General features: G+C 44.6%; 3 protein-coding genes across 3 annotated transcripts; all 3 read right to left on the bottom strand.

Moving 5' to 3' along the window:
- Positions 1–26186: 26186 nt before the first annotated feature.
- LOC135552015 (ADP-ribosylation factor-like protein 4A) lies at positions 26187–29884 on the bottom strand. Its single transcript, XM_064983360.1, has 2 exons — positions 29725–29884; positions 26187–28914 (listed from the first exon to the last, which is right to left on the bottom strand). The coding sequence occupies exon 2, from the start codon at positions 28792–28794 to the stop codon at positions 28183–28185; it is 612 nt and encodes a 203-aa protein (XP_064839432.1). The 5' UTR covers positions 28795–28914; positions 29725–29884; the 3' UTR covers positions 26187–28182.
- A 1160-nt stretch (positions 29885–31044) lies between these two features.
- On the bottom strand, positions 31045–45792 carry LOC135552016 (scinderin-like). Its single transcript, XM_064983361.1, has 16 exons — positions 45500–45792; positions 42944–43098; positions 42131–42292; positions 41423–41572; positions 41102–41194; positions 40889–41021; positions 40676–40764; positions 36842–37057; positions 36466–36587; positions 36267–36357; positions 34848–35018; positions 34420–34597; positions 33776–33897; positions 33593–33670; positions 33437–33497; positions 31045–31617 (listed from the first exon to the last, which is right to left on the bottom strand). Exons 1-16 carry the CDS (start codon positions 45690–45692, stop codon positions 31448–31450), a joined length of 2184 nt encoding a protein of 727 aa, XP_064839433.1. The 5' UTR covers positions 45693–45792; the 3' UTR covers positions 31045–31447.
- An 11040-nt stretch (positions 45793–56832) lies between these two features.
- On the bottom strand, positions 56833–70437 carry LOC135552017 (transmembrane protein 106B-like). The gene is made up of 8 exons (XM_064983362.1): positions 70338–70437; positions 66245–66427; positions 64249–64312; positions 63939–64098; positions 63495–63635; positions 62598–62647; positions 59106–59159; positions 56833–58969 (listed from the first exon to the last, which is right to left on the bottom strand). The coding sequence occupies exons 2-8, from the start codon at positions 66417–66419 to the stop codon at positions 58810–58812; spliced, it is 804 nt and encodes a 267-aa protein (XP_064839434.1). The 5' UTR covers positions 66420–66427; positions 70338–70437; the 3' UTR covers positions 56833–58809.
- Between the last annotated feature and the right edge of the window lie 1652 nt (positions 70438–72089).

Genomic DNA, 72089 nt, shown 5'->3' on the forward strand with positions numbered 1-72089 from the left:
GCACACTGAACCAGGTTTTCTTCGAGGATTTTGCCTTTGCTTATAGCTTATAGTATTCTGTTTCTTTTTGTCATAAAAACTCCCTAGTCCTTGCCATTGACAAGCATACCCATAATATGAAGCAGCCACCACCATGCTTGAAAATATGAAGAGTGGTACTCAGTGAAATGTTGGATATGCCCTAAACATAACACATTGTATTCAGGTCAAAAAAGGAAATTCTTAAAAAAAAATTTTGCAGTATTACTTTAGTGTCTTGTTGCGAACAGGATGCATGTTCTGGAATAATGTTTTATTCTGTACCTGCTTCCTTCTTTTCACTCTGTCATTTAGGTTACTATTGTGAAGTAACTTCAATGTTGTTGATCTATTTTTCTCCTATCACAGCCATTAAACTCTGTAAAATCCCCATTGGCCCAATGGTGAAATCCCTGAATAGTTTCCTTCCTCTCCGGCAACTGAGTTAGGAAGGACACCTGCATCTTTGTAGATGTAGTGACTAGATGTTGATACACCATTGAAAAGCAAATTAACATCATGCTCAAAGGGATATTTAGTGTCTGTATTTTTATTTTTTTAAACATCTACCAATGATTTGAAAATTCTTCCTGGTCTTTGTTGTTGAATCTGTGCTTGAAATTCACTATGCTACTTATTATGTGATTTGTTAAGCACATTTTAACTACTGAACTTATTTAGGCTTGCCATAACACAGTGGTTGAATACTTAGCGCCTCAAGACATTTCAGCTTTTAAATTTGTATTAATTTCGAACAAATTTCTACGAACAAAATTACACTTATTATGGGGTATTGTGTGCAGATTAGTGACACAAAATCTCAATTTAATCTATTTTAAATTCAGGCTGTAACACAACAAAATGTGGAAATAGTCAAAGGGAGTGAATAGTTTCTGAAGGCTCTGTACACACGGATCATTAGTCATGCAGTTGGAGCAAACTGTGGTGCAACTGCAGGAAACAACACATCCAGATACTCTCTGTTTCTGTGAACAGGTTTCATTTACCCCAAGGCTCCCTCCGCTGAGACAACACGCTCTAATTCAGTGGTTCCCAACCTTTTTCGGTTATTGCCCTACCAAATTAATTTTGCTCTACCCGGAGTACTCCTGAAGTACCGCCTGTGTGCATTTTACCAGTAAGCCTACGGTTTCAAGAGTCTTCTCAAGTACCTCCTGTGGATAGGCCAAGTACCCCCAGGGGACTTAGTACGGGTAAGATATTATCATAAGTGTTCATTCATTAAACACTGCATCATTAATTTCACATAACTCTTGGCAAGGTTTTAGATCTCAGGTCGGCTGTAACACACACACACACACACACACACACACACACACACGGCCCCTGTGTGAACCCAGGGCAGCTCACAGGGGTCCTGATGTGATGTCAGTGATTGATGAGGGTCTTATCATGTTCCCAGAATGCTTTTTCTACTTCCTCCTGCGAGAAGCAGGCCACTCTGACACACCCATCACACGCCTCTAGTGTAAGGGCTAGCAGAGGACGGATATACACTGAGTATACAAAACATTAAGAACACCTGCTCTTTCCATTACATAGACTGACCAGGTGAATCCAGGTGAAAGCTAGGATCCCTTATTGATGTCACTTGTTAAACTTCAATCAGACATTTTTAGCCCAGATGACCTGTATAACAAAATGATCATTATCTGACTAATAATGGAACGGTGTGGGGGCTTGAGGAAAAAAAGTGTCTAGTATGTGGGCCTCAAAGAAAAAAAATGAAATGCCAGGGCCGGATTCTGGTCCCATTCCGCTCCTGGGGTTGACCCTCAAATAGCAATCCCTTTGTGTTTGTAAAACAGCTGATTGAGATGACAGGGGAGCCCCAGCTTGAGCCTCAGCTCCTGCCCAGTAACGACTGTGGGCTATGCTTGGGCCCCTGACTGTGTCCCTGGCTCCCTGGCAGCATCCCCCTCCTGCTGCTCCCCTCTTTACATAGTCAGAAGAATACATTTCCCTCCTCTCAGTCCCCTGCCATTGTTATCTGAGCTCTCAGGTCAATAACATTAATACAATATCAACACATTGGGCTGACAGGGGAGGGAGGGGGAGTGGGGTAAGGTGAGGGAGGGGAAGTGAGGGACAGGAGAAGAAGGAGCAAAGCGGGAAAAATGTTTTGTTTTCATAAAAATCAGCTTCAGGGTGGCTTAACTATTCCCTTTTGTTTAAAAAACATTTACAGTGGACACGGCTACTGTATATTGTAGTGTGGTAATGTTGGAGAAGTCAGAGTTTTCACATGAAGTACTTTTGAGGATATTTGTGGCCTGTGTTTATAGTGGATTTACAACTCAGTTCTCCCATTGTAAAAGAATAGGGGTCTGACGCCCACTGTTAAAATATATGCAGGGATTCAGTGGTGGAAAATGTATTCAATTGTCATACTTAAAAGTAAAAGTAAAGATACCTTCATAGAAAATGACTCAAGTAAAAGTGAAAGTCACCCAGTAAAATACTACTTGAGCAAAAGTGTGAAAGTATTTGGTTTTAAATATACTTAAGTATCAAAAGTAAATGGAATTACTAAAATGTACTTAAGTATCAAAGTAAAGGTAAAAGCATAAATAATTTCAAATTCCTTATATTCAGCAATCCAGACCGCACCATTTTTATATATTCTTTATTGACGGATAGCCAGGGGCACACTCCAACACTCAGACATATTTTACAAACAAAGTATATGTGTTTCATGAGTCTGCCAGATCGGAGGCAGTAGGGATGACCAGGGATGTTCCCTTGAATTGGACCATTTTCCTGTCAAAATGTAACAAGTACTTTTGTGTGTCAGGGAAAATTAATGGAGTAAAAAGTACATTATTTTCTTTTGGAATGTAGTGAAGTAAAAATTGGCTAAAATATAAATAGTAAAGTAGGGTAAAGATACCTTAAAAAGCTACTTAAATGACTCTCCAGTACTTCACAACACTGCAGGGATTACTTGCCTGTCATAAGTAAAGGCCCAATGCAGCAGTTTGATGTCAATATCAAAAAATTACTGAGTAACAATTAAGTACCTTAACATGCTGGTTTTAATTAAAATGGTCAAAAATAAACCAATATAGCTTCTTAGCAAAGAGCAATTTCTCAAGCTAGATTTTGCTAGGACTGTGTGGGAGTGGTTTGAGTGAGGAGAGGAAAACCAAAATTGTTATTGGCAGTGACATTTGGAACTCGCTTTCTTATTCGTCTATTAACTAACTGGTGATGTCACCACGCAGATCAAAATTCCATCCCAATTAAACAAGCTGTAATTTCAGGCGGCCTTTCAAATTGCTGTTACACCAAAAGGGTATTATCATAATTTTCACAATTTCACGGTATTATTCCAACCTCTTAGTGTGGAAATATATATAAAACACAGGAAAGTCTCATTAGTGACTGCACCGGGCCTTTAAAGCATATTGTTTAGTAAATTAAACTGATTTAAAACGGTGTGTTTTCTGCAGCAAAAATCAACATATAACTGTTATGAATATTAACAATCTGAAATGACAGAGAGGACTGTTAGAACAGGCAAAAGTAATTAAACATGGCATGAGAATCAGCCGTTACTCAACTCAGCCCTTCCAAAATATTATTCCTCTGAGACAGACAGTGTGCTAAAGGCTCAGTCTGTGATTGGTGAGTTGGTGCCAGAAGCACACTGGGAAAGAGTTGTGGCCTATCTTACAACAACACTGCTACACAAACAGACAGACGCACCCCCACACACACAGATGCACGCACCCATTCACACACACACGCACACGGATTCATGCATGCATCCATGCACTCAGACACCTTTTGGACAGTAAAAATGTTTCACCATTAAAAACCATTAAAAAACTTATTCGAACTTCTAAACCTTAACCCTAAACCTACCCCTAAACTAACCCCAACCCCCAAAACCCTAACACACACACACACACACACACACACACACACACACACACACACACACACACACACACACACACACACACACACACACACACACACACACACCTCCTGCTGGAACATGTTCCAGAGCCTCATTTGGACATACCACAGCAGACGCTGTGGAGGGAAACTACACCAGCGTTACATAACAGTAAACGGCCCTGGAACAGACTACACTGTTGTGTTGTGTTTTGTCATCTTAGGGACACCTAATATGTGTACACTATCACAGTTCTACCCTGTTTGATGTCCTCAAACATACACACACACACGCACACTCGCACACAGACACACACACACTGTATTGTATAAGACTTAGAAAGGACAAGTATTTCATTTCAAGGAGATGTGAGGAGGAACTGAATGTTCTTAAGCTGCTGTGGGATGTAATCCATTCCAGGTGGGATTTGTTTGTGTCAAATACTTAGCAACAGGAAGTCGTATATCTGAATGCCTTTAAACATGTGGGGCTTTTCTGAAGGATATCTCATTGTTTTTGAGTAAACACATAGTCTATTTGAGGATTACAAGTGTCTGTTTGAAGGTGTGTGAGCTGTTGCTCCTTCTGTCGATGTATCCATCAAAGATGATAATGAGGTGTCAGTCAGTGGCTCTCTGCATGTCCCATCCTGGAACTATACCTCTTACCTGCCAGTAGGTAATCCTGTTGGTTCACCTCCGTAAACAGCCTTCCCATGGGCATGTGTATGAGTGTGTGTATGAGTGTGTGTGTGGATGCGTGTGTTTGTGTGTATTTCCAGATAAAACATGGCTCTCCCAGTAGCACACGTGACACCTGTCCATCACCCTTCAGCAGGCCCAGTTGGGGTGTCCCTCGTTGGGGTGTACCTCGTTGGGGTGTAACAATAGATATACACTAGATTCAACACAGAACTTCTACCTAGGAAGTCTACTGTGTGTCTGCTGGGAGGAATCTCTTTGCGTGTTTTCACAGTGGTCTGCCTACCTGGTGTTTCCCTGATCATCGTGCCAACAAGTGTTGCATAACCCAAGCCACGCCATTTCCCTCCACTCTCCAATACTTATCAACCACACAATCTCTCTACATGGTATAGAATGGTACCATAGGAGGTTCGTGGCAACTTAATTGGTAATGGATGGAGGGGAAAAGTGGAATGGTATCAATTACATCAATCACATGGTTTACATGCCATTCCATTTGCTCCTAACCAGCCATTATTATGAGCCGTTCTCCCCTCCATCAAATATGGTGTAAAGGAAATGCTTCCTTGGAAACAGTTAACACAAAATGCTCTAAAAACATATCTGCCGCCTCCAGAGTGGCGCAGCAGTCAAAGGCACTGCATCTCAGGGCTTGAGGCGTCACTACAGACCTGGGTTCGTTCCCAGACTGTGTCACAACAGGCTGTGACCGTCCCATAGGGTGGCGTACAATTGACTCAGTGTCGTCCGTGTTATTGTGCTCCAGTGACTCCTTGTGGTGGGCTGGGCACCTGCAGGTTCACTTTGGTCGTCAGTTGAACTGTGTTTCCTCCGACACATTGGTGCAGCTGGCTTCTGTGTTAAGCGGGCGGGTGTTAAGAAATGCGGTTTCACGGGTCATGTTTCGGGGGAGGCATGACTTGACCTTTGCCTCTCCTGAGCCCGTTGGGGAATTGCAGCGATGAGACAAGATCTGAATTATATCAAAATGGTATATCATGAAAAAGGGTGTGAAAAAGAAATCCTCTCTGCCTTTATCATTGTGGGTTTGAATCATTTTGATTTCAAGGCCCAAGCTAGCATACTTTTTGAGTCACACTGTCACGCCTTGAGAAAAGGTGGAAGGTGTAAGATGTATGGGTGCTTGTGAATGGTGGAGAGGAAACATTCCAAATCACCTTATTCACAGCGCCTTTTATAACCTGCAATTTTTTTAAATGTTTGTTTAATCTGGGATAGGCGGGAAAATGCAGAGAGCCAAATTCAAGAAAATACTATAAAAATCTTAACTTTCATTAAATCACACATAAGATATCAAATTAAAGCTACACTCGTTGTGAATCCCGCCAACATGTCCGATTTCAAAAAGGCTTTTCGGCGAAAGCATAAGATGCTATTATCTGATGATAGCACAACAGTAACAAAGAGAGTAGCATATTTCAACCCTGCAGGCGCAACACAAAACGCAGAAATAAAATATAAATCATTCCTTACCTTTGACGAGCTTCTATTGTTGGCACTCCAATAAGTCCCATAAACATCACAAATGGTCCTTTTGTTTGATTAATTCCGTCGATATATATCCAAAATGTCCATTTATTTGGCGCGTTTGATCCAGAAAAACACAGCTTCCAATTTGCGCAACGTCACTACAAAATATCTCAAAAGTTACCTGTAAACTTTGCCAAAACATTTCAAACTACTTTTGTAATACAACTTTAGGTATTTTTAAATGTTAATAATCAATCAAATTGAATACGGGACTATCTGTTTTCAATACAGGAAGACAACAAACTGACGCTACTTTTCTAGTTATGCGCCTCTCTCAAAAAGGCCACTTCAAATGACACTCATTCAAGATGGTCGTACTTCTTCTTTACACAAAGGAATAACCTCAACCAATTTCTAAAGACTGGTGACATCCAGTGGAAACGGTAGGAACTGCAAACAAGTCCCTTAGAAATCTAGTTTCCCAATGAAATCTCATTAAATAGATAGTGATCTCAACAACAAAAAAATCTGAATGGTTTGTCCATGTAGGTAACGTTTTTAAAGTGGCTATGTATAGATAATAACAGAGAGTAGCAGCAGCATGGGGGGGCAATTCAAATAGTTTGGGTAGCCATTTGATGAGCTATTCATGAGTCTTATGGCTTGAGGGTAGAAGCTGTTTAGAAGCTTCTTGGACCTAGACTATGGGCTCTGGTACAGCTTGCCATGCGGTAGCAGAAAGAACAGTCTATGACGAGAGTGGCTGGAGTCTTTGACCATTTTTAGGGCCTTCCTTCTGACACCGCATGATATAGAGGTCCTGGACGGCAGGAAGCTTGGCCCCAGTGATATACTGTGCCGTACGCACCACCCTCTGTAGTGCCTTGCAGTCGGAGGCCAAGCAGTTGCCATACCAGGCAGTGATGCAACCCCTCAGGATGCTCTCGATGGTGCAGCTGTAGAAACATTTGAGGATCTGAGGACCCGTGCCAAATCTTTTCAGTCTCCTGAGGGGAAATAGGATTTGTGGTGCCCTCTTCACGACTGTCATGGTGTGCTTGAACCATGTTAGTATGTTGGTGATGTGGACACCAAGGGACTTGATGTCAACCTACTCCACTACAGCCCCATCGATGAGAATGGGGGAGTGCTCGGTCATCCTTCTCCTGTAGTTCACAATCATCTCCTTTGTCTTGATGCCTTCATGTTGAGGGAAAGGTTGTCCTTGCTCAACATGGTCAGGTCTCTGACCTCCTCCCTATAAGCTGTCTCATCATTGTCGGTGATCAGGCCTATCACTGTTGTGTCATCTGCAAACTTAATGATGGTGTTGGAGTTGTGCCTGGCCATGCAGTCATGAGTGAACAGGGAGTACAGGAGGGGACTGACCACGCACCCCTGAGGGGCCCCCGTGTTGAGGATCAGCATGGCGGATGTGTTGTTACCTACCCTTAGCACCTGTGTATGGCCCGTCAGGAGGTCCAGGATCCTGTTGCAGAGGGAGGTGTTTAGTCCCAGGGTCCTTAGCTTAGTGATGAACTTTGAGGGCACTATGGTGTTGATTGCTGAGCTGTAGTCAATGAATAACATTCTCACATAGGTGTTCCTTTTGTCCAGGTGGGAAAGGGCAGTGTGGAGCGCAATAGAGATTGCATCATCTGTGGATCTGTTGGTGAGGTATGCAAATTGGAGTGGGTCTAGGGTTTGACCAGTCTTTCAAAGCATTTCATGGCTACAGACGTGAGTGCTACGGGACGGTAGTCATTTAGGCAGGTTACCTTAGTATTCTTGGACACAGGGACTATGGTGGTCTGCTTGAAACATGTTGGTATTACAGAATCAGACAGGGAGAGGTTGAAAATGTCATTGAAGACACTTGCCAGTTGGTCAGCTCATGCTCGGAGTACACGTCCTGGTAATCCGTCTGGCCCAGCGGCCTTGTGAATGTTGACCTGTTTAACTTTCAAAGCATTTCATGGCCACAGACATGAGTGCTACAGGTCAGTAGTCATTTAGGTAGGTTACCTTGGTGTTCCTGGGCACAGAGACTATGGTGGTCTGCTTGAAACATGTTGGTATTACAGACTCAGGGAGATTTTGATAATGTCAGAGAAGACACAGCGCATGCACGGAGTACACGTCCTGGTTATCCGTCTGGCCCAGCGGCCTTGTGAATGTCGACCTGTTTAAAAATCTTACTCACGTCGGCTGTGGAGAGCGTGATCACACAGTTGTCCAGATTAGCTGATGCTCTCGTGCATGTTTCAGTGTTCCTTGCCTCGATGCTGGCATAGAAGTAGTTTAGCTCGTCTGGTAGGCTTGTGTCACTGGGCAGCTCTCGGCTGTGCTTCCCTTTGTTTTCTGTAATAGTTTGCAAGCCCTGCCACATCTGACGATCGTCGCAGCCGGTGTAGTACGATTCAATCTTATTCCTGTATTGATGCTGTTTGATGGTACGTAGGAGGGCATAGCCGGATTTCTTATACGCTTCTGGGTTAGAGTCCCACTTCTTGAAAGCGGCAGCTCTACCCTTTAGCTCAGTGCGAATGTTGCCTGTAATCCATGGCTTCTGGTTGGGGTATATACGTACAGTCACTGTGGGGATGACGTCTTCGATGCACCTATCAATAAAGCCAGTGACATGTAGTGTACTCCTCAATGCCATTGGAAGAATCCAGGAACATATTCCAGTCTGTTCTAGCAAAACAGTCCTGTATTTCAGCATCTGCTTCATTTGTCCATTTTTTTTATAGACCGAGTCACTGGTGCAAAGCAGGAATCAGGAGGATAGAGATATGGTCAGATTTGCCAAATGGAGGGCGAGGGAGAGCTTTGTACGCGTCGCTGTGTGTGGAGTAAAGGTAGTCTAGAATTTTTTTCCACCTGGTTGCACATTTAACATGCTGATAGAAATTCGGTAAAACTGATTTAAGTTTCACTGCATTAAAGTCCCCGGCCACTAGGAGCGCTGCCTTTTGGATGAGCTTTTTCCTGTCATTGAGTTCGGTTTTAGTGCCAGCTTCGCTCTGTGGTGGTATGTAGACAGCTACGAAAAATACAGATGAAAACTCTCTAGGTAGATAGTGTGGGCTACAGCTGATCATGAGATACTTTACCTCACGCAAGCAAAACCTTGAGACTTCCTTAGATATTGTGCACCAGCTATTGTTTACAAGTATGCATAGACCCCCGCCCTGTGTCTTACCAGAGGCTGCAGTTCTGTCCTGCCGATAGAGTGTATTACCCGCCAGCTGTATGTTCTTAATGTCGTCATTCAGCCACGACTCGGTGAAACATAAGATTTTACAGTTTTTAATGTCCCGTTGGTAGGATATATGTGCTTTCAGTTCGTCCCATGCATATTCCAGCGATTGAACATTAGCTAGCAGAATGGAAGGCATGGGCAGATTAGCCACTCGTCGCCTGATCCTCACAAAGCATCCTGATCTCTTTCCGCAAAACCTACTTCTACATTTCCTTTTCCGGCAAATCACGGGGATCTGGGCCTGGCCTGGTGTCCGTAGTATATCTCTCGCGTCCGACTCATTGAAGAAGAACTTCTCGTCCAATTTGAGGTGAGTAATCCAAGTTCTAATGTCCAGAAGCTATTTTTGGTCATAAGAGACGGTAGCAGCAACATTATGTACAAAATAAGTTATGAACAATGAGAAATAACTAACAAAATAGCATGGTTGGCTAAGAGTGGATACGACAGCAGCCCTACCCTCTGGTGCCATCTTCTACAATAAAATTATTTTGAACCAACGTGGAGTAAACGTTGAATTGACGTCTGTGCCCAGTGGGTTTTGTGGAGAGAGGTGGAGGAAGGTACAACAATACAAGCCATCACACCTTCAGTTAGATTTGAGATCAGTATTAATAGTCAGTTTTGCTATTCAATGTTTAGAGATACACTGTACTGTAGATATAATTATATAGGGCACAGTATAGAAAGACAAACGTTTGAGCCTCTTCCTTAGAGTTGAACAGCGTTGCATTGAAGGACATCTTAAATCCTGACCTCTCAGTGGGCTATCTCTTTCCGAGGAACACGTCAAAGACATCACCTCCTAACCCCAGTGTTACCCAGTGGGCTGTGTGTCGAGGCCGGGGTCGGGACAGAGAGCAGGAAGCTCAGGACATCCCCAACCTGGAAATGAACAAAAAACTTACAAATTCCTGGACTGATTCAGCAAGCTCCTGTTATATTGACCTCCTCTGCCCCTACTTCCATACTGTTCTACCCCAATGCCCCTCTGCCTTCCCCTCTAGTTCTCCTCACCCCTCCTCACCCTTCCCAACCTATACTTCTACCACTCCCTTCTTCCACCTCCTCCCCACCCGTCTTAGTTATCATCATCCCTCCTCATCCCTCCCTCTGCCCCTCCTTATCCACCCCATTTTCAGTTACTGCTTCCACCAGTATTAGTTTACTCTAATAATGCTTCCCCTCTAGTTCTCATCACCCCTCCTCATCCCTCCCTCTGCCCCTCCTTATCCACCCCATTTTCAGTTACTGCTTCCACCAGTATTAGTTTACTCTAACAATGCTTCCCCTCTAGTTCTCCTCACCCCTCCTCACCCTTCCCAACCTATACTTCTACCACTCCCTTCTTCCCACCTCCTCCCCACCCGTCTTAGTTCTCATCACCCCTCCTCATCCCTCCCTCTGCCCCTCATTATCCACCCCATTTTCAGTTACTGCTTCCACCAGTATTAGTTTACTCTAATAATGCTTCCCCTCTAGTTCTCCTCACCCCTCCTCACCCTTCCCAACCTATACTTCTACCACCCCCTTCTTCCACCTCCTCCCCACCCGTCTTAGTTCTCATCACCCCTCCTCATCCCTCCCTCTGCCCCTCCTTATCCACCCCATTTACAGTTACTGCTTCCACCAGTATTAGTTTACTCTAATAATGTTCATAAATACTCTGACCTTAAGAGTCTGGAGCCATTAAAGACAAACAGACAATCAACGTCTTGACTGGCCCGCCATATTAAGACATACAGGGCCTTGCGAAAGTATTCGGCCCCCTTGAACTTTGTGACCTTTTGCCACATTTCAGGCTTCAAACATAAAGATATAAAACTGTATTTTTTTGTGAAGAATCAACAACAAGTGGGACACAATCATGAAGTAGAACGACATTTATTGGATATTTCAAACTTTTTTAACAAATCAAAAACTGAAAAATTGGGCGTGCAAAATTATTCAGCCCCTTTACTTTCAGTGCAGCAAACTCTCTCCAGAAGTTCAGTGAGGATCTCTGAATGATCCAATGTTGACCTAAATGTCTAATGATGATAAATACAATCCACCTGTGTGTAATCAAGTCTCCGTATAAATGCACCTGCACTGTGATAGTCTCAGAGGTCCGTTAAAAGCGCAGAGAGCATCATGAAGAACAAGGAACACACCAGGCAGGTCCGAGATACTGTTGTGAAGAAGTTTAAAGCCGGATTTGGATACAAAAAGATTTCCCAAGCTTTAAACATCCCAAGGAGCACTGTGCAAGCGATAATATTGAAATGGAAGGAGTATCAGACCACTGCAAATCTACCAAGATCTGGCCGTCCCTCTAAACTTTCAGCTCATACAAGGAGAAGACTGATCAGAGATTCAGCTAAGAGGCCCATGATCACTCTGGATGAACTGCAGAGATCTACAGCTGAGGTGGGAGACTCTGTCCATAGGACAACAATCAGTCGTATATTGCACAAATCTGGCCTTTATGGAAGAGTGGCAAGAAGAAAGACATTTCTTAAAGATATCCATAAAAAGTGTTGTTTAAAGTTTGCCACAAGCCACCTGGGAGACACACCAAACATGTGGAAGAAGGTGCTTTGGTCAGATGAAACCAAAATTGAACTCTTTGGCAACAATGCAAAACGTTATGTTTGGCGTAAAAGCAACACAGCTCATCACCCTGCCCACACCACCCCCACTGTCAAACATGGTGGTGGCAGCATCATGGTTTGGGCCTGCTTTTCTTCAGCAGGGACAGGGAAGATGGTTAAAATTGATGGGAAGATGGATGGAGCCAAATACAGGACCATTCTGGAAGAAAACCTGATGGAGTCTGCAAAAGACCTGAGACTGGGACGGAGATTTGTCTTCCAACAAGACAATGATCCAAAACATAAAGCAAAATCTACAAAGGAATGGTTCAAAAATAAACATATCTAGGTGTTAGAATGGCCAAGTCAAAGTCCAGACTTGAATCCAATCGAGAATCTGTGGAAAGAACTGAAAACTGCTGTTCACAAATGCTCTCCATCCAACCTCACTGAGCTCGAGCTGTTTTGCAAGGAGGAATGGGAAAAAATTTCAGTCTCTCGATGTGCAAAACTGATAGAGACATACCCCAAGCGATTAACAGCTGTAATCGCAGCAAAAGGTGGCGCTACAAAGTATTAACTTAAGGGGGCTGAATAATTTTGCACGCCCAATTTTTCAGTTTTTGATTTGTTAAAAAAGTTTGAAATATCCAATAAATGTCGTTCCACTTCATGATTGTGTCCCACTTGTTGATTCTTCACAAAAAATACAGTTTTATATCTTTATGTTTGAAGCCTGAAATGTGGCAAAAGGTCGCAAAGTTCAAGGGGGCCGAATACTCTCTCAAGGCACTGTAGAACACACATATTGTATATGATTACTACATGCATTATAATTCTGGAAATCATGTTGCATCCTGAACATGCTGGTGAACAATTTAGAAACATTTTCAACAAAACATCACTTAATTATTGTTGAATGTATTGATTTAACCAGAAAGTCCCATTGGGGTCACATGACCTCTTTCCAAAGGGTATTGGTATCTTATGTTTTGCATTTTCCCCTACTACAAAGAGAATTGATAAAAGGGCCCAATGTACTGTACCCGTTATAGAACATGCTCTTTTATCACACGAACAGGACAAGATGGTGTGACCTCACTTCCTGACTGGTGTGAATTTGCAGAACTCGTGCTCTCCGAGCCGCCAAAGTGCCAACTGCCAACACTCCAGCTTTCATGTTTGTTTTATTTAACCCTAAACTTACTATGGAAATTGACTGAGAAATGAACACATTCTCATTCACAGCAACTTCTTCGAGGTTTTGTGGTGGTGTGCAAACTAATAAAAGGTGCATTTACAGCACCAATCTTGAGTAGAAAGGATAGGAGATGGGTTGAATGAGCCAATTGGAAGGGGAACATGATTACGTGACCAATGATGGCCATAATAGTATAGGGCCAGGGTGGCAATGTAGCCAGAACACCAGGGTTAACACTCATACTACTACATATTGTTTATTGAGTCAGAACACCAGGGTTAACACTCATACTACTACATGTTGTCACAGGGACTCGGTTAGAGTAGGAGGACACCCTTTGAAGGCTGTGAAGTTCAGGACTTATGGAATAACAAATCCACAGGACTGTCCAGCCACCTCCCTCTAACCTCCCCCACCCTTCCCTCTTCCCCTCCCTGTCTCTCTTCCCATTGTCTCAGGGAGAGAAAGGGAAACCTGCTTTGTCCCACTTGCAAAGTTTCAGAAACAGTCATACAACTGGCAAAGTCTCCTGTTGATCACATCATATGTGGAGTGCAGCTATGGGGTGAGAGACAGACTGAATTAGAGTTCAGAACTTTTCTCTTAACACTTAATAATGTATGTGATTGAAGTTAAATGGAGATATGATTGCTTTTGTTAAACTCTCCTCTAAACAGAGACAAGAAGAATTCAGGGGCATCCAAATTCAGGCCTTAGTTACGTAATAGAGTGAAGTAGGATTGCTTGGGTCTGAGGTGTTCCTCCATTGGCTCTACCACCCCTATATATATATACACACACACACACACACACACACGCACGCACGCACGCACGCACGCACGCACGCACGCACGCACGCACGCACGCACATGCGCACGCACATGCGCACGCGCGCGCGCGCGCACACACACACACGTACACACACACACACACACACACACACACACACACGCACACGCACACGCACACGCACACGCACACACACACACACACACACGCACACACTCTGCACTAGTTGAACCGGTCTGTTTACTTGAAAGAGAATATTTGTACATGTTTTGTTGAACTGCCATTCAAGCCAAAATCAAATAAGTATGTGAGAAAAATATCTGAGTTACGAGTTACGTTTGAATAATCCCTTAGGGCATTTGGAAGGTTCACCTTGAAGAAAACAGGTCACAGATTCCAGAGCTTACTGTTCCCTGATGTTATCTACTCCATAGTGAGCGTCAAATACAACAGGTGTAGACCTTAGAGTGAAGTGCTTAATTACAAGCCCTTAACCAACAATGCTGTTTTAAGAAAAAAAGTGTTAAGAAAGTATTTACTAAAATAAACTGAAGTAAAAAAATCAAAAATCTAAAATATAGGAAAAAAACTAGAAATATAGAAAATAACATAATTCAGCAGCGACAACAAAATAACAGTAGTGAGGCTATATAACAGGGGGTACCGGTACAGAGTCAATGTGCAGGGGCATCGGTTAGTCCAGGTAATTGAGGTAATATGTACAAGTAGGTAAAGATAAAGTGACCATGCACGGATAATAAACAGAGAGCAGCAGCAGCAGCATAAAAATGGGGAGGGAACAATGCAAATAGTCAGAGTAGCCGTTTGATTAGCTGTTCAGGAGTCTTATGACTTGGAGGTTGATGCTGTTAAGAAGCCTTTTTGGACATAGACTTGGCGCTCCGATCATAGCCTGGCTCCTCTCTAGGTTTCTTCCTAGGTTTTGGCCTTTCTAGGGAGTTTTTCCTAGCCACTGCGCTTCTACACCTGCATTACTTGCTGTTTGGGGTTTTAGGCTGGGTTTCTGCTTGCTGTGCGGTAGCAGAGAGAACAGTCTATGACTCGCGTGGCTGGAATCTTTGACAATTTTTTGGGCCCTCCTCTGACACCGCCTGGTATAGAGTTCCTGGACGGCAGGAAGCTTGGCCCCAGTGATATACTGGGCCGTACACACTACCCTTTGTAGTGCCTTGCGGTCGGAGGCAGAGCAGTTGCCATACCAGACAGTGACGCAACCAGTCAGGATGCTCTCGATGGTGCAGCTGTAGAATCTTTTGAGGATCTTAGGACCCATGCCAAATCTTTTCAGTCTCTGGAGGGGGAATAGTTACTGTCGTGACCTCTTCACGACAGTCTTGGTGTGTTTGGACCATGTTAGTTTAAGGTGATGTGGACACCAAGTAACTTGAAACTCTCAACCTGTTCCACTCCAGCCCCGTTGATGAGAATGGGGGCGTGCTCGGTCATCCTTATTTTGTAGTCAACAATCATCTCCTTTGTCTTGATCACGTTGAGGCAGAGGTTGTGATCCTGGCACCACACTGTCACTTCTCTGACCTCCCCCCTATAGGATGTCTCATCATTGTCGGTGACACGTTACGGTCACAAGACGCAGGCCTCCTAATTGTCCCTAGAATTTCTAAGCAAACAGCTGGAGGCAGGGCTTTCTCCTATAGAGCTCCATTTTTATGGAATGGTCTGCCTACCCATGTAAGAGATGCAAACTCGGTCTCAACCTTTAAGTCTTTACTGAAGACTCATCTCTTCAGTAGGTCATTTGATTGAGTGTAGTCTGGCCCAGGAGTGTGAAGGTGAACGGAAAGGCTCTGGAGTAACGAACCTCCCTTGCTGCCTCTGCCTGGCCGGTTCCCATCTCTCCACTGGGATTCTCTGCCTCTAACCCTATTACAGGGGCTGAGTCACTGGCTTACTGGTGCTCTTCCATGCCGTCCCTAGGATGGGTGCATCACTTGAGTGGGTTGAGTCACTGACAAGATCTTCCTGTCTGGGTTTGCGCCCCCCTTGGGTTGTGCCGTGGCGGAGATCTTTGTGGGCTATACTCGGCCTTGTCTCAGGATGGTAAGTTGGGGGTTGAAGATATCCCTCTAGTGGTGTGGGGGCTGTGCTTTGGCAAAGTGGGTGGGGTTATATCCTGCCTGTTTGGCTCTGTCCGGGGGTATCATCGGATGGGGCCACAGTGTCTCCTGACCCCTCCTGTCTCAGCCTCCAGTATTTATGCTGCAGTAGTTTATGTGTCAGGGGGCTAGGCTCAGTCTGTTATATCTGGAGTACTTTTCCTGTCTTATCCAGTGTCCTGTGTGAATTTAAGTATGCTCTCTCTAATTCTCTCTTTCTCTCTTTCTTTCTCTCTCTCGGAGGACCTGAGCCCTAGGACCATGCCTCAGGACTACCTGGCATGATGACTCCTTGCTGTCCCCAGTCCCCAGTCCACCTGGCCGTGCTGCCTGCGGCTATGGAACCCTGACCTGTTCACCAGACTTACTACCTGTCCCAGACCTGCTGTTTTCAACTCTCTCGAAACAGCAGGAGCGGTAGAGATACTCTGAATGATCGGCTATGAAAAGCAAACTGACATTTACTCCTGAGGTGCTGACTTGTTGACCCTCAACAACTACTGTGATTATTATTATTATTTGACAATGCTGGTCATTTATGAACATTTTTACATCTTGGCCATGTTCTGTTATAATCTCCACCTGGCACAACCAGAAGAGGACTGGCCATCCCTCATAGCCTGATTCCTCTCTAGGTTTCTTCCTAGCCACTGTGCTTCTACACCTGCATTGCTTGCTGTTTGGGGTTTTAGGCTGGGTTTCTGTACAGCACTTTGAGATATCAGCTGATGTAAGAAGGGCTATATAAATACATATATTTCACTGTTGTGACGTCGGCAAATTTAATGATGGTGTTGGAGTGTGCTTGACCATGCAGTCATGAGTGAACAGGGAGTACAGGAGGGGACTGAGCATGCACCCCTGAGGGGCCCCTGTTTTGATAATCAGTGTGGAGGTTGTGTTGTTGCCTACCCTCGCCACCTGGGGGTGGCCCTTCAGGAAGTCCAGGATCCAGTTGCAGAGGGAGGTGTTTAGTCCCAGGGTCCTTAGCTTAGTGATGAGCTTTGAGGGCACTAGGGTGTTGAACGCTGAGCTGTAGTCAATGAATAGCATTCTCAAGCAGGTGTTCCTTTTGTCCAGGTGGGAGAGGCCAGTGTTGAGTGCAATAGAGATTGCATCATTTTTGGATCTGTTGGGGCGATATGCAAATTGGAGTGGGTCTACGGTATCTGGGATAATGGTGTTGATGTGAGCGATGACCAGCCTTTCAAAGCACTTCATGGCTACAGACGTGAGTGCTATTGGTCGGTAGTCATTTAGGCAGTTTACCTTGGTGTTCCTGGGCACAGAGACTATGGTGAAACATGTTGATATTACAGACTCGGTCAGGGACAGATTGAAAATGTCAGTGAAGAGACTTGCCAATTGGTCAGCCGTGCTTTGAGTACACGTCCTGGTCATCAGTCTGGCCTTGTGAATGTTGACCTGCTACGGAGAGCTTGATCACACAGTCATCCGGACCAGCTGATGCTCTCATTCATGCTTCAGTGTTGCTTGCCTAGATGCAAGCATAGAAGTTATTTAGCTCGCCTGGTAGGCTTGTGTCACTGGGCAGCTCTCGGCTGTGCTTCCCTTTGTAATACATAATAGTTTGCAAGCCCTGTCACATCCGACGAGCGTCGAAGACGGTGTTGTACATTTCAATCTTAGTCCTGTATTTACGCTTCGCCTGTATGATGGTTCGTCAGAGGGCATAGCGGGATATCTTATAAGCATCCAGGTTAAAGTCCTACGCCTTGAAAGTGGCAGCTCTACCCTTTAGCTCAGTGCGGATGTTGCCTGTAATCCATGGCTTCTAGTTGGGGTATGTACGTACGGTCACTGTGGGGAGGACGTCATCGATGCATTTATTGATGAAGCCAGCGACTGATGTGGTGTACTCCCCAATGTCGTTGGAAGAATCCCGTAATATATTCCAGGCTGAGCAAACAAAACAGTCCTGTAGCTTATCATCTGACCACTTCCTTATTGAGCGAGTCTCTGGTACTTCCTGCTTTAGTTTTTGCTTGTAAGCAGGAATCAGGAGGATAGATTTGCCAAATGGTCAGATTTGCCAAATGGAGGGCGAGGCAGTGCTTTTTATGCATCTCTGTCTGTGGAGTAAAGGTGGTCTAGAGTTTTTCCCCTTGTCTTACCAGAGGCAGCTGTTCTATGTTGCCGATGGACCGAAAACCCCGGCAGCTGTATGTTATCCAAGATCATTTTTCAGCCATGACTCAGTGAAACATAAGATATTACAGTTTTTAATATCCTGTTGGTAGGACAGTCCTGATCGGAGCTCATCCATTTTGTTATCCAATGATTGGATTGCACCGGAGGAGGTTATCCAAATTGTAATTACAGTTGAAGTGAGAAGTTTACATACACCTTAGCCAAATACATTTAAACTCAGTTTTTCACAATTCCTGACATTTAATCCTTGTAAAATTCCCTGTCTTAGTTCAGTTAGGATCGCCACTTTATTTTAAGAACGTGAAATGTCAGAATAATAGTAGAGAGAATGATTTCTTTCAGCTTTTATTTCTTTCATCACATTCCCAGTGGGTCAGAAGTTTACATACACTCAATTAGTATTTGGTAGCATTGCCTTTAAACTGTTTAACTTGGGTCAAATGTTTCGGGTAGCCTTCCACAAGCTTCCCACAGTAAGTTGGGTGAATTTTGTCCCATTCCTCCTGATAGAGGAGGTGTAACTGAGTCAGGTTTGTAGGCCTCTCTGCTCGCACATGCTTTTTCAGTTCTGCCCACAAATTTTCTATGGGATTGAGATCAGGGCTTTGTGATGGCCACTCCAATACCTTGACTTTGTTGTCATTAAGCCATTTTGCCACAATTTTGGAAGTATGCTTGGGGTCATTGTTCATTCATTTGGAGGACCCATTTGCGACTAAGCTTTAACTTCCTGACTGATGTCAGGAAATATCCACATAATTTTCTTTCCTCATGATGCCATCTATTTTCTGAAGTGCACCAGTCCCTCCTGCAGCAAAGGACCCAACAACATGGTGCTGCCAGCCCCGTGCTTCACGGTTGGGATGGTGTTCTTCGGCATGCAAGCATCCCCCTTTTTCTTCCAAACATAACAATGATCATTATGGCCAAACAGTTCCATTTTTGTTTCATCAGACCAGAGGAGATTTCTCCAAAAAGTACAATCTTTGTCCCCATGCGCTGTTGCAAACCATAGTCTGGCGGTTTTGGAACAGTGGCTTCTTCCTTGCTGAGCGGCCTTTCAGGTTATGATGATATAGGACTCATTTTCCTGTGGATATAGATACTTTTGTACCTATTTCCTCCAGCATCTTCACAAGGTCCTTTGCTGTTGTTCTGTGATTGATTTGCACTTTTCGCACCAAAGTGCGTTCATCTCTAGGAGACAGAACACGTCTCCTTCCTGAACAGTATGATGGCTGTTTTTTTTCTGAGGTCTTGGCTGATTTCTTTCGATTTTCTCATGATGTCAAGCAAAGAGGCACTGAGTTTCAAGGTAGGCCTTGAAATACATCCACAGGTATACCTCAAATTGACTCAAATGATGTCAATTAGCCTATCAGAAGCCATGACATAATTTTCTGGAGTTTTCTAAAATGTTTAAAGGCATAGTCAACCTCGTGTATGTAAACTTCTGACCCACTGGAATTGTGATACAGTTCATTATAAGTGAAATAATCTGTCTGTAAACAATTGTTGGAAAAATGACTTGTGTCATGCACAAAGTAGATGTCCTAACTGACTTGCCAAAACTATAGTTTGTTAACAAGAGTTTTGTGGAGTGGTTGAAAAACAAGTTTTAATGACTCCAACATAAGTGTATCTAAACTTCTGACTTCAACTGTTTTTTGCCTCCCTAATCTTACTTTATTTGCACACACTGAGTGAGTGATCGCTGTCCTGATATCCAGAAGCTAATTTCGGTCATAAGAGATGGTTGCAGAAACATTTATGTACAAAACAAGTGACAAATAACGTGAAAAAACACACACAATAAAACAATTGGTTAGGAGCCCGTACAACGGCAGCCATCTTTTCCGGCGCCATCTCAATCACCCATTCATTTCCTGTTATTATGAAAAAGAAATTAAAACGGTTCATTGAGCCTTATTATGCAATTTTGCACAGCCGTTAGTTGTTTTAAGGAGTATTTAGGCACATAAATCATTTTTAATCTGATGTTTGTTTACCTTAACACAAAAAGGTGGAAATAATTGATGTTTTACAACATTACACTGCGCTTTTCTAAAATTCATTATATCATTATTATTGGCAAAAAATTGCTGAAATATGAGAAATAAACTGACGGGGAAAGGGTGAGACAATAGGCCATGCTTGTAAAGTGGAGAAAGGGTGAGACAATAGGCCATGCTTGTAAAGTGGAGAAAGGGTGAGACAATAGGCCATGCTTGGAAAGGGTGAGACAATAGGCCATGCTTGTAAAGTGGGGACAGGGTGAGACAATAGGTCATGCTTGTAAAGTGGGGACAAGGTGAGACAATAGGCCATGCTTGTAAAGTGGGGACAGGGTGAGACAATAGGTCATGCTTGTAAAGTAGGGACAGGGTGACACAATAGGCCATGCTTGTAAAGTGGGGAAAGGGTGAGACAATAGGCCATGCTTGTAAAGTGGGGAAAAGGTGAGACAATAGGCCATGCTTGTAAAGTGGGGAAAAGGTGAGACAATAGGCCATGCTTGTAAAGCTGGTGAAAAGGTGAGACAATAGGCCATGCTTGGAAAGGGTGAGACAATAGGCCATGCTTGTAAAGTGGGGACAGGGTGAGACAATAGGTCATGCTTGTAAAGTGGGGACAGGGTGAGACAATAGGCCATGCTTGTAAAGTGGGGACAGGGTGAGACAATAGGTCATGCTTGTAAAGTGGGGACAGGTAGAGACAATAGGGCATGCTTGTAAAGTGGGGAAAAGGTGAGACAATAGGCCATGCTTGTAAAGTGGGGAAAGGGTGAGACAATAGGCCATGCTTGTAAAGTGGGGAAAGGGTGAGACAATAGGCCATGCTTGTAAAGTGGGGAAAGGGTGAGACAATAGGCCATGCTTGTAAAGTGGGGAAAAGGTGAGACAATAGGCCATGCTTGTAAAGTGGGGAAAGGGTGAGACAATAGGCCATGCTTGTAAAGTGGGGAAAAGGTGAGACAATAGGCCATGCTTGTAAAGTGGGGAAAGGGTGAGACAATAGGCCATGCTTGGAAAGGGTGAGACAATAGGCCATGCTTGTAAAGTGGGGAAAGGGTGAGACAATAGGCCATGCTTGGAAAGGGTGAGACAATAGGCCATGCTTGTAAAGTGGGGACAGGGTGAGACAATAGGCCATGCTTGTAAAGTGGGGACAGGGTGAGACAATAGGCCATGCTTGCAAAGTGGGGAAAGGGTGAGACAATAGGCCATGCTTGTAAAGTGGGGAAAGGGTGAGACAATAGGCCATGCTTGTAAAGTGGGGAAAAGGTGAGACAATAGGCCATGCTTGTAAAGTGGGGAAAGGGTGAGACAATAGGTCATGATTGAAACGTGGGGAAAAGGTGAGACAATAGGCCATGCTTGTAAAGTGGGGACAAGGGTGAGACAATAGGCCATGCTTGTAAAGTGGGGAAAGGGTGAGACAATAGGCCATGCTTGTAAAGTGGGGAAAGGGTGAGACAATAGGCCATGCTTGTAAAGTGGGGAAAAGGTGAGACAATTGGCCATGCTTGTAAAGTGGGGAAAGGGTGAGAAAATAGGCCATGCTTGTAAAGTGGGGAAAGGGTGAGACAATAGGCCATGCTTGTAAAGTGGGGAAAGGGTGAGACAAAAGGCCATGCTTGTAAAGTGGGGAAATTGTGAGACAATAGGCCATGCTTGTAAAGTGGGGAAAGGGTGAAACAATAGGCCATGCTTGTAAAGTGGGGAAAGGGTGAGACAATAGGCCATGCTTGTAAAGTGGGGAAAAGGTGAGACAATAGGCCATTGCTTGTAAAGTGGGGAAAAGGTGAGACATTAGGCCATGCTTGTAAAGTGGGGAAAAGGTGAGACAATAGGCCATTGCTTGTAAAGTGGGGAAAAGGTGAGACATTAGGCCATGCTTGTAAAGCTGGTGAAAATGTGAGACAATAGGCCATGCTTGGATATTGTCAGACAATAGGCCATGCTTGTAAAGTGGGGAAAGGGTGAGACAATAGGCCATGCTTGTAAAGTGGGGAAAATGTGAGACAATAGGCCATGCTTGTAAAGTGGGGAAAGGGTGAGCCAATAGGTCATGATTGTAACGTGGGGAAAAGGTGAGACAATAGGCCATGCTTGTAAAGTGGGGAAAGGGTGAGACAATAGGCCATGCTTGTAAAGTGGGGAAAGGGTGAGACAATAGGCCATGCATGTAAAGTGGGGAAAGGGTGAGACAATAGGCCATGCTTGTAAAGTGGGGAAAAGGTGAGACAATAGGCCATGCTTGTAAAGTGGGGAAAAGGTGAGACAATAGGCCATGCTTGTAAAGTGGGGACAGGGTGAGACAATTAGTAATGCTTGTAAAGTGGGGACAGGGTGAGACAATAGGCCATGCTTGTAAAGTGGGGAAAATGTGAGACAATAGGCCATGCTTGTAAAGTGGGGAAAGGGTGAGACAATAGGCCATGCTTGTAAAGTGGGGAAAGGGTGTGACAATAGGTCATGCTTGTAAAGTGAGGAAAGGGTGAGACAATAGGTCATGCTTGTAAAGTGGGGAAAGGGTGTGACAATAGGCCATGCTTGTAGTGAGGAAAGGGTGAGACAATAGGCCATGCTTGTAAAGTGGGGAAAGGGTGAGACAATAGGTCATGCTTGTAAAGTGGGGACAGGGTGAGACAATAGGCCATGCTTGTAAAGTGGGGAAAGGGTGAGACAATAGGTCATGCTTGTAAAGTGGGGACAGGGTGAGACAATAGGCCATGCTTGTAAAGTGGGGAAAGGGTGAGACAATAGGCCATGCTTGTAAAGTGGGGAAAGGGTGAGACAATAGGCCATGCTTGTATAGTGGGGAAAGGGTGAGACAATAGGCCATGCTTGTAAAGTGGGGAAAGCGTGAGACAATAGGCCATGCTTGTACAGTGGGGAAAGGGTGTGGGGGGGAAGAAATCTTAATTTCCAACCCCCCTACACTTTGCAAAGTGTGAAAAGCTCTGCTGTAATATCCTGTCTCTCACTCTGAGTGTTAGCGAGGGCAGGCCACTCTAGGCCTCTTCTCAGGAAAGCCATGCTGTAGGGAGTGGTAACTCTGGTTCCTCTCTTATCAATGACGGCCTCACCATCCACACCCTGGCTACAGCAGTTTACACACCCTGCCCCACAGCTCACACACGCTGGAGCTGAGGGATGATTGGAGCTTCACACACACCCATCCAACATGAATGATTCCACTCCCACATTCACACCTCTGGAGTACTGACAGTGCTAGACCTCTGAGGCAGACATGCTTCAAATGAATGGTAATAGTGACAGAGAAGCAGTAATATAGAACTTGTTCTGGTAATACCTCCTCTCCTCAACCACAGGAAGCCATCAGATCAGACTAACCTCTTAGTGGACTACACAAAATGAACTCAATACAGAGTTGAGTGTGTTCACTTTCACATAATTGTGCTAATTGTGACTAAGTGGACTATCCTGGTTAAATACATACAAATGGCATGAAATTAAATGAGGAAGAAAAGGGTGGACAGAGATGCCATCAGCGTGTGAGCTTGGCTCTCATAATTTAGGGCACTGCCCTGCGTCACGTCACAGCAGCGAGAGCAGAAGGTACAGTGAAACATCTGGTGTAGATGAAAACATGTCCAGATCTGGCTCCACACTATATCCCTCCATGGAAACCCGTGATGACCATGTGCACAGTGATTTTTTTATGGTTGTGAGCTTCTCTTTTGTGACCCTAGAGCAGGCCTAGTTCAGTGTCACATGGTGGAGTGGAGGGTGGAGTCACATGGTGGAGTGGAGGGTGTGGTGGAGTCACATGGTGGAGTGGAGGGTGTGGTGGAGTCACATGGTGGAGTGGAGGGTGTGGGGGGAGTGGGACAGCGAGGGTGTGTGACCTGAACAGGGTTGGACTGGAACAAGGTGTGGTTTGACATACAGCTTCTGAATCAGCTAGTTCTGAGGGCCGGGAGGAATCCCATGATGCTGGTCAGCAGGTGCGCTTGATTTTGCTCAGAGTTTGCACTTTAGGGACAATTCCATTGGTTTAATTGTACAGGACAAATTAAGTCACGCAAAGCTCAATTTGAAGGGGCTTGGAGTCCATGAGTTTAGCCCCTTAATAACACACTAATACCATGTTACTTACATCAAAAGATCAGAGGGCAGGGGCCCAGGCAGGGCTTGTAGTGGTACAGGAAAGGAGAACAGGAGGAAGAGAGGGAGAATGATAAGAGGGTATGGGAACGACTACACCCCAATGTGACTCTGTTAAACTGTGTGCGTGCGTGTGTGTGTGTGTGTGTGTGTGTGTGTGTGTGTGTGTGTGTGTGTGTGTGTGTGTGTGTGTGTGTGTGTGTTGTGTGTGTGTGTGTTCCCCCTGGCCTTAACCTCTGGTGCCACACACATCTGTCTGACGTCACTATGATGGAAAAATCGACATGGGCAAGCAGCCATTTAGCCCCAGAGAAGGGATGTCACAGAAACAGTGTGCCACCGTTTACATGGCAGGACCCCGGACGATCATTCAGTCATATCCACGTGGTAGGAAAGTAACACTTGGTTAGGTGTAGTATTGAAATGTTTTATCCAAATGTTTACAGTACAGTGAAGAGTAGTTTGAAAAAGTAGTGCAAACCTTTACAAAGTCAAATTCATATTATTTCTGTTTTCTGCTGTTTATTTAGTTACAACAATGTCTATGTTGCTCCTCCATTCATAAAAAAATACTAAATTCTTAAAATGTTTGAAAACACATTTGAAATTCTCTTTGACGTTTTTGGTGCAGGACCAGGCTTGCTGTAGGTGCACATGCAGAGAGAGGACATGAATATGCAGAGAGAATATTTTTGCATATTTCATTATCTCTGAAACAATCAACTGTGTGCCTGTTTCACTACATTATCCCTCCCTATCAGATACCTGGGTGACCTGGATACCTGGGTGACCACACTGTGTGTGTGTGTGTGTGTGTGTGTGTGTATTTGTACGTGTCAGTGTGCGTGCGCATGTGTGTGCCCTCCCCTCACATGACTGTGCATTCCCCTCCATCCAGCCAACAACCAGGAAAGGGCTTAACAGGGGAAACAAGTCCAGAAAAATAACTCCTTACTGGGTCATCTCCTCTGACTGATTGCCCCTTTCCTCCCTTTCTCTCTCCCTCTCTCTGTTAGTATCTGTTATTGTTCTGAGGAGGGCGGGTCTTCCTGGGCTAGAACTGGCTGTGACCGCTCATCTCTTCTCCAAACAGATACAACCCAACACCACTGAAACCAGCCTCAGATAATAAACAAGGTAATACATCATTTAAACAGCTGGTAATGGTGTGAACATGTTATACTGCTTGTCCTGTAATGGAGGTAGCTTATATCCCAAGGCCACCTGATCAGCACCACTATCAGAGTTGTAATTCTGTGCCCAGCTCCAAATCCCACTGGTATGACCCTGTTCCCTGTTACATTATGCATATCATGCTTTTCCCTCAGTGTTTCACAGGAATATTCATGAGCCTCATTAGAACACCAACCTCACTTCTAGCTAACAGTGAGAGTAGCTGTTGAACATGAATTAGTTTTACAGCAGAATTCAGTGGGTTTGGGGCGTAGGCAGTGAATTAAGGGGGTTTGGGGCGTAGACAGTGAATTAAGGGGGTTTGGGGAGTAGCCAGTGAATTCAGGTGAAATACAGTGTCTGTGTGTGAGTAGAGTAAAGTACACTGTGTAATGAAAGCACATCTCTCCAGTTTGTTATTCTCCGTTTCTACACTGACAGGAGGGCGGGAACCTATTTCATGAGCAAATATCAGTGATTTACAATTTTCCCCCAGAATCCAATGCAATGTGTAAATGCCATAGAACTGCTGATAAGCTATGGTAGAAATGTAACTTAAAAGATTCTTCTTCCTCTAAAGATAATATACATAACACCGTTGCCCAATGTCTAACGTTATCTAGGAAATTATGACATGGGAGAGGATGAAACCACTGTGCGATGTCATGTTATTGCGTTTAATTGTTGCTTTATTCAAGTTGAACAAATTCCTACAAACAAACACATACATATGATCACCCCTCCCCCCCCTCACACACAGACAGGGTAAACAGGGGGACATAACTGACTGTCCAATGTGGTAACAGTGTAACAACTTTTTTTTTTAACACTTCCTTCGAAACAATATCAATATTTGACTTCTTTTAAGTATCATAATAAACGTCATACAAAAATCTGATGACGCAAGGTCAGAAAACAGACCAATAAAGTGCATTTACTTGAATGTTCCTATGGAATATGGAAGTCCATGGGTGCGTTCCAGGTAAACAAACTGCACAGGTCTCAGATGATCAGATCTTTACATCATTTGGAGAACTATTTAACATCTCAGGAAGCACATCAACATGATATAAGGATCCTATAAACTGCAAGGACCTGAATAGAATGAGTGTATCTGGAACACACCTAAAATCTTAGGTAGGGCTGGATCTGACAGCAGAAAAGGTCTATCTGGAACGCACCCAAAGTCTTAGGTAGATAGTGAAGTAGGGCTGGATCTACACTCTGGAACGCACCCAAAGTCTTAGGCAGGTACAGGGCCTGGATCTGACAGATGCCTGACACTTTTGATGTACAGGGTCCAGAACAGACCGCTAGCCAAGCCAGGAAGGAATATTCAGAGATTGCTGAGCCAACTGAGCCTGACAATCAACAGAATTACATACGACACAACTACAACCACTGACACCAATAGTGCTGAGTTGAACTGAGTTTATACCCCACCTCGACCATACTTCACCCAAGTGATCATAACATTAAATACCCTAACTGCTGTAGATCCTAATCATTTATCACTGATGAAACACTAATGTTGTTACACTTACGTTTAAAAATGTCCATCTCTGTATTCTCTTCAGTGAATCATCATCATTGAGCTTATTGTAAACTATTCTCTAAACTTGTATACAGAGGTGCAACTTTGGTTTTAGAAGAGGGGGGAAACATCATTTTTTATTTTATCCAGTCGGACAAACACTCCAAACAGTTTACCTGACTGCTCGGAGGCGTCCGCATGGCCCTAAAGCACACAGTTGCCTCGTTTTGTATCACATTCCAATGACTAAACATTCTCAAAAATGCAATTTCAGAATGTGTGTGGGGGGGGGACACGTCCCCCGTTCCCAGTGAAAGTTGCACCCCTGCTTCTAAATACTGACTGATTGTAAGACAACATTTCAGAGGTCACACTAACATGACTCCTACTGCAACTTGATAGTCATTCTTTGTGTTTTCTACATGTAATCACCTTGTCAACAAAAGCTTTAGTAAACCTATCATTTCATTGTGTTTTCATGTTTCAAACTGATTGAACAATAGGCTACATACACTTGTAACACTTGACAGTAAAGACAGCATACACTCAAGTGTGCATTTGGCTTCTCTGACACTTCAACGTTTTGATTGTTTTGTCTCTCTGGGAACTCGTGTGCCTCATGGTATGACAAAATACTTAAAAAATACATTAGTGTCTACTGTCCCGTGTTGCTGTGCCAGCCAGTTCTGTTACCATCCAAAGTCCATGGCATGGTGAAACACATCTATTCCATCAGTTCCCGTGACGACATAGTGACAACCCCCGGAGACAGCCCTGAACAAACTCAGTCCCATTCCATTTGACTGATACAACTGAGCCAAGACAGACTTGCAGGCAGGTAGTCCGGCAAGCCGCTGACCCCTCACTGAGTGCTTCACATCACCTGGTCAATGTATTGATAAGGAGACACCTAGCATTATTGGTAGACCATACTAGTCAACACCACATGTCCAGCTCATGGCTAACAGGTTTTAACACCCCGTCCATCACCATTGGTATCTCACATTAAGTCCTTGTGTAACTCCACCAACTCCGCCATGATGGCGGTTGTGTGTGTGACCAATCCGATCATCTCTTCTTCTTCTGTTGAGCTTTCTGCGTCTTCCTCCTTTTGATGATCATGGTGTGAAGCTTCTCGAGACCTTCCTGTAGCCCCTCCCCTATGATGGCGCAGGTGGGCTGCAGGTGCCAGGGCGTTCCATTACCCAGCTCTGCTAGCGCCAGAGAGCGCTCCATCTCGTGAAGCGGCAGGGAGTTCCTCAGGTCCTGCTTGTTGGCCACCACTAGAACAGGCACCCCCTGGTTCTCTGCTAACCTCGTGATCTTATGGAGCTCCGTCTTGGCCTCCTCCAGACGCTCCGTGTCGACGGAATCCACCACAAACACGATACCGTCGGCGCACCGCGTGTATGAGCGCCACAGGGGGCGGAGCTTCTCCTGACCGCCCACATCCCAGAAGTGGAACGCCGCCTTCCGCCAGGACTTTCCGCCTGCGCTCAGGGACACTTTGATCTTCTCCGTGTTGAATCCCTTAGTGGGGACCGTGTTCACAAACTCATTGAAACGAAGGCGATAGAGGACAGTGGTCTTCCCAGCGCAGTCCAGACCCAGGATGACAATATGGAGGGCCTGGAAGGAAGGAAGGCTGGGGAAGATCTGGTCTGAGAATCCATTCCCCATGGTGTTACTCACACTTTGAGGGAGACAGACAGGGGAGAAGCTGGCCGCCGCTGCTTCAACCAATAATCACAAGACTTCTTTGCTCATTACTTTTCCAGGGGGCTGTGCTGCAGCATTCACCTAGACATAAAAGAGAGAGTATACAATGTAAGCAGATGTAAAAAGCACTCAACAACCAACAAGAACAGCACTCTATTGCTTTACAATTGGAGGGGCTATGCACTGTAAGTGAATATAAACCTTGGCTTATAGGTCTCTCTCTTCCTTATACATTTTTTTATATTTCGGGCCATGAGATGAATGAGAGGTAAACCAGAGGGGTGTGAAAGGAGCCTATTTACACATGTAGCGGCGAGAGCAGCGTTCGGAGCTCGGTGGATTTCATATGTTAATTCCCATTCAGAGACAGTAGGCTATCGATATTGAATGACAAGGACGCCGGCGTGCTCCCAACAAAATCCGACTTTAACTGTCTTCGGGTTGATGATTATTGCCGTTGACACAAGGAATAACATTATTCTGCTCGTTGCCTGACAAATCGTAAATTGAGAGAATCATCTAAATAGGCTACAGAAGATTGACTGGCCATCAAGAAACTGTTGCGCGGCAACATCAGTCTTCTACCACTAACGACAAAACGAATGGGTTGACAGGCAGACAGAGGGGTTATGCCAACATGTGCTATGAAAAAACAAAACGCCGAATCGAACGCTCTTATATGTGTTAGTAGGCTATTGCTAGTTTGTTATTCAATCATCTTGCACTCAATAATAGTCGGTCTAGGCAGACATTCAATGCAAACTGTCATGAAACATTGGCGACGATGGTTTGGGTATAATCTAATTCATTCCACATATTGTACTAAACGTAATCTCTATGCATAATCTCCCATCTCTACACAATTATATAGTTTGTAGAATGCACACTTACCTTTGTGATGTAGGCCTATGGACTTTCCAAAACATGAAAGCGAAATCGTTGCAACAAGGTATCGTTTATGATCTCCTCTCTCTTGCTCACACTTTCAGGTCCACACGACTACTGAGCGATAAACGTGGATGGACTCCCTCTCCCTTCCATTCCCGCACCACGGGTTCAACCCAGAATGTTTCTAGCGAGAGCTCTGTTTGGTTGAAGTCCCAGAGCGCTCCGTTTTCTCCTTGCCCGATTGGTGATGAGCGGTGTCTGTCGTCGTCGTCCTCACGCGACACACCTCCACGCGCCACCTGTTTCTGTCACTTGGTGTCATTGAACTCTGAAATTACATTGTACTGGTTGCAATGAAAAGGGCGTGTTATATATTCTAGATGTATTTGTACTTGATATGATGTTTTCTGTGTAAAATGTGTATCTTATCTAGAACTCATCTATAGGCTACACTTGTGTGACTTGTGATTGAAATGTTTCAAGTTTCATTGATTGCAACAAACGTCAAGAATATGAAAAATATTAAAATCTAGGTCTTCTTAAAAGATGTGTCCTGCCTAAATGTGTATGTTCAAATACAAATAGGGCCAATGTTTGCCGATTTTTAAAAATGATTAGATCAGAAAGGAAAAAGGTAATCATGTAAGATCAAAGCACGGTGGTTTTCTTTACCAAGATGAGGACCATCAAGAGCACATTTACTGAGTGACTTGGGTGGTCTCTCGGATCTGGTCTGATCGCTCAACAGTTTCAATTGTATGATCTGAAAGACGCCAGACGTGATGGTAGGAAATGTACATTTATAATAACATTGCAGTGCAAACACACTGGGCACACATTGATTGAATCGACGTTGTTTCCACTTCAATGAAATTACGTTGAACCAACGTGGAATTAACGTTGAATTGATGTCTGTGCCCAATCGCATGCTCAATTTACTAGTGATAGTTATGTCTCTCATTGGAAAGCCTAGGTCTTTCTTTTGATATTCTAAAGTGACCAAAATGACTTTTTCAGGTACTCGAATATTGTAGGATATGAATTACAAGTTAATTTTACAGGCTACACAGGAGGCCAAGGTTTGAGATGAAGACAAGACACTCGAGCTAATACATTTTTAATCATGTATTAGCCCATCTTGAGTTCATTTGATTGTCCATCGTGGTTAGACTTTTAGCCTGGTAATTACCAGACTGATTTGCGAACCATTCATGTAAGCTCGCGAGATCAGGCGGCTTTCGAGGCTCGGTTAGACTCGAGGACAAAACAACTATGTAATTCTCTTTCTCGGTGTGAGTTCATGCAAATAACTCTCAGAAGGCGTTATGCATTTTCTATCAGAGTTTTTAATGACAAAAGCATTCAATCTTCCATACTCGCCAACACACAAATTACAAACCTCTTATTGGCATTTTTGTTTTTATAGAGCAAATAGCAATACTTATTTCCAGACGTAGCCCAAATGTAAAGATCTGCATTAAAATTAACATCATATATCTTATATATCATATATACTTTTTGGTCTTTTGTCTTTGGAACAAAAACAACGCAGATGTCCAAGCAGTACACATCATCTGTGGTTAACACTAGTCCCTGAAGGTCAAGCTAACCCTCCTTTCACGCTAGTATTTGTAAACCCTCTACTGAATACAGAGGGAATGTTATAACTATTAGAACTGTCTAAACTGTGTTATAATTGTGTTATAACTTTTGGGATTCATTGATGCTAAATATGCAGTGTCTTCATGGTCCTGGCCATGGTGTCTGAGTCCCAGCGTGCCACGTCCCACCCCAGGAACCACCCTGTGAAGGTGGGGGGCTCATGACCCTGCTTCACCACCACTATGGAGGTCCTCTTATCCCGACCGCCCGGATCCGTCTCGATGTATGTCTTGGCTGTAAGGAAGGGAGCACATAGATGTTATCAATGGGATAAACCATAGAAAAGTGGGTGTTCACACTTCTTATATATTAAAGGTATATACATTATATATATATATATATATATATATATATATACATACACACTGCTAAAAAATAAATAAAGGGAACACTAAAATAACACATCCTAGATCTGAATGAATGAAATAGTTATTAAATATTTTTTTTCTTTACATAGTTGAATGTGCTGACAACAAAATCACACAAAAATGATCAATGGAAGTCAAATTTATCAACCCATGGAGGTCTGGATTTGGAGTCACACTCAAAATTAAAGTGGAAAACCACACTACAGGCTGATCCAACTTTGATGTAATGTCTTTAAAACAAGTCAAAATGAGGCTCAGTAGTGTGTGTGGCCTCCACGTGCCTGTATGACCTCCCTACAACGCCTGGGCATGCTCCTGATGAGGTGGTGGATGGTCTCCTGAGGGATCTCCTCCCAGACCTGGACTAAAGCATTCGCCAACTCCTGGACAGTTTGTGGTGCAACGTGGCGTTGGTGGCTGGAGCGAGACATGATGTCCCAGATGTGTTCAATTGGATTCAGGTCTGGGGAACGGGCAGGCCAGTCCATAGCATCAATGCCTTCTTGCAGGAACTGCTGACACACTGCAGCCACACGAGGTCTAGCATTGTCTGGCATTAGGAGGAACCCAGGGCCAACCGCACCAGCATATGGTCTCACAAGGGGTCTGAGGATCTCATCTCGGTACCTAATGGCAGTCAGGCTACCTCTGGCAAGCACATGGAGGGCAGTGCGATCCCCCAAATAAATGCCATCCCACACCATGACTGACTCACCGCCAAATCGGCCATGCTGGAGGATGTTGCAGGCAGCAGAACGTTCTCCACGGCGTCTCCAGACTCTGTCACATGCTCAGTGTGAACCTGCTTTCATCTGTGAAGAGCACAGGGCGCCAGTGGCGAATTGGCCAATCTTGGTGTTCTCTGGCAAATGCCAAACGTCCTGCACGGTGTTGGGCTGTAAGCACAACCCCCACCTGTGGACATCGGGCCCTCATACCACCCTCATGGAGTCTGTTTCTGACCGTTTGAGCAGACACATGCACATTTGTGGCCTGCTGGAGGTAATTTTGCAGGGCTCTGGCAGTGCTCATCCTTGCACAAATGCGGAGGTAGCAGTCCTCCTGCTGGGTTGTTGCCCTCCTACGGCCTCCTCCACGTCTCCTGATGTACTGGCCTGTCTCCTGGTAGCGCCTCCATGCTCTGGACACTACGCTGACAGACATAGCAAACCTTCTTGCCACAGCTCGCATTGATGTGCCATCCTGGATGAGCTGCACTTCCTGAGCCACTTGTATGGGTTGAAGACTCCGTCTCATGCTTCTACTAGTGTGAAAGCACCGCCAGCATTCAAAAGTGACCAAAACATCAGCCAGGAAGCATAGGAAATGAGAAGTGATCTGTGGTCCCCACCTGCAGAACCACTCCTTTATTGGGGGTGTCTTGCTAATTGCCTATAATTTCCACTTGTTGTCTATTCCATTTGCACAACAGCATGTGAAATGTATTGTCAATCAGTGTTGCTTCCTAAGTGGACAGTTTGATTTCACAGAAGTGTGATTGACTTGGAGTTACATTGTGTTGTTTAAGTTTTCCCTTTATTTTTTTGAGCAGTGTATATATATATATATATATATATACACACATATATATTATACATATATGTATTATAGTAAACTATATGTTAAATGTACTACAAAAAATTAATTACCCCATATACACACACAAGGCATAGACCAAAACTCACCTGATTTTACAGATTCAGTTCTCTCAACTTCATTGGCATCTTTGCCAATCCAGATAAACACCTATCGCAAAAAAATAACATCAATGTAGTTCAACATCCATAGAGTTAGAAATGGGCTGAAAATTGTCATTTGAGGATATGTAACAAGCTCCATACCTGATCCCAGACGTCCAACAGCATGACGTCATCCTCTGCTAGATCCTCCTGACTGAACTCCCCTGGAACCTCCTCAATCTGAAAGCAGTATTTGTCATCTATCTATTTGAGTGAGTGAGTAAGTGTGTGAGTGAGTGAGTGAGTGAGTGAGGGAGTGAGTGAGTGAGTGTGTGTGGTACTCACGATGAACCTGCCAGTCTTGTTGGAGCAGGCGAACAGGCGAGGTTGTTGAGTGAGGCTCTTACTCGCCAGTCTCTCTGATGTCTGGTAGTCCTTCTTTCCCCCTAACGCTGCCCAGAGGTCCGCTACAACCAAACAAAACAAATCTGCTTGGGTTTCTTTGCATCTTGAACTTGTGATATACATTTTAGGACTAAAAACCTCAAACTTGTCAATCTGTCTGAAGACTTTCCTTGTGTCAGTGTTCCCCCTGGTGACTTTCCTGAGTACTACATCACATCGCATCTCATTTTCATTTTATTTTACCTTTATTTGACTAGGCATGTCAGCTAAGAAAAAAAATCTTATTTTCAATGACAGCCTAGGAACAGTGAGTTAAAGGCCTTGTTCAGGTGGAGAACAACAGATATTTAACTTGTCCGCTCTGGGATTTGATCCTTCCAGTTACTAGTCCAACGCTCTAACCACTAGGCTACCTGCCGCCCCTCATAAAGCTTCTCGGAGTAGAACTTCTGATCTAATATCCAGAACCCGTCCATATTATTCATTATGAACTAAAAAGGAAAACTAATACCACATTAGCACTCCTTCCCTGAGACGTTTTATGAACATGAGCCCAGGCCGAGGAATCTGTATGATATTCTCACCTGGTTCCTGTCCCTCTACGATGCGTTGCGTCTGACACTTCAGCACCTGACTCAGGTACTGGGCCCCCCGCTCTTCGTCCTCGCTGGCGCCCTTACCCACCCACAGGTAGCTCCCCCCCGAGGGCAGCTTCAGCAGGTATGCGTCGTTAGAGTTCAGGCTGCCAGCCTCCGCATCCACCTGCCACAACACACACACACACAACAGACAATGCAACTGGGATCTAGTGGTGAGCAAATGCTGACCTCCAGTCTAGATGATAGGAAATGACAAATGAGCATTGAAAATGCCAATGCAAAAAAACTCAAATTTAGCAATAATCAGTGCCTTTTCACAATATAGTGTGAAAACTGCATTTATGTGTGTTTACCTTGCATCTCTGCCAATCAAACAACCATAGGTGTGTGTCTGTGTGAGAGAATATCCTTACCTCTGCGATGCGTGTGATGGTGCCCAGGTTACGTCGGACCTGAAACAGGCGTGTGGGGGCTGCAGGTGCCTGGCCTCCGATGCGTGAGGTACCATTCTTATACACGATGAGGGGTTTGGCTTTGAACAGACTCAGGAGATGGGCAGGCTCTTTTCCTTGGGATACTCTCACCTAGGAAACCAAAAGAGAGTATTAACGCATATCAAATTTGGTACAGGAGCTCATGGATAGCAAAGCCATAGCTGGAGGGCCAGGTAGAAAACTATGCTGTAGACAACCACTAGGGGGCACCATAACACGGCAAACACAGTGGAAGATTCTCATTTGGGCAAAATACCGTTATCTATCCTCTGTGACCCAGAAACCGATAAGTGGCCGAGTGGTTGAGGAAAGTGTCAATTCGTTAGTAGGCGAACAAAGGAGTCTGCTCCCTCTTCGATGGCCTCCTTCGGCAGCGGATGCACAAGAGTGTCCTCTCGGCAGGTAGCGCAGAAGGGTTTTATAATCTGCCACACCCACTTTGAATCAGATGTTTTTTTCAAAGGAGAAAAACATGTACACATTTAAAAACTATACTCTACTTATCTATAAACTGTCTGCCACAACTATCTCCATTTGTTTTAATCACTTTACACATTTATTTGGGTATTCCACCCCTGTAAACGCATTTCGAGAGTTTGGGACTATAAGATTGTATCTGCATTTTTGTCTAAATGTTGTTATTGACATAGCCTTGTTCTGTTCAATGTTCTCTACCTATATAGTACTCTAAATACCCCAAATCATGTTGTTGTTGTTATTTCAAAAGAATACAAGATAAACATCGTGGACACCATTCAAACCATTGAGGGATCAGAACTTGAATTATCTTAGAATCATATTTTTCCACATTGAACCTTTTAGTCCCAAGCTCTCGATTTGCCTGATGAGGCACGAGTGGAGAAGGAGATTCTCATTTCATACAAGCGCATTTGTTTCCACGTTTCCTCTCCTTGGTTACCTTTGACCTTTTTAAAAAAAGAGGTGAGGAGAGGATGGAGGAGTTAGTAAAACCAATTGAGAATCTCCCAGCGGCACCCTGAGCTAACAGTTTATCATAAAACATTGAATCAGATAATGAGATACCAACTTCACAACCAGATAAAATATTTCATCATGCCCCGTAGGCATGGAGTAAACCCTAATGAAACAATCAAATTAGGGAATTTAATACACTATGGGCTGGAGAGAAAAACCTCTAGTATCACACTTTCCAACTGTGATCTAAAAAAAAGGTTTAAAACTTTCTACAGCTTTTCCACATTTCCACCGAGAAGTAGTGTGTGTGTTTTTCGGAGGGGTTGGGATAAAGCACATCAACTGGATATCTGTGGACATTGGACAATAAGAGATCCTCAACTTAATTTGGGTTAGACTTACCTGAACTGCATTCCCACCCAGAGAGCGATCGAGCTCCACAGTTAGGAAGGCAGAAGCTGTGAGCTCATCTAGAGTGCTGCTAGCCCCCTGCCTGTCACAGGAAGTATAGGGATCAATCAATTAATTCATCAATCAATCCATCAAACCAATCAACCAATCAATCTAATTGAATATATAAGTACAGGTCTACCAGACTCACCAGGTGTAGATGATCTGTCCTCTCATATATGTATAGAGGATGATGTAACAGTCTCCTCCATAGAACTGACCAAACGTCTTTGGGTCAACTGGGACTCGACCACTGCTCTCCACTCTGAAGATCTGGAACATGAAACATGCATCTGGCTTGCCATTCTACTATCAGTTGTTTACAATCCATGTGATTGGAATTGTCAGTTGAATAAAACACCTGACTCATTTTTAGATGAGCACATTTCCTTATTCACTGCTCGTAATGCTTGCGTAATGAGGAACCTTGCCTGATACCTGAAGGCCTGTGTTAGCTCCCTGATCTATTGCTTAGACCTTAGCTCAGCGGGCTAACAGTCTTGTGGCAGTAACACATGGTTCTGTACCTGAGTGTCTCCTGTGCCGTCATCCACCATGTTATAATGGGCTGCCATGCCCTGGGACTCATGGAGTTTGGAGGCATCGAACTCCACCTGACGTATCTTTGCGATCCTCTCGGTCACAAAGACCTTCCCAAACCCTTCGCTCTGGTTTTTATCCCTCCAGCCCTGGAAGAAATGCCTGAAGATGGGAGTCTCCCCACCTTCTGGGAGTACCTGGATCTGGAGATAGAGGAGTTGTTTCTATGAATGTCAGGTTTCGGGATCAACTCTCCTTCAGTCCTGATTAAGACAGCGGCGCAGAAGAGGATGGCTGACGTTTTACATGCTCCTAACCAATTGTGCTATTTTGTAATTTTTTGCCTTGTTTGTAACTTATTTTTAAACTTATTTTGTACATAATGTTGCTGCCACCGTCTCTTATGACCAAAAATAACTTCTGGACATCAGAACAGCGATTACTCACCACAAACTAGTAGAATCTTTTTTCTTTAACGAGTCTGACGAGAAGGATATACTGCTCTTCTGGGAACAGGCCCAGATCCCCATCATTTGCGTAAAGAAAAGAGGACGCAGATCTGGCTGCCTTCTGAGAATCGGTAACGGGACATTAAGAACTGTCATATCTTATGTTTCACCGAGTCGTGCCTGAATGTCAACACAGATAATATGGAGCTGGCGGGATTTTCCATACACCTGCTGAACAGAGAAGCTAGGTCTGGTAAGACGAGGGGTGGGGGTGTGTGTCTTTTTTGTCAATAACAGCTAGCCCAGACTGGAATATGTTCCGGGATTCATCCAATGTCATTGAGGAGTATACCACCTCAGTCATCGGCTTCATCAATAAGTGCATTGACGACGTCATCCCCACAGGGACTGTACGTACATATTCCAACAAGAAGCCATGGACCAGTATCCCTTCTTTCTTTTCTCTCCAAAACTCTTGAACGTGCCGTCCTTGGCCAGCTCTCCCGCTATCTCTCTCAGAATGACCTTCTTGATCCAAATCAGTCAGGTTTCAAGACTAGTCATTCAACTGAGACTGCTCTTCTCTGTATCACGGAGGCGCTCTGCACTGCTAAAGCTAACTCTCTCTCCTCTGCTCTCATCCTTCTAGACCTATCGGCTGCCTTCGATACTGTGAACCATCAGATCCTCCTCTCCACCCTCTCCGAGTTGGGCATCTCCAGCGCGGCCCACGCTTGGATTGCGTCCTACCTGACAGGTCGCTCCTACCAGGTGGCTTGGCGAGAATCTGTCTCCTCGCCACGCGCTCTCACCACTGGTGTCCCCCAGGGCTCTGTTCTAGGACCTCTCCTATTCTCGCTATACACCAAGTCACTTGGCTCTGTCATAACCTCACATGGTCTCTCCTATCATTGCTATGCAGACGACACACGATTAATCTTCTCCTTTCCCCCTTCTGATGACCAGGTGGCGAATCGCATCTCTGCATGTCTGGCAGACATATCAGTGTGGATGACGGATCACCACCTCAAGCTGAACCTCGGCAAGACGGAGCTGCTCTTCCTCCCGGGGAAGGACTGCCCGTTCCATGATCTCGCCATCGCGGTTGACAACTCCATTATGTCCTCCTCCCAGAGCGCTAAGAACCTTGGCGTGATCCTGGACAACACCCTGTCGTTCTCAACTAACATCAAGGCGGTGGCCCGTTCCTGTAGGTTCATGCTCTACAACATCCGCAGAGTACGACCCTGCCTCACACAGGAAGCGGCGCAGGTCCTAATCCAGGCACTTGTCATCTCCCGTCTGGATTACTGCAACTCGCTGTTGGCTGGGCTCCCTGCCTGTGCCATTAAACCCCTACAACTCATCCAGAACGCCGCAGCCCGTCTGGTGTTCAACCTTCCCAAGTTCTCTCACGTCACCCCGCTCCTCCGCTCTCTCCACTGGCTTCCAGTTGAAGCTCGCATCCGCTACAAGACCATGGTGCTTGCCTACGGAGCTGTGAGGGGAACGGCACCGCAGTACCTCCAGGCTCTGATCAGGCCCTACACCCAAACAAGGGCACTGCGTTCATCCACCTCTGGCCTGCTCGCCTCCCTACCACTGAGGAAGTACAGTTCCCGCTCAGCCCAGTCAAAACTGTTCGCTGCTCTGGCCCCCCAATGGTGGAACAAACTCACTCACGACGCCAGGACAGCGGAGTCAATCACCACCTTCCGGAGACACCTGAAACCCCACCTCTTCAAGGAATACCTAGGATTGGATAAAGTAATCCTTCTCACCCCCCCCCCTTAAATTATTTAGATGCACTATTGTAAAGTGGCTGTTCCACTGGATGTCAGAAGGTGAATTCACCAATTTGTAAGTCGCTCTGGATAAGAGCGTCTGCTAAATGACTTAAATGTAAATGTAAATGTAAATGATTACAGGCAACATCCGCATCGAGCTAAAGGCTAAAGCTGGCGCTTTCAAGTAGCGTGACACTAATCCCACTATGCCCTCAGACGAACCATCAAACAAGCAAAGCGTCAATACATGATTAAGATTGAATCCTACTACACCGGCTTTGACTCTCATCGGATGTGGCAGGGCTTGAAAACAATTATGGACTGCAAAGGGAAACACAGACGTGAGCTGACCCAGTGACGCAAGCCTACCAGACGAGCTAAATGCTTTTATGCTCACTTCGAGGCAAGCAACACTGAAGCATCATCGAGAGCACCAGCTGTTCTGGATGTCTATGTGATAACGCTCTCGGTAGCCGATGTGAGCAAGACCTTTAAACAGGTCAACATTCACAAAGCCGCAGGGTCAGATGGATTACCAGAACGTGTACTCAAATCATGCGCGGACCAACTAGCAAGTGTCTTCACTGACATTTTCAACCTCTGACTGAGTCTGTAATACCTACATGTTTCAAGTAGACTACCATAGTTCCTGTGCCCAAGGAAGCGAAGGTAACCTGCCCAAATGATTACCGCCCTTTGGCACTCACGTCGGTAGCCATTAAGTGCTTTGAAAGGCTGGTCATGGCTCACATAAACAGCATCCTCCTGGATACCCTAGACCCATTCCAATTTGCATACCGCCCCAACAGATCCACAGATGACGCAATCTCACTCGCACTCCACATTGCCCTTTCCCACCTGGACAAAAGGAACACCTGACTACAGCTCAGCGTTTAACACCATAGTGCCCACGAAGCTCATCACTAAGCTAAGGACCCAGGGACTAAACACTTCCCTCTGCAACTGGATCCTGGACTTCCTGACGGGCCGCCCCCAGGTGGTTAGGGTAGACAACAACACGTCTGCCATGCGGGTCCTCAACACTGGGGCCCCTCAGGGGTGTGTACTTAGTCCTTTCCTGTACTCCCTGGTCACCCACGACTGCGTGGCCAAACACGACTCCAACACCATCATTAAGTTTGCTGTTGACACAACAACGATAGGCCTGATCACCGACAACAATGAGACAGCCTATAGGGAGGAGGTCAGAGAACTGGCAGTGTGGTCAGAGAACTGCCCCACCCCCATTTGTTTAGTACACTGCTGCTACTCGCTGTTTATTATCTATGCATAGCCACTTCACCTCTACCTACATGTACAAATTATTATTTACTTGAGTTCATTTGGTAAATATTTTCTTAACTCTTCTTGAACTGCACTGTTGGTTAAGGGCTTGTATGTAAGCATTTCACGGTAAGGTCTAGACTTGTTGAATTCGGTGCATGTGACAAATGAAGTTTGATTTGATCAGTTTAGCAGGTCATGAACTGACATAGACTGATATTGGAGTCACAAGTTATTCCAATCAAAAGATCCAATCAAAGCAGTTATGACTGACGCTATATGGATGATAATGAGCATGAACCTGTGTGTTAGGTGGGTAGCCCATCTGCTTGATGAAGCCCTCAGCAGTCTTCATGGCAGTCTTCCTCTCACTGGGGTTGGCGTTACGGCCTTTATGGGTGATGATGGAAGATTCATGCAGAAGAAGAGGTACAAAAAAGATGGGAGGTACTAAAGGATGAGGGGATGAATTTAGATGGCCAAGATAAGCATGTGTATCAGTTTAAATACGTACCTTTCCAGACAAAGATCATTTTGCTCTTCTCGTGGTCCAGGATGAAGCACTCGTCAGACAGCAGATGGCTCTGAGAGAACGGGTTCTCCTCTGAGACTAGGGTCACCTGCATTTCTCCGGACGCATCAGAAACCTGAAAGGAACAACAGCGAGATGAGTGTGTGTGAGTGTGTGTGAGTGTGTGTTAGAGTGTGTATAGATTATGTACCGTACCATGTAGAGTTTGGCCATCTTCCTGTTGGAGATATCTGCCATCATATCGTCATTGTCATCACCTTCTGGTAGATCTGGCTTGTTGCCAAGTACCTGTTAAAGTTGACCGGTAAAAACACAAAGACAAAAAAGACCAAGATAATATTGACTTGTGTTAATGGAGATAGCAAAATGATAGTGTACAGAACGGGATTATTTAACTGTCTTACAGTTAAGTGCCTGCAGTAATTCAAGATTAATGTCCATTCAAGAGTGCAAATTTTAGACTAGGGAATGAAAGTTCAATATTGTAAAAATACATATTGAATTAGCATCTGTCACCTCAGTTAACTCAGGCGGCTCGCTCCACTCTTCCACGACAACCAGCTTTGCTCGGCCATTCCTCTCATTGTCCCGGATACTGGCAGCCACCTGTGCTGCCTTCAGGCGCTCAAATTTGTTGCACTCTGAACCGCACCACTGGTAGATAACCTATAGACAGGTAACAGGTACGGTTCATTTGAAAGAAGGTTGTTGCTCACTTTATAAAGTTCCAGGTGCATACAGGCGTTTAGCTTCGAGGGATTACTAACACTATGCTGGGGCCAGCAGATGTAAGAGAACAGTACAGCTTTTAGATTTAGTTTGGTAAACATTAGGACACCTTGTATATCAAATGATCTGATACATAAACCCACCTCAAGTCAACATACCGTAGGCCTACATATTTAAGGAGAACTCAAGCCGAACAGTTAATATTTGACTTTCAACAGAATTTGAAGTTTGACTGGACAATGTGTCTGTTTTCTCAGGAAGGTGACAGTCAAACAAATGAACTGTTGTTATAGGGTGACTGAGGGCACTACCATCTGTGCCATACAAGTGGCAGAGGCAGTGTTCCCAACATAGACACTATATCATTGATACATGTTCTATATCTATATGGTATACTCTCACATAGAGGGAGGCTAAAGTACAATCTACTGATCTGTCGATCCATCGATGAGTCAATTAGTCAATCAGTAGATCAATCAATCAATCAAAACTTACTGCTCCAAGGTCCACGATGAAGCAGTCCCCTGTGTTGAAGCTGGACCAGTTGAGGGTGACCTCAGTTGCCCTGACGACGCGGCGACCTTTGATATGGAATAGTCTCAGAGCTGACAGGTCGTTGGTGACCACGTGATGGAACCCAGAGGCCACGCCTCCAGCCTAAAATAGAACAGGATAGAATAGAAAAAATGGAGTAGATCAGGATAAAATTGAATACGTCATTGCTCCCAAGAGGGAATTTGTCTTGCTCAGTTTAAAAGCAATACAAGATGTAGATGTACATAGCATACATCACATACAAAAGAAGATACAGAGTTACATAGTACCCAACACAAACTTCCCTGAAACAACATATAAAAGGCAACGTCAGAGCCTATGAGCCTGTGAGGTTGAACAAGGTTAGAATGTCAAGTTGTTCCTTCTAGTGATTGGGCAATATTTAGGAAAATTAAGAAAGGTTCAGAACCAAGAAAAACAAACAATGTGAGGATCAGGCATAACTGTTTTTCCTTTTCATCTGCACACCAGGTTCCCTTACCATCCCATGAGTCAGTGTTGCTGCCCATGGTCAGGACCAAACAAAACATTTCAACAAGTGTTTATTTTATAGCAGACCTCCAGAGTATGATGCCCAGGGTCCGAAATGTGGCAAATGGAATGAATGTTCACTGCTAAAAATAAGGGTGCTTTTTTTGGTTCAATATAACACCATATCTTCTAGTAGTAAATAACAGTAAGACAGATACAGGAACAAATATAATATTAGTGGAATAAACTGAAATAAAATGCATCAGTAAGACAATATTGTACTTTATATGTGATGCCTCCCTTGAAGTAGCGTGTGAAGGCGGTGGACTCGAACCCCTGCAGTTCTCGGTACTGGACAGGCTTCCCTCCTAGGAAATCATCCAGCTGAACAGTAAAGATGGCCGCCGCCGTGCTCTCGTCCTGGCTGCACTCCTTACCTGAGGAGAGAACATGAGTGGTACAGTACTTATATACAATGTGATAAATGTTAGCATGAAATGAGAGAGTATTCAAGTTTAGACAAAGGAACTTAAGCACAATGTTCATTCTTATGAGTCAAACTGCCTAGCTGATGTTATCACTGTGATGTTCATAGTATGCTTTATTTTCACATTGTGTGGCGTGGTCCTGTTTGTTCACATCTTTTTTGTCACCCTTGCAGATAGATAGCTTGGCAATAATAATCACACTGGTGATGCGGTTTTCACTCTCAAACAGAATCTAACAGCCTTGCGTGTTGCCATTGTACATTTCTGGGTAACTGCTGCTGCTGCACAACACAACAGTGGTTTAACACCTATCTCAAGGCCTTCAGACTGTTAAACAGCCACCCCTAACACAGAGATGATGCTGCCTGGGTACAGACTTGAAATCATTGGCCACTTGAATAAATTGATCGCTAGACACTTTCATAATGCCACTTCAGTAATGTTTACATATCTTGCATTAGTCATTTCATATGTTTATACTATATTTTATACCATTCTATTGCATCTTTCCTATGCCGCTCTGTCATTGCTCATCCATATGTTTATATGTATATGTTTTTATTAGGTAGTTGTTGTGGAATTGTGAGAATACAGTGTTAGATATTGCTGCACTGTCTGAAATAAAGGCACAAGCATTTCGCTACAGTCGCAATAACATCTGCTAACCGTGTGTATGTGACCAATGCAATTGGATTTGATTTGAAGAGCTGAAACCCTGTCAGTGGTACCTTGTAGGCCTGATGAGGTAAACAGTCCAAGTCATACCTACTATTTTGGTGTGACTAACATAGTTAGACATTAGCTAGCAGTCTATGACATGTTGCCATTCTAACTTAGTGAGTGACTGAATGAAGGAACTGAGGGAAGAAAGCATAGTGTGAAAGAAACCCTTTAGGGGTCCATTAGCGTGTTTAGTGGTTAATGATTAATGATGGGGGGGGGGATGAAGGAGGAGAGGAAAGAGGAAGGGTGGAAGAAAGAGAGAGAGAGAGGGTGTGGGAGAGAGAGACAAAAATATATGATTATGTGTCAAGGAAGGAAGCTGGAGTTACAGATCAGTAGCCTCGACTTGCATGGTTCAGTCATCGCAACACAAAACTAACAGTACTTTCAGGTACAATGGGTGTACTCTGAGGCAGCTGAACAGAGAAGTTACTCAAAGGTTAATGAAAAGGCGTGATCATTTTCCCAGATTAGGTGTGGAACGGGGACTGATATAGTTTACGACCACTGCTGAGAATGACCGTATCTTATCCGGGAAGATTCATGATCGTCAATCACCCCACCCAGATAGTCACTTTCATTTTTTACTTCAGGCAAAAAAATCTGTATTCAGCTCAGCTGATGACAAGATCGGCTGACTTGCTTCTGCTTTACTTCTCTGTACACTAAGACAACAGCACTTCGAGACCTCACAGTTGTGAAACGTTACGAAACGTCACTCACACACAGGGATGGAAATGAAGCTAGCCCATTAACTCATTGCCAGTACTTTTCAGACAGGGCTAGTACAAAATGTGCCCAACTAGCTACCCGGCTATTGACATTTTGTCTTTTCAAACATCGCATGGCATTTAGATCCGGGCTCTGACAAAGGCCTTGAGGCCTATACGTAAGACTGGCTGTCCAGTGCCCAAAATCCTTCTGTTCCATCCCTGCTCACACACGATCATCCACAAAGAGCAGAGGCATTCTACTGTTAGGTTGACATGGGATCTTTCAGAGTAGGTGCAGGCCAGCAATGCCAAATAATAGTGATTATTTAATCCATTTCTCAACTATCTTTTTTGTGTGTTTTTTTAGTTTAATTTCTTTCTTTTTTTACCCCTTTTTCTCCCCAATTTCGTGGTATCCAAATGTTTAGTAGCTACTATCTTGTCTCATCGCTACAACTCCCGTACGGGCTCGGGAGAGACGGTTGAAAGTCATGTTTCCTCTGATACACGACCCAACCAAGCCCAACACGACCCAACACAGCGCCATCCAACCCGGAAGCCAGCCGCATCAATGTGTCCGTGTTCTTCTCCTATATGAATACATCTACTCAGATATGATCCTATGATGAAGGGAATGTGTTATAACACTGTTGGTATATTATGTCCTTTGATGCTAAGTTATTTTAGCTATTGCCAATGTATTTATTAATGTTAATGAGAAAGTTCTGAGAATATTATGCCATGGATTCCAGCCTGTAGTTATAAAACGTGAACGTCTATGACGCTCTCCCCACATGTATTCACGTTGATCTCTAAGGATCCATAACCCTCCGTCAGTAAACATATCATCCAACGTGTGACATGTTGTGTGGAAGAGCCTGAGGAAACACACTCACTCATTCACTCCGACTCACCCAGCCAGAAGTGCAGGTCGTAGAAGCAGCTATCCCGCTGTTTGACGGTATGGAGGACCACGTACGCGTCCCCAACATAGAAGCTCCCATGCAGGTTCTCAGGCACAGGGACCAGCTCAATCTTCTCTATCCTCCATATCTGGAGACCGGCTGCCCTGCCTGCCTTGTCAAACTCCCTGTGGTAGAGCACCATGGTTCCTCTGGTTGTCTGGTGGCAGACGGGCGACGGCTGGATGTGGATCCCTGGTGTGGTGAGAAGAGTATGAGGTGAGAGCGAGGCACAGACTGCTGCTCTGTTCTCTGTCTGGTCCAGGGGAGGAGTGAGTCAATAGCAGCAGTGTGCAGGGCTCTAAGGCTGAGGTTGAGGCTGAGAGAGGGTGGGTGTGTCTTAGAAGCGGCCAAAGTACACACACAATTCGTGCGCACACACACACACACACACACACACAATCTTTTCATTACACCTACATATTACTGTCTCTATCCATGCTCAATATTTCCAAAATCCCCTTGGAAAAGCGCTCAGAGTAAAGGTTCTGCTATAATAACTTTATTACATCATAATATTAGGCTTCAAATAACTTGCATTCAGATCAGGTCAACAGAGATGTTTATCTTGTAGTTTCAACAGTGCTCAGCAGATCAAATAAAATTACATTTATCACATGCGCCGAATACAACATGTGTAGACCCTACCTCGAAATGCTTACTTACAAACCTTAACCAACAATGCAGTTTAAAAAATAGAGGTAAGTGAATATTTACTAAATAAACTAAGTAAAACATTTCATAAAAAGTAACACAATAAAATGACGTAACAATAACGAGGCCATATATACAGGGGGTACCGGTACAGAGTCAATGTGCGGGGGTTCAGGTTAGTCGAGGTAGTCGAGGTAATGCTACCTTGTCCCGGACCTGCTGTTTTGGACTCTCTCTCTACCGCACCTGCTGTCTCTAACTCTGAATGATCGACAATGAAAGCAAACTAACATTTACTCCTGAGTTGCTGACCTGTTGCACCCTCTACAACCACTTTGATTATTATTATCTGACCCTGCTGGTCATCTGTGAACGTTTGAACTTCTTGGCCATGTTCTGTTATAATCTCCAGCCGGCACAGCCAGAAGAGGACTGGCCACCCCTCAGAGACTGGTTCCTCTAGTTTGCTTCCTAGTTTCTGGCATTTCTGGGGAGTTTTTCCTAGCCACCGTGCTTCTACATCTGCATTGCTTGCTGTTTGGGGTTTTAGGGGGGGGGGGGTCAAGGTAAATAGGCCAGGTGGCCATTTGATTCATTGTTCAGAAGTTGGAGGTAGAAGCTGTTAAGAAGCCTTTTGGACCTAGACTTGGCGCTTCGGTACCGCTTTCCGCAGGGTAGCAGAGAGAACAGTCTATGACGTAGGTGACTGGAGTCTTTGACCATTTTTGGGGACTTTCTCGGATGCCGTCTAGTATATAGATCCTGGATGGCAGGAAGCTTGGCCCTAGTGATATATTGGGCCATACGCATTACCCTCTGTAGCGCCTTACGGTCGGATGCCGAGCAGTTGCCATACCCGGCGGGGATGCAACCGGTCAGGATGCTCTCGATGGTGCAGCTGTAGAACTTTTTTAGGATCTAGGGATCCATTCCAAATCATTTCAGTCTCCCCCGATGGAAAAGGTTTTGTCGTGCCCTCTTCATGACTGTTTTGGTGTGTTTGGACCATGATATCAGTGTGTGGTTATTTGTCTCTGCACGTATAAACACAAAGAACCGGAAAAAAATCCCCATAATTGCATCAGTTCAGAATTGATCTCTACTCTGGTTTAAAGAAATATTACCATTTGACCAAGAAACTAAATATAAACCAGACATTACAGAATGGTTCCCTTTCAAGTTCCCTATTTCTTGTTTCGATTTCGACTGGTCTCTAAAGGTTATGGTTTAGGGGAGAGCCCTAGTTCAAGTTTTTTGCCATGGTATTCAAAACTTGTAGATTTACCAGCCGTACCTGCTCAACTCCAACACATTGCACAGCTTGGGGCCAAATCTTTGGAAAATGTCAAGCATTTTCCTCATAAGTCTTGAAATGCAATGACAGTCTGTAGTACAACTACTTACTACTAACTATTACATAAGTGTTTATTTTTACAAGACCAATCTGCTAATGTTGTGCAACTAATCTGTTTTGAGTACTGTAGAGTTTTAACCCCCTCAAAAATAAGGTTATTTTAAAGTTGGTGACGCCAGTGACCAGTTTCCACTTAGTGTCAGTTAATGTGAGCAATGGAAGAGGAGGAACCAGACCAGTGATGGAAGCTTTATAATGGTGATTCCTCACGAAACCAGGACAAAATAAGACCATGATTCGGGACTTTCACAACATTTAATAAATAGAATGGTCCTTCGGAGGAAGTATTGTTGACATATATTTGACATTTGTATCAAAAAACATAATTGAGAAATAATCAAAGTTGGCATATTTATGACATTTTTGGACTTACCCAGACCTCCTCCTTTAAGACTCCATAATATTTCATACGTAGGTGCTACAAAGCAAAAACTGGAGTCAAATGAAGCTTTACCGCTTGTTCTGAAATATTAGTGGTATTTTGAGTTCAATAACAATTGCCATACATTCATTTGTTAATGTATAAAAAAATGTACAGTCATTTTTTTAATATGCATTTTTTGATTTGGGTAATTTTTCAGTATAATGCTGAAAATAATATAGTCTATGGGCATATGAAAGATAGACAGGGAAAATAGGTGATCTATGTCAGAAATGAAATGGAGCAAAACAGTGCTGTTGCTTAGCACTGTAAACATATGAAAACACAGTGTCATTTGATATCCTGTTTTTGGTGTGGATCTGATAATAAAGTACGGGTGTCAATTCCCTTGTTACTTTATCTGCAATATACATCCACACTTCATCGTCACTTAAAGTGACTATGTTCAGCTTTACATTGGCTGTGTTATTTTCTCATAATATTTTCTTTACAATGGTGAGGTAGGCAAAATATTTTATGGTAAGATAGGGCATTTGGGGGACGTTTACAGGCAGTGGTACTCTGAAATGAGTGCAGTAAAAGTGTGTGTGTGTGTGTGTGTGTGTATTAGATTCAAAGACAGGCTGTGACCTCTCCACCAGTAAGTGATTGCATGCAGTTAAGCAAACAAGTTCTGTCATGTGTCATCTATTACAAGTTTATTACATGGCTCATAATTAAATCAAACGTTTACTGGAATTCAATTCAACAACTTCTAGTTGACACTGTTTCAAAGTTAAAAGGTACAACCTACTGGGAATTGAATCTTTGAGAGGTTTAATTCATTATTTCCTAAAGAACAGCTATGATGTCATAAATACCAGATAAATTCCAAATATCACCTTACTGAATCTGGCCCATTGAATAGGCATAGCACTCAGTGCTTGAAATGGACAAGCAGGATCTTACCAGAGCCGTGTACCGGCACCTCACATTTTCTACTGCTGAGCCCCTGTTCATCTTATAGAATATTAGCTCAAAAGTACTGTGGAGCTCCTACACCTAAATAAAAACAATACCGACACTCAAAATGAGTACCGGAACATATTTCAGTCCAAGTGATAACACTACATAACGAGCTATGATGTAGCATTAACTGTATGATGTAATAGCCTAGAGTATCAATGTATTAACTGACTCCCGTAGCAAACTGTCATAGCACAAGCACAGACAATATTTCAATCTGTCTGCCTCTAGACAGCAGTGCAGTCAATTTCATTAAGGCAATTTTTCACTGAGTGCTTTCTTCTGGGTCAGCATGTTACACAAGATGAATCGTCTGCTTGATTGGGCCAGATATGTCTTCATATTGGGTCTCCATGTGAACAGAAGTCTGGGCCTGTTCTGTTGTGTCCTTTGGGGCGCTCAGTTTTGTGAGGATAAGGCCTACACATACAGCCCTTAAAATCAGACAACTGCTTTGAACGACAGCCACAGTTCCAACAGCAGAAAACAAGTGCTGAAAAAAATATAGCACCTTGTCTTCCTTCCTCGTCTTGATATGTTATAGTCCTGTTTGTCATCATTGCTGCCTGATATCAATCAATAACGTAAATCCACCAACTACATTTTATTTCCCAGAAACATGGAGATATCAAAATGACTAGTTAATCAACTAGCTAACAGTGTCACGGTATTCACACTTGCTAATCTATAATGAAGGTATTCTATTTCCTACTACTGATTCTAGTGTAAACAAACACACATTACATTAGAATAAACAACAGCAGAGCTGTTGGTTATTTTTCCATAGTCACAGTCACTGTGTTTCAGTCAGTGAACAGGTCGAGCTCCAGTGTGAAGTCCTGCCTGTCAGCCAGTGGGTTGCGGCCCAGGCCATATAATGTATCCCGGGCCTCCTGCTGCCTCAGTCTCTGGGCCTCCCTCTTCATATGCTCGCTCTCCACACTCAGCACTAATGGCTGAATCTTGGCTCTGGCTCTGGGGAGGAGGCAGGCTCAGTGGAAATATAGTCAGTGTCCCAAAAAGGTCTGACCATATTGTCAGGTAAGGCAACATATTGTTCATCCAAGTGGTTGCCTGAATTGGTGTAGTCTTCTGGCTGCATGGGCTCTGGAGTTATAGCTAAAGGGTCAAATCAAATCAAATTTATTTATATAGCCCTTCGTACATCAGCTGATATCTCAAAGTGCTGTACAGAAACCCAGCCTAAAATCCCAAACAGCAAGCAATGCAGGTGTAGAGGCATGGTGGCTAGGAAAAACTCCCTAGAAAGGCCAAAACCTAGGAAGAAACCTAGAGAGGAACCAGGCTATGTGGGGTGGCCAGTCCTCTTCTGGCTGTGCCGGGTGGAGATTATAACAGAACATGGCCAAGATGTTCAAATGTTCATAAACGACCAGCATGGTCGAATAATAATAAGGCAGAACAGTTGAAACTGGAGCAGCAGCACGGCCAGGTGGACTGGGGACAGCAAGGAGTCATCATGAGACACTGTGGCCTGGGGACAGCAAGGAGGCATCAAGAGACACTGTGGCCCCATCCGAAGACACCCCCGGACAGGGTCAAACAGGAAGGATATAACCCCACCCATTTTGCCAAAGCACAGCCGCCACACCACTAGAGGGATAACTTCAACAACCAACTTACCATCCCGAGACAAGGCTGAGTATAGCCCACAAAGATCTCCGCCATGGCACAACCCAAGGGGGGGCTCCAACCCAGACAGGATGACCACATCAGTGAATCAACCCACTCAGGTGACGCACCCCTTCCAGGGACGGCATGAGAGAGCCCCAGTAAGCCAGTGACTCAGCCCCTGTAATAGGGTTAGAGGCAGAGAATCCCGGTGGAAAGAGGGGAACCAGCCAGGCAGAGACAGCAAGGGCGGTTCGTTACTCCAGAGCATTTCCGTTCACCTTCCCACTCCTGGGCCAGACTACACTCAATCATATGACCCACTGAAGAGATGAGTCTAAGGTAAAGACTTAAAGGTTGAGACCGAGTTTGCGTCTCTGACATGGGTAGGCAGACCGTTCCATAAAAATGGAGCTCTATAGGAGAAAGCCCTGCCTCCAGCTGTTTGCTTAGTAATTCTAGGGTCAATTAGGAGGCCTGCGTCTTGTGACCGTAGCGTACGTGTAGGTATGTACGGCAGGACCAAATCAGAGAGATAGGTAGGAGCAAGCCCATGTAATGCTTTGTAGGTTAGCAGTAAAACCTTGAAACCAGCCCTTGCTTTGACAGGAAGCCAGTGTAGGGAGGCTAGCTACTGGAGTAATATGATCAAATATTTTGGTTCTAGTCAGGATTCTAGCAGCCGTATTTAGCGCTAACTGAAGTTTATTTAGTGCTTTATCCGGGTAGCCGGAAATTAGAGCATTGCAGTAGTCTAACCTAGAAGTCACAAAAGCATGGATACATTTTTCTGCATAATTTTTGGACAGAAAGTTTCTGATTTTTGCAATGTTACGTAGATGGAAAAAAGCTGTCCCCGGAATGGCTGTAGGTATTGGTGTAGTCGGCATCACCTGGCAGCTGGGGTTCTCGGGAGGCAGGATACTGGTCCTCAAAACGGCCAGCTGTATTGGTGTAGCCGGCATCACTGGGGTTGCCATGGGGGACTCAGTCGCTGTGGGTAGATGGTGTGAGTAGGTCTGGAGTCTCTCCATAGACTGGGCCGAGGTGAGGTTGCAGAGGGAGGATGGAGGGTACAGGTAAGGGAGGACGCGGCAGATGAGGGAACATGTTCATGAGAGTGGCATATTGTGAAAGGATCATGTTGCTCAAAGCGCCCTCGGAGAAGTCTAGGTATCTTGGGACCACTGAGGGCCCATCCGACACTTCTGACAGCAGGTCCGCCTCGTCATTGCCCTCTGCTACTAGGTAGAATAAGCACTCCAGTGGTCCATCGGGCTGTGTCTACCAGAGATGAGGATATGTCAGATTGCTGAAAGTCTCCGTTGTCTTGGTTTAGTCGGTTAGCCTAGTCTCAGCTCCTACTTTTCACTGTTGCTTTTTTCCCTTTTGATGCACTGCTTTTTCCCTTTACTCACTGCTGTCACCCTTCGATTCTTATGTTGCTCAGACTCCAGTCAGAACTCCCGTGGCTCCAGTCAGAACTCCCGTGGCTCCAGTCAGAACTCCTGTGGCTCCAGTCAGAACTCCCGTGGCTCCAGTCAGAAACCTCCTGATGCTGGCTTGTCTCAGGTGTTTCAACAGGGCTCATGGGATGTAACGGTTCTCGTCTGTCGAAGGAGAAGCGGACCACAATGCAGCGTGGTGGTTATTCATGTTCTTTAATGAAAAGGAACTCGCACATGAAATAACTAACAATACAAAAACAACAAACGGAACGTGAAAACCTATACAGCCTATCTGGTGACAACAAACACAGAGACAGGAACAATCATCCACAAACACACAGTGAAACCCAGGCTACCTAAATGTGGTTCCCAATCAGAGACAAAACCTAACACCTGCCTCCGATTGAGAACCATATCAGGCCAGACATAGAAATAGACAAACAAGACATCCAACATAGAATGCCCACTCAGATCACACCCTGACCAACCAAAACATAGAAACATACAAAGTAAACTATGGTCAGGGAGTGACAGTACCCCCCCCCCCCCCAAGGTGCAGACTCCGGCCGCAAAACCTGAACCTATCGGGGAGGGTCTGGGTGGGCATTTGTCCGCGGTGGCTGCTCTGGTGCTGGACGTGGCCCCCACTTCACCGTAGTCTTAGTCCCCCACCTTGTCCGCTTCCGTGGCCTCCTAGCCACGGCAACCCTATTTAATAACACTGGACTGAGGGGCAGCTCGGGACAGAGGGGCTCTTCAGACTCCGGCAGCAGCGCCGGACAGGCGGGAGACTCCGGCAGCAGCGCCGGACAGGCGGGAGACTCCGGCAGCAGCGCCGGACAGGCGGGAGACTCCGGCAGCAGCGCCGGACAGGCGGGAGACTCCGGCAGCAGCGCCGGACAGGCGGGAGACTCCGGCAGCAGCGCCGGACAGGCGGGAGACTCCGGCAGCAGCGCCGGACAGGCGGGAGACTCCGGCAGCAGCGCCGGACAGGCGGGAGACTCCGGCAGCACAGGAGAGGAGGAAGGCTCTGGCAGATCCTGGCTGGCTGGCGGATCTGGAAGAGTCAGGCTGACTGGCGGATCTGGAAGAGTCAGGCTGACTGGCGGAACTGGAAGAGTCTGGCTGACTGGCGGAACTGGAAGAGTCTGGCAGACTGGCGGAACTGGAAGAGTCTGGCAGACTGGCGGATCTGGAAGAGTCTGGCAGACTGGCGGATCTGGAAGAGTCTGGCAGACTGGCGGACCTGGAAGAGTCTGGCAGACTGGCGGACCTGGAAGAGTCTGGCAGACCTGGAAGAGTCTGGCGGACCTGGAAGAGTCTGGCAGACCTGGAAGAGTCTGGCGGCTCTGGCTGCTCCATGCCGACTGGCGGCTCTGGCTGCTCCATGCCGACTGGCGGCTCTGGCTGCTCCATGCCGACTGGCGGCTCTGGCTGCTCCATGCCGACTGGCGGCTCTGGCTGCTCCATGCCGACTGGCGGCTCTGGCTGCTCCATGCCGACTGGCGGCTCTGGCTGCTCCATGCCGACTGGCGGCTCTGGCTGCTCCATGCCGACTGGCGGCTCTGGCTGCTCCATGCCGACTGGCGGCTCTGGCTGCTCCATGCCGACTGGCGGCTCTGGCTGCTCCATGCCGACTGGCGGCTCTGGCTGCTCCATGCCGACTGGCGGCTCTGGCTGCTCCATGCCGACTGGCGGCTCTGGCTGCTCCATGCCGACTGGCGGCTCTGGCTGCTCCATGCCGACTGGCGGCTCTGGCTGCTCCATGCCGACTGGCGGCTCTGGCTGCTCCATGCCGACTGGCGGCTCTGGCTGCTCCATGCCGACTGGCGGCTCTGGCTGCTCCATGCCGACTGGCGGCTCTGGCTGCTCCATGCCGACTGGCGGCTCTGGCTGCTCCATGCCGACTGGCGGCTCTGGCTGCTCCATGCCGACTGGCGGCTCTGGCTGCTCCATGCCGACTGGCGGCTCTGGCTGCTCCATGCAGACTGGCAGCTCTGGCTGCTCCATGCAGACTAGCAGCTCTGGTGGCTTCTTGCAGACTGACAGCTCTGGCGGCTTCTTGGAGACTGGCAGCTCCTTACAGACTGGCAGCTCCTTGCAGACTGGCAGCTCCTTGCAGACTGGCAGCTCCTTGCAGACTGGCAGCTCCGGCTGCTCCTTGCAGACTGGCAGCTCTGGCTGCTCCTTGCAGACTGGCAGCTCTGGCTGCTCCATGCAGACTGGCAAGTCTGGATGCTCCATGCAGACTGGCAGCGCTGAACAGGCAGGAGACTCCAGCAGCGCTGTAGAGGAGGAAGGCTCTGGCAGCGCTGCAGAGGCGAGGCGCACTGTAGGCCTGATGCGTGGTGCTGGCACTGGTGGTACTGGGCCGAGGACACGCACAGGAAGCCTGGTGTGGGGAGCTGCCACCGGAGGGTTGGTGTGTGGAGGTGGTACTGGGTAGACCGGACCGTGCAGGCGCACTGGAGCTCTTGAGCACCGAGCCTGCCCAACCTTACCTGGTTGAATACTCCCGGTCGCTCTGCCAGTGCGGCAAGGTGGAATAGCCCGCACTGGGCTATGCAGGCGAACCGGGGACACCTTGCGCAAGGCTGGTGCCATATAAGCCGGCCCAAGGAGACGCACTGGGGACCAGATGCGTAAAGCCGGCTTCATGGCATTTGGCTCGATGCTCAATCAAGCCCGGCCGATACGCGGAGCTGGAGCCGCACCGGGCTATGCACCCGCACTGGAAACACCGTGCGCACCACAGCATAACACGGTGCCTGCCCAGTCTCTCTAGCCACCCGGTAACCACAGGAGGTTGGCGTAGGTCTCCTACCTAGCGTCGCCATACTCCCTGTGAGCCCCCGCCCAAGAACTTTTTGGGGCTGACTCCCGGGCTTCCTTGCCAACCGTGTTCCTTCATAACGCCGGCTCCTCTCTCCGGCTGCCTCTGCTCTCCTAAGTGCCTCCACCTGTTCCCATGGGAGGCGATCTCTTCCAGCCCGTATTTCCTCCCATGTGTAGCAACCTTTGCCATCCAAAACATCCTCCCATGTCCATTCCTCATTTTGTTGCTCCTGCTGCCGCTGTTGCTTCTCCTGCGGCTCCTGCCTGTTGACACGCCGCTTGGTCCTGTTGTGGTGGGTGATTCTGTAACGGTTCTCGTCTGTCGAAGGAGAAGCGGACCAAAATGCAGCGTGGTGGTTATTCATGTTCTTTAATGAAAAGGAACTCGACATGAAATAACTAACAATACAAAAACAACAAACGGAACGTGAAAACCTATACAGCCTATCTGGTGACAATAAACACAGAGACAGGAACAATCACCCACAAACACACAGTGAAACCCAGGCTACCTAAATATGGTTCCCAATCAGAGACAATGACTAACACCTGCCTCTGATTGAGAACCATATCAGGTCAGACATAGAAATAGACAAACAAGACATCCAACATAGAATGCCCACTCAGATCACACCCTGACCAACCAAAACATAGAAACATACAAAGTAAACTATGTGCAGAACAGTGCAGTGGTGGAAAAAGTACCCAATTTTCATACTAAAAGTAAAGATACCTTAAAAGAAAATAACTCAAGTAAAAGTAAAAATCACCCAGTAAAATATTACTTGAGTAAAAGCCTAAAAGTATTTGGTTTGTTTTAAATGTACTTAAGTTTCAAAAGTAAAAGTATAAATTATTTAAAATTCCTTATATTAAGCAAACCAGAAGACATGATATTCTTGTTTTTTAAATTTACGGATAACCAGGGGCACAGTTCAACACTCAGACATAATTTACAAACAAAGCATTTGTGTTTAATGAGTCTGCCAGATCAGAGGCAGTAGGGATGACCAGGGATGTTCTCTTGATAAGTGTGTGAATTAGACAATTGTCCTGTCCTGCTTAGCATTCAAAATGTAAATAGGACTTTTGAGTGTCAGGGAAAATGTAAAAGTACATTATTTTCTACAGGAATGTAGTGGAGTAAAAGTTAAAGTTGTCAAAAACAAATAGTACAGTACAGATACCCCCCAAAACTTCTTAAGTAGTACTTAAGTAAAAATACTTGTAAGTACTTTACACCACTGGAAATGTGCCCCCTTGTATCTCTGAAGTGGTCAAGGCCAGCTGGTGAGGTGGGGGACACAGGAAGACCATGCCAGGATGCCGATGGTGCTGCATGGTACACCTGGTATACCCCGTTAGGGGCAGCATTGTTCACAAGTAATGAAACTGCTGGTACTGCATATACAACATGCAAAAATAAACAAGTTATACATTGTGTAATCAACATGTCATCAGTGATATCAACTTACCATTATTTTGCAGTAAGGCAAAAGAAAGCTCCCCTTCCAAATTGGCCTGAAAGTGCATGGATGCCAACATACCTTCAGCCACCTAAGGAAATTAAATAATGTGCCAAATACCACCGAAAGGGGCTATTTATGCACAGGTGTGTGTCAAATATGGGGTTTACGATGTAAAAACTGTTCCCACCGGCTGTCCACTGTCCCCATGGCAACACTATGCGAGTTCAGGTTTGCTCAGGAGACAACCGTTTTGCTAACATCCATCAAATCAGAATTACCAGTATGATTCCAATTCTGGTTCATGAACTCATTGTGAGTGAATTGTGATGTCACACTGATTCATGTGCTAAAGCATGTGAGTGTTCAATTTCTTACCAGTTCCTCTGTGGTTTGGAAATATAAAAAGTATGAACAAAGACTGAAGAAAATACAAGATAACAGACAAATGTGGTGCCAACTTTATTCATGCTATTACATTTCTTCCTGAAAGCATGACAACATACCTAGGTAGGACAACATTTTATATGTGATGAAACGCAAATAACAAATAAAACTGAATTTATACTCTTTAAAAACAGCTTATATTTATATCTTGTCAAATAGTTGTTAATCAGAATAAAATGTATCTACCCCACAGAAGTAGACATTCAGAAAGAACAACCTCATCAGATCATTAAAACCACTCTTCTTCTTGATGTACCAATAGTATTTCAAGTCTTCACTCGATCCTAACATTCCATCAAAAGCTGAACCACTCTTCCATACACGATTAAGGTGTATGATTAGGAACAAAAAGTAAATGTGCTCTACGATAACCTAGGAAACTGATAATTACATAGTTTGATTATTCATTAAGAAATTCAAGGTATATTTATATCTATGAAAGAGGGTAGTTTAAATTCATTTGAGTTCATATTTCAAAAAAGGTTCTCTACAACGTAGGTAGGAATCATATTACAAAAGTTGTATTAAAACAGGTTGTTTTCATTAAATCTAGGCAGTTCTACAAACTCAACTGAGTTTGATAGGCGGGGAAGTAAATTATCAAAACGCAGTTCCTTGCAGGTTATTAATAAATCCTCTATGTATATCACGAAAATGGATCAGATGGAATGTAAACATTCAGTTGGTCAAATACAAATCAGCAGTAGGTACGGATCGCAAAACATTACGCAACTCCCTCGTGGGCACAAACAGAGGAGTAAATTACTGATAAGGAATCACTATCAATCAATATTTTACCAATTGGGAACAGAGTGGTGGAAGGAACTTAATATCTTAAAATCTACTAAATTTCAGGGATAGAAGCCTTTCAATTCACGTTAACGGATCACACACACACACACACACACACACACACAACGGATCTCAGTAAACTGGTCCAAATTCACAGATTGTACAGAGCCCGCTAAAGGAGAACCTGGTCATTATAAGCTGAGCAATTCTGGAAACGCCACATTCTGGCTTCATCTCAAATGGCACCTTATTTCCTATATCAGGGGAATTCAACTCTAACCCGACGAGGTCCAGAGCCTGCTGGTTCTCTGTTCTACCTGATAATTGCACCCCACCTGTTGTCCCAGGTCTAAATCAGTCCATGACTAGAGGGGAACAATGAAAACCCACAATGGAACTGGCTTCGAGGTCCAGAGTTGAGTTTGAGGGCCCTATATAGCGCACTACCTTTGGACAGAGCCCGAGTAGTGCTATATAGGGGATTGTGATTTACCAGCAGATTTAAAATGGACTAGATTAATGTCTTGAGAACACACACACTTGTGTTAAAACAGGTTTAAACTTTGAGAATAGAAGACTGGTCCCAGATCTGTTGGCTCAACTTCTCTGACAATCATAATGATTTGAGATCAGATTACTGAGAGAACTCTTTCAGAGGTTATCCTCATCCATAGACAGGAAAGGGTTGTTACTTCATATACATTTACAGTTCAAAGTGGTTTGGAGGAGTCGGAGTGGCATCGTGAAATGTTACATTGTCACAGTGACAGGTTGAATTTGAACTGCATTAATAAAGTGCATAATGGTTTGATACTGAAACATTGTGGTAGTGTTAATACATTTTAAACAAGTATTTTTCCCCTCAACTGCACATTTGGCAGATACTCCCAACAAAATGGTAAGCCAACACAGAAATGCATGACAGTGGGGTCTTTATCAGTAGATAGATGGTGAAGAGGAAGGAGAAACAGTGTACCATCTTCGGCTGGGGTGGCTAACCCCCATCCCTGAGAGCTACTGGGTGGACACGTTAGAGCAGGGATAAACATTCTATATCCTGCTGATCAGCTGTGTTAGAGAAGGGCTGGAACAATAGCCTACACACACACAGCTCCTCTCCAGATTTGGCAGGTTTCCTAGATCCCTGATCTAAGACTAGCATCCAAGGACCCTCACCAGGACTGGGCTCAGGTCAGGTAGGGGGGCAAGTATGGGGGTATTGGGGCATTAGACACCTTGTGCTGCTCCCCCCTCACAGTGGTGGTGTTACCTCCACAGTCTACATACTGGTACATCTCCTGAGTAACCTGCTCCATGTGGCCAAAGTACACTGTGGTCACAGTCACCCTGGAAACAGGATTATTCAATATATTATTGACAAGTATTACAAGTACATTAACAAGTATTACATGGGAGAATGGGAACCAGGCTTCTGTGGTCCTGTATGAATATTTAAAGAGAGATGTGCAGACAGAGTACTTACTGCATCATAACCACAATGTTGTGCACCTTTATGGTCTGTAGGGTGCAGTAATCACTGGGAAAAAGAAGAACAGAAGCTTCAGTCAGATTGGCGGTTTCACGTGTTAAGAAAAAAATAAATAATAATCATCTTGTCCACCAGCTGGCTCTTTCTCTGTCAAACAGTCTGCTTTCACAGAGTTTCAGAAAGGGACTTGAAAGGAGCCTATTACTGACCTTTCAGTCCATCAGCATACCCCTTGAACCACCCCTATACGTTGTGGATTTCAAAGCAGGAGCAGTGCAAGTGAAAGGCTAAACAAGAAATGAAGTTTGGGAAATCGGAAAGTATGAATTTAAGACAGGGGTCTTCAACCTTTTCTTGCGCAGGGACCCCTTCGCAGGAAAAATGGTGACCCCAAAAATGGATTTTGAATTGCCCACATAATAAATGGAAGTATAAACTCTATTATGTAGAAAAGAAACTGCAAACACATGTTCTCTAAGAGCTGCTGTTTAAAATAAAAGGTTACATAAAAATGTCCAAGTCAAGAAAGCTTACCGGCAGCACTTTTCACAGGTGCTTTTTTTAAAGCCTACAGTTGAAGTCGGAAGTTTACATACACCTTAGCCAAATACATTTAAACTCAGTTTCACAATTCCTGACATTTATTCCTAGTAAAAATTCCCTGTTTTAGGTCAGTTTAGATAACCACATTGTTTTAAGAATGTGAAATGTCAGAATAATAGGAGAGAGAATTATTTATTTCATCTTTCATCATATTTCCAGTGGGTCAGAAGTTTACATACACTCAATTAGTATTTGGTGGCGTTGTCTATAAACTGTTTAACTTGGGGCAAAGGTTTTGGGTAGCTTTCAACAATAAATTGGCTGAATTTTGGTCCATTCCTCCTGACAGAGCTGGTGTAACTGACTTGTAGGCATCCTTGCTCGCATGCACTTTCAGTTCAGGGCTTTGTGATGGCCACTCCAACACCTTGACTTTGTTGTCCTTAAGCCACAACTTTGGAATTATTCTTGGGGTCATTGTCCATTTAGAAGACCCATTTGCGACCAAGCTTTAACTTCCTGACTGATATCTTGAGATGTTGCTTCAATATATCTACATAATTTTCCTCCTCATGATGCTATTTATTTTGTGAAGTGCAGGATACTGCCACCCCAGTGCTTCACGATTGAGATGGTGCTCTTCGGCTTGCAAACCTCTCCCTTTTCCCTCCAAACACAACAATGGTCATTACGGCCAAAAAGTTATATTTTTGTTTCATCAGACCAGAAGATATTTCTAAATTAAAAAAGATATTTGTCCACATGTGCAGTTGCAAAACGTAGTCTGGCTTTTTAATGACGGTTTTGGCTTCTTCCTTGCTGAGCGGCCTTTCAGGTTATGTCGATATAGAAGTCATTTTACTGTGGATATAGATACTTTATTATCTGTTTCCTCCAGCATCTTCAGGAGGTCCTTTGCTGTTGTTCTGGGATTGATTTGCACTTGTTGCACCAAAGTACCTTCATCTCTAGGAGACAGAATGCGTCTCCTTCCTGAGCAGTATGACGCCTGCGTAGTTCCATGGTGTTTGTACTTGCGTACTATTGTTTGTACAGATGAACGTGGTACCTTCAAGCATTTGGAAATTGCTCCCAAGAATGAACCAGACTTGTGGAGGTCTACAATTTTTTTCTGAGGTCTTGGCTGATATCTTTTGATTTTCCAATGATGTCAAGCAAAGAGGCACTGGGTTTGAAGGTAGACCTTGAAATACATCCACAGGTACACCTCCAATTGACTTAAAGGATATCTTGAATAGGCTTCCTATTTCACAACAAAGCATCCTTCACTCATGCTGCTAAACATACCCTAATAAAACTGACTATTCTACCGATCCTCGACTTCGGCGATGTAATTTACAAAATAGCCTCCAACACTCTACTCAGCAAATTGTATGCAGTCCATCACAGTGCCATCCGTTTTGTCACCAAAGTCCCATATACTACCCACCACTGCAACCTGTATGCTCTTGTTGGCTGGCCCTAGCTTCATATTCGTCATCAAACCCACCTGGTCAGGTCATCTATAAGTCTTTGCTAGGTAAAGCTCCGCCTTATCTCAGCTCACTGGTCACCATAGCAGCACCCACCCGTAGCAGGTATATCTCATTGGTCACCACCAAAGCCAATTTCTCCTTTGGCCGCCTTTCCTTCCAGTTCTCAGCTGCCAATGACTGGAACTAAATGCAAAAATCACTGAAGCTGGGGACTCATACCTCCCTCACTACCTTTAAGCACCAGCTGTCAGAGCAGCTCACAGATCACTGCACATAGTCCATCTGTAAAAGCCCATCCAACTATCTCATCCCCTATACTGTATTTGCACCCCTGTATCTCTACTTGCACACTCATCTTCTGCACATCTATCACTCCAGTCTTTAATTGCTATATTGTAATTATTTTGCCACTATGGCCTATTTATTGACTTACCTCCCTTATTTGCACACACTGTATATGGACATTTTCTTGTATTATTGACTGCATGTTTGTTTATTCCATGTGTAACTCTGTAGTTGTTTGTGTCACACTGCTTTGCTTTATCTTGGCCAGGTCGCAGTTGTAAATGAGAACTTATTCTCAACTAGCCTACCTGGTTAAATAAACGTGATTTTTTTTATTTTTTGGACTATCAGAAGCTTCTATAGCCATGATATCCTTTTCTGGAAATGTCCAAGCTGTTTAAAGGCACAGTCAACTTAGTGTATGTAAAAATATATTTGTGATACAGTGAATTATAAGTGAAATAATCTGTCTGTAAACAATTGTTAGAAAAATTACTTGTCATGCACAAAGTAGATGTCCTAACCGACTTGCCAAAACTATAGTTTGTTAACAAGAAATTTGTGGAGTGGTTAAAAAACGAGTTTTAATGACTCCAACCTAAGTGTATGTAAACTTCCGACTTCAACTGTATGTCAGATATTCCATGGAGTGTAACTGGCTCAATATATGAAGTTTACGAAATAAAGTTGACATAAGATATTATCCTTTCTATTGTAGGTATGTAATAATAAATTAAAATTGGTTGCTAGCGATACATCCATACAAAAATAATTAAAAAAATTCTCATGGACCCCTGGTTAAATACCCTTGATCTAAAAATACGTCTTCACATAAACGTTATATGCCGAAGATCAGAATCAATTGGGCTTCCAAAAAGACATATGGGTCGGTGAGATCCAACATGGCTATTCACTGCAGATTTAATCCAGCTGTGACAGGCTCTCTGTCCCTCTCCAGCCTTTAGCATGTGCCCCTTTCAAGTCACACTTTAGTGTCCCGTGGTTTCCAGGCTCTATATGCAGTAACATATGAGCCTGGGGACGAGGTTAAGCAAGAACTGAAAGAGGACTCCACACTGCAATCTGTACTCCCATAGGATTTATTTTAAACATCTCGACCATTAGGCTCCCTGTGTTCTCATAATACTAGTACTGTACTTACTACATGTAGCTCATCTCGTCTGCTATAATGGCGGGAACCATGTAGTCAACCTGGGAACAACAACACACAGGGTTATGATCAAAAAGGTGACATGGAGAAAGAGTGCTCTCAGAACAAAAAAAAGGAAATTGACCTGAAATCCTCACTGTGACAAGGGATGCAGGACAGCGAAGAGGTGTCTGAATCTAGTACAAAAAACCCCAGCTAGGGGTTGTTGGATCTTGAATTTAGTGAAACTGGAGTTTCTGCTGCACGTCCAATAATGATCGCTGTGTAATAACCACACTACTACAGTGCAGTTCGTGTTATTCCCAGTGGTGAAAGTAGAATTGTAAGGGCCTAATCATAGAATTACATATAGAAACCTTATTAGGATCTCCGTGTGCCTCGTCGTAAAGATGTCACTTAACTTTAACTATTACTGTAGCATAAATACAACCAGTCATGTTTTTATCCGATTGTCAAACAATCACTTCAAAGGGCTCATATACTAGCTACCCACCCACATTCATCCACTGGCAACATATTACCAGCCTCCAAACAGTGGTGAATGGAAAGAGTCATCTGTTACAATGTAATGACATTTAGGCCAAAATGTATGTGTCCACTGCTGCCTGCGCGTGTCTCGGCGATGGCCACAGATCTCTGCCTTGGCAAAATGTCAGTGTTATCGACAAACCACATCACATTTTGCGGCATAGGCTATGTCACCTGTTTTCATGCCACTGACCTGCAGTAATGATACAAAGTGGTGTAATAGTCTACAATTGTCTTGACATTTTGTTTACAATTGTTGTGGTCAGCTCATGTATCCCAGCTATATATTTTGCCTGGACACTGTACCCCCCCCCCCCCTGGTTATTGCAGAGTTGTTACCGTGTTATTAGAGTTGTGTACCTGCTGCAAGCCCAGAGGACTGATAGCGGTGCTGTTATTGATGCGGGACTTCCCGATTACTGTGTTGAAGAACTGGACCTGGGCTGTGATGTTAGACACCTCTACACTGTAGTAGTTGTTATTGGTGATATTCAGAGTGTTCTGGAATGAAGAAGAATATTTTGTAATTTTATGATCACAGAAATTCATCTTTTCACACAAACACACAGGAAACCAGAGTTAGCCAGTGCGGCAACCCTGGTGCAGTTTAGGAGTTAAGTGCCTTGCTCAAGGGCTCAATCGCCGGGGATGGCAGGATACCTAGAATCCCATTATATTTGTGACCCAACACCAGCAACCTTTGGAGCAAAGAACCGGTTGATAAGGATAAACAGTCTCCTCCTGTAACTGTCCTACTTGATACAAATCATCATGGTGTGGTTAGAACATAGGAGAGAGGCTCACCGTCACATTGAGGTAGACAATCCTCTTATCCTCATCGTAGGTGACGAAGACAGACTTGACGCCCCCGTAAGAGACGTCTATGGTACGAGGGAATAGGAAGAAGACAGCCAGGCTGGACAGCAGCAGACACACAGCCACTGAGGCCATCACATACAGCTTTCTGTGAAAGAGAGAGCCAAAGGCAGGGTCAGAAGTAGCAGGATACAAAGAATATTGCAAGAAAGGAATAGTTACTTGCAAAGTTGCAGTCACATGGGAAAACATTATTGTGAAGTTTAGCCTATAGCTACCAACCCAACATTCCACTTACGTTCTCCTGGGCCTGAGTCTCTGGTCACTGTATGGAATCAATGCCACCAGCTGGTTCTCTTGGCCTGTGTAATGCAAGGAAATATTTAAACTAATCATCTGACATAACTCCAACATTACAGCAATTCTAGGAATGTAACGATTGACCAACAGGCATCAGTCCCTGGTTCAACTGTTTAAGATATGAGTGCATCGATTCGCGGGAGCCCAAACCGATTCAAATCCGGTTCACAAATGTTTGTTTTTTTACTCGCAATTGTATGTCCCCCATCCAAAAATAGCTCTAAATCTTGTGACTGAAATTAGCAGCCTATCATTGATCTCCAAGTCATAACTGTGCACACAGAGATCCGCAACTCAAGGCAACGAGAGCCTATCCCTGATCTAATATTTGTGTATCTGCGTAGCACCTTCAGCACTTAAGCCATTTTACAATTGTTTTCTCAATGTCAAAACATAAGCTTTATTAGTTAGGTGACAAATGTAATTTGGGTAATGGTTAACAAATGCGCTGTATGGTGTTTTACAGGCAGAGTGAAGGCTACCGGAGTGAACACGACTCACATCTTGCTGAATGAACAGCTTAATGCTAATTAGTGCTTTTCAATTGCCAGGTTCACCATAAGATATACTGACCAGTCAAAAGTTGACAACCCTACTCATTCAAGGGTTTTTATTTTCTACTATTTTCTACATTGTAGAATAATAATGAAGACAACAAAACTATGAAATAACAAATATGGAATCATGTAGTAACCAAAAAAATTGTTCTCCAAATCAAAATATATTTATAGTTCAGATTCTTCAAAGTAGCCACACTTTGCCTTGATAACAGCTTTGCACACTCTTGGCATTCTCTCAACCAGCTGCATGAGGTAGTCAACCTGGAATGCATTTCAATTAACAGGTGTGCCTTCTTAAAAATTTAAATTGTGTAATTAATTTCCTTCTTAATGCATTGTGTGACACGGTAGGGGTGGTATTCAGCAGATGGTCTTTTACCAAATGAGTCAAGAAGTCAATATTTTGTCAAAAAGAGCTCAACTAAGCAAAGAGACATGACAGTCCATGATTACTTTAAGATATGAAGGTCAGTCAATACGGAAAATTTCAAGAACTTTGAAAGTACAGTTGCAAAAACCATCAAGCACTATTGAAACTGGCTCTCATGTGGACCACCACAGGAAAGGAAGACCCCGAGTTACCTCTGCTGCAGAGGATAAGTTCATTAGAGTTACCAGCCTCTGAGAAATCGAAGCCCAAATAAATGCTTCAGAGTTCAAGTAACGGATACATCTCAACATCAACTGTTCCGATGAGACTGTCGAATTGCCTCAAAAAAACACTACTAAAGGTCACCAATAAGAATAAGAGACTTGCTTGGGCCAAGAAACATGAGCAATGGACATTAGACCGGTGGAAATGTCCTTTGGTCTCCACAATCACCCAACCTCAAAAGCAGCCAACAAGTGCTCAGCATATGTGGGAACTCCTTCAAGACTGTCAGAAAAGCATTCCTCATGAAGCTGGTTGAGAGAATTGCAAGAGGGTGTAAAGCTGTCATCAAGGCAACGGGTGGCTACTTTGAAGAAACTATTTTATAATTTTTTTACATGTTTTTTAGGGATGCACGATATATTGGTCGAGCAGTCATGAAAGAGTAAAAAAAAAAAATTCGGCGAGACAACTCAAAAGGCGAAATCCATTAAAGCCAAGATAATGGAATCAATTTCCCTTGATAATCAACCGTACTCTGTCGTGGGTGATGTTGGCTTTCGCCGACTGGTCGAGCACCGGTTAACACTACCAAGTGCGCTATTTTTCAGATGTTGCCCTACCGGAGTTACACAGTAATAGCGTCACTGCTATTGACTTCACAACATACATACTAATGTAAACTCACTCACCTCTAGGTATCCTCCCAGTGCCCTGGTAGCTGGGACATGTGACGCTGTCCCTGCCAGTGAACTCTAAATAAGTATGCGTGTGGTGCTCACCTCTAGGTATCCTCCCAGTGCCCTGGCAGCTGGGACATGTGACGCTGTCCCGGCCTGTGAACTCTACGTAGGGGAACTGGGACACGTCCTCTCTCTTCCCATCATCGTCCTGAGTGGTGGTCAGGGAGTCATCGTAGCATGCCTGCATGGACAGGAGGGAGAAGGCCTTCCCCATGGTCACACCTGGAGGAGGAGGGGGTCAAAGGTTACTGGTCGGCATTTGACATGTTTAAAAAATATATTTACATTGGAATGCTAAGACAATCAAGGCAGTTTAAATAATGACATTTAGACTTCTGTTTTCAAGAGTACCTTGATGGGAGAACTACAGCAGCTTGCAGAAGTATTCAACCCCTGGCATTTTTCCTATTTTGTTGCCCTACAACCTGGAATTAAAATAGATTTTTGTGGGAGTTTGTATCATTTGATTTACATAGCATGCCTACCACTTTAAAGACGCTAAATTACCCCAAGAGACTTGCAGCTGTATGTCTCTACAAGCTTGGCACATCTAGCCACTGGGATTTTTGCCCATTCAAAGCAAAACTGCTCAAGCTCCTTCAAGTTGGGTGGGTTCCGCAATATTTAAGTCATACCACAGATTCTCAATTGGATTGAGGTCTGGGCTTTGACTCGGCCATTCCAAGACATTTAAACGTTTCCCCTTAAAGCACTCGAGTATTGCTTTAGCAGTATGTTTAGGGTCATTGTCCTGCTGGAAGGTGAACCTCCGTCCCAGTCTAAAATCTCTGAAAGACAAAACCAGGTTTCCCTCAAGCATTTCCCTGTATTTTTCACCATCCATCAGTCCTTCAATTCTGACCAGCTTCCCAGTCCCTGCCGATGAAAAAGATAGTTATGGTGTTCTCAGGGTGATGAGAGGTGTTGGGTTTGCGCCAGACACAGCATTTTTCTTGATGCCCAAACAGCTCAATTTTAGTCTCATCTGACCAGAGTACATTCTTCCATATTTTGGGGGGAGTCTCCCACTTGCCTTTTGCCAAACGTCTCTTTGTTGCGCCTCTGATTAATTCCCTACTTGCCTGGGCCGCCGTGAGTTTTGGTGGGCGGCCCTCTCTTGGCAAGTTTGTTGTGGTGCCATATTCTTTCAATTTTTTAATAATGGATTTAAATGGTGTTCTGTGGGTTGTTCAAAGTTTTGGATATTTTTTTATAACCCAACCCTGATCTGTACTTCTCCACAACTTTGTCCCTGACCTGTTTGGAGAGCTCCTTGGTCTTCATGGTGCCGCTTGCTTGGTGGTGCTCCTTGCTTAGTGGTGTTGCAGACTCTGGGGCCTTTCAGAAAAGGTGTATATATATACACTGAGATCATGTGACAGATGATGTGACAGATTGCACGCAGGTGGACTTTATTTAACTAATCATGTGACTTCTGAAGGTAATTGGTTGTACCAGATCTTATTTAGGGGTTTCATATCAAAGGGGGTGAATACATATGCACGCACCACTTTTCTGTTTTAAACAAGTACTTTTTTTCATTTCACTTCACTAATTTGTGTATGTCCATTACATGAAATCCAAATAAAAATCCATTTAAATTGCAGGATGTAATGCAACAAAACAGGAAAAACACCAAGAAGGATGAATACTTTCACAATGCACTGTAAATCCCACAAATGTTAATACATTTTTTGTTTAATAAGTGAGGGCCATCATCCCCTACATTTTCTTACTGGTTGCTTGCTTTGAGGACAATACAGTGCCACGGCCCGCTACCAAAACCTGCGGACTCTCCTTCACTGCAGCCAACGTGAGTAAAACATTTAAAACGTGTTAACCCTCGCAAGGCTGCCGGCCCAGATGGCATCCCCAGCCATGTCCTCAGATCATGTGCAGACCAGCCGGCTGGTGTGTTTACGGACATATTCAATCAATCCTTATCCCAGTCTGCTGTTCCCACCTGCTTCAAGAGGACCACCATTGTTCCTGTTCCCAAGAAAGTGAAGGTAACTGAGCTAAATGACTATCGCCCCGTAGCACTCACTTCCGTCATCATGAAGTGCTTTGAGAGACTTGTCAAGGACCATATCACCTCCACTCTACCTGACACCCTACCCACTCCAATTTGCTTACCGCCCCAATAGGTCCACAGACGACGCAATCACACTACACACTGCCTTAACCCATCTGGACAAGAGGAATACCTATGTATGAATGCTGTTCATCGACTACAGCTCAGTATTTAACACCATAGTACCCTCCAAACTCGTCATTAATCTCGAGACCCTGGGTCTTAACCTCGCCCTGTGCAACTGGGTCCTGGACTTCCTGCCCCCAGGTGGTGAGGGTAGGTAACAACATCTCCATCCTGCTGATCCGCAACACTGGGGCCCCACAAGGGTGCGTTCTCAATCCTCTCCTGTACTCCCTGTTCACCCATGACTTGGTGGCCATGCACGCCTCCAACTCAATCATCAAGTTTGCAGACGACACTACAGTGGTAGGCTTGAATACCAACAACGATGAGATGGCCTACAGGGAGGAGGTGAGGGCCCTCGGAGTGTGGTGTCAGGAAAATAACCTCACACTCAATATCAACAAAACAAAGGAGATGCTAGTGGACTTCAGGAAACAGCAGAGGGATTAGCCCCCTATCCACATCAACGGGACAGTAGTGGAGAAGGTGGAAAGTTTTAAGTTCCTCGGCGTACACATCACGGACAAACTGAAATGGTTCACCCACACAGACAGCGTGGTGAAGAAGGTGCAGTAGCGCCTCCTCAACCTCAGGAAGCTGAAGAAATTTGGCTTGTCATCAAAAACACAAACTTTTACAGATGCACAATCAAGAGCATCCTGTCGGGCTGTATCACCGCCTGGTACGGCAACTGCTCCGCCCACAACCCTAAGGCTCTCCAGAGGGTAGTGAGGTCTGCACAACGCATCACCAGAGGCATACTACCTACCCTCCAGGGCACCTACAGCACCCGATGTCACAGGAAGGCCAAAAAGATAATCAAAGACAACAACCACCCAAGCCACTGCCTGTTCACCCCGCTATCATCCAGAAGGCGAGGTCAGTACAGGTGCATCAAAGCAGGGTCCGAGAGACTGAAAAACAGCTTCTATCTCAAGGCCATCAAACTGTTAAACAGCCATCACTAACATTGAGTGGGTGCTGCCAACATACTAACTAATCTCCAGCCACTTTAATAAAATAAAAAAATGGATGTAATAAATGTATCACTAGCCACTTTAAACAATGCCACTTTATATAATGTTTACATTCCCTACATTACTCATTTCATATGTATCGCTCATTCATATATTTTTATGAACATATTCTTATTCCTTTACACTTGTGAAATTGTTAGGTTAGATTACTTGTTAGATATTACTGCATAGTCGGAACTAGAAGCACAAGCATTTCGCTACACTCGCAGTAACATCTGCTAACCATGTGTATGTGACAAATAAAATGTGATTCGACCAGCTCGGGAACCGGAATGCATAGCGGATAAGGTATGGTGGGATTCGAGATGGTCGATGATCTGTTTGCTCAATTGGTTTTTGAATACTTTAAAAGGGCAGGGCAGGATAGATATAGGTCTGTAACAGTTTGGGTCTAGAGTGTCTCTGCCTTTGAAGAGGGCGATGACCGCGGCCGCTTTCCAATCTTTAGGAATCTCAAACGATACGAAAGACATGTTGAACAGACTAGTAATAGGGGTTGCGACAATGGCGGCGGATAATTTTAGGAAGAGAGGGTCGAGATTGTCTGATTTGTAGGAATCCAGATTCTGCAGCCCTTTCAGGACATCAGCTGTCTGGATTTGGGTGATTGCTAAATAACGTTAGCCAATTAAGCTCAATTGAGTTTCCTCATTCGGTTATCAAGAACCATGGTTGTCGACTGGTTTGTAAACTAGCTAGCTGGTTTGTAAATGAGCTCGTTAGTAAATAAACTATCATAACACAAGCTGGCTAAAGTTAGCTAGATAGCGAAAATGACAGCAACAGGCTAACGATATTAGCAGCAGGCCAGTGCTGTTTGATTTGCACTGGAATTAAATGACACATACTTAACTGCATACTATTCATAACGGTAAATTACTATTGTCCATCTTACCAGAATACGATTGAAGTTTTTCGTTGTAATTGTTTAAGCTTATGCAGTTCTTGTTTATCTATCAAACAAACTGACACGCGCAGTGCATTTCGGGTGAAGACGTAACTGTCTTTTTCTTAGATGAGGTTTAAATGGCAGTTGGCATTCAACAAATGTTGCATTACCGCCACCTACTAGACTGGAGTACAACTCCCTCATACTTAGTTTGAAAAAATAAATAAAATACAATCTACCACAACTCTGACAAAACATTTTTTAATAAAAATGAAATAATAATAAATAAAACTACCCTACTGCAATATTTACTGCAATATTTACATCTACTATTTACATCTTCAGGCCAACAGCCTGAAAGGATGTGACACCACCACTTAACACACCCTGTAACTCTTCTGATGTCAAGTCTTGCACACCCATATACCTCTCTGCAGCTGCCAACACAACCTCAATTTTCTGTGACTTACATTCAATCCCTGCAGTACAGTTGTTAACCATTGCTATAAAGGATAAAAATCCAATCTTACTAAAACATATATCACTTGTTGGCCTCCTCTCAGGATCCCTCCCCCTTGACCCATCTTCCTCTACTTTCTTCACTACCTCAGCATATGATAACTTCTGCACTATAACCCTGGAAACCCCAACCTGTCTCTCTCGCTCCGGACAATTCTGATCCCCAGCCCCATGGGCACCCCTACAATTAATTAATTATATCACTACTTTCCCAAATTCTACCCATTCCTTATGTCTCATGCCCTTCTGCACACTTTTCACACCTAGGAATATCCCTCCTACACACTGCTGCCACATGCCCATAAGCTTGACACCTGTAGCAACGTAATGTAATTGGCACAAAAGCTCGTACGGGATAACTTATACAGTGGGGCAAAAAAAGTATTTAGTCAGCCACCAATTGTGCAAGTTCTCCCACTTAAAAAGATGAGAGAGGCCTGTAATTTTCATCATAGGTACACTTCAACTATGACAGACAAAATGAGAAAAATCCAGAAAATCACATTGTAGGATTTTCTATGAATTTATTTGCAAATTATGGTGGAAAATAAGTATTTGGTCACCTACAAACAAGCAAGATTTCTGGCTCTCACAGACCTGTAACTTCTTCTTTAAGAGGCTCCTCTGTCCTCCACTCGTTACCTGTATTAATGGCACCTGTTTGAACTTGTTATCAGTATAAAAGACACCTGTCCACAACCTCAAACAGTCACACTCTAAACTCCACTATGGCCAAGACCAAAGAGCTGTCAAAGGACACCAGAAACAAAATTGTAGACCTGCACCAGGCTGGAAAGACTGAATCGTTCCCCTGCGCCTGGCTTCCCTGCCACCAGCACGCACCCATTACACAAATGGAGTCAGCAGGAGAAGGTGCCCTGGCCATTGAGGTGGAGGAGCGCATCCTGGAGCATGCGCTTATGCTTCACCATCTTGGCACTGCCATGGATCGCGTTGTCCAGACAATGGACCGCTGGGAGAGACAGGGAATTCTTCCAGCGCCTCCACCAGCACAACCGTGGTCTCTCCTGAGCGCCACTTTCCTGCCTGAACCCAGTGGGATCCGTCTCTCCTTGCCCCAGGAGTAGGACGGGAGAGCTGCGAACTGCCAGGGATTCTTATTACAATTAGACCTATATCTGGCCACCGTCCACCCGGCTCCATCGGGCCATGAGAGGCTGTCTGCCCTCGTCTCGTGCCTCACTTGGATAGCCCTAGAGCGGAGAGAGGAAGATGCAG

Source organism: Oncorhynchus masou, chromosome 13, assembly GCF_036934945.1.
Source record: "Oncorhynchus masou masou isolate Uvic2021 chromosome 13, UVic_Omas_1.1, whole genome shotgun sequence".
Classification (NCBI taxonomy): Eukaryota; Metazoa; Chordata; class Actinopteri; order Salmoniformes; family Salmonidae; genus Oncorhynchus; species Oncorhynchus masou.

Bases quoted from the DNA above. Each gene is read 5' to 3' on its own strand.
- LOC135552015 (XM_064983360.1), bottom strand. From the start codon at position 28,794: ATGGGGAATGGATTCTCAGACCAGATCTTCCCCAGCCTTCCTTCCTTC.
- LOC135552016 (XM_064983361.1), bottom strand. From the start codon at position 45,692: ATGGTGCTCTACCACAGGGAGTTTGACAAGGCAGGCAGGGCAGCCGGT. The intron at 43,099-45,499 runs GTGAGTCGGAGT...TTCTCTCCTCAG, and splicing joins CGACCTGCACTTCTGGCTGG to GTAAGGAGTGCAGCCAGGAC. The intron at 36,588-36,841 runs GTACAGAACCAT...TTCATGTTCCAG, and splicing joins ACGGCACAGGAGACACTCAG to ATCTTCAGAGTGGAGAGCAG.
- LOC135552017 (XM_064983362.1), bottom strand. From the start codon at position 66,419: ATGGGGAAGGCCTTCTCCCTCCTGTCCATGCAGGCATGCTACGATGAC. The intron at 59,160-62,597 runs GTAAGTACAGTA...TCTTTTTCCCAG, and splicing joins GACGAGATGAGCTACATGTA to TGATTACTGCACCCTACAGA. The intron at 58,970-59,105 runs GTAAGTACTCTG...TCCTGTTTCCAG, and splicing joins AACATTGTGGTTATGATGCA to GGTGACTGTGACCACAGTGT.